Source organism: Tachypleus tridentatus, chromosome 3 (assembly GCF_004210375.1).
Source record: "Tachypleus tridentatus isolate NWPU-2018 chromosome 3, ASM421037v1, whole genome shotgun sequence".
In the NCBI taxonomy this organism is placed as follows: Eukaryota; Metazoa; Arthropoda; class Merostomata; order Xiphosura; family Limulidae; genus Tachypleus; species Tachypleus tridentatus.
Genome location: NC_134827.1, coordinates 52,100,566 through 52,172,654, shown reverse-complemented (window position 1 = coordinate 52,172,654; position 72,089 = coordinate 52,100,566). Strand labels below are relative to the sequence as shown.

Here is a 72,089-nt window from a genome sequence, read left to right as displayed (position 1 = left end):
CTTATTAAATGTTAGTATGTATTACTACAGTAAGATTACACAGTGTACTTACCTAATAATAAAACAGTTACTTATTAAATGGTAACATGTATTATTACAGTAAGATTACACAATGTAATGACCTAATAATAAAACAGTTACTTATTAAATGTTAGTATGTGTTCTTATAGTAAGATTACACGATGTAATGACCTAATAATAAAACAGTTACTTATTAAATTTATATGCAAAAACGGCTCGTTTGGGCTGAGAAAACACTTTACATAGAAGAGCGAACAACGTTTCGACCTTCTTCGGTCATCGTCAGGTTCACAAAGAAAGAGGTAACTGACCGGAAGCTGACCACATGTTTGAAAGGGGTTGTGTAATTGTGTGTCGAAATGTAGAGGGCGGTATTAGATGTTTGAATATATAATTTTATTTATTATATTAATATAGGTATAAAGGCGTTCCTTTATATTGGTTTATTTTGGGTTTAAGTTGTTGTATAAGTAAGGCTTCTTTAATTTTACGTTTGTTTATGTTTGTTTCTTTATTTAGTATTTGAGTGTTTTTATGGTTATGTTGTGTTTATTTGACTTGCAGTGTTCAAAACGTGTGAAGGTGACTTTTATGTTCTTTGAATCTGGTTTCCATTTTTCTACTTGTTTCTCAATATAGAAGTCGTGGCAGTTTTCACATTGTATTTTATAAATAATGTTGGTGTGGTGTTTGTCAGTGTAGTTTTACATAGTATAGACCTCAGTTTTGTGCGGGTTTTGAATAAATTTGGTATTAATTGGAATGTCATATTTTGTTACTAATTTTGCCAAATGTTGGTTATTTGTTTGCTGATGTCGGAATATATGGTATACAGCAGTATATGGTTTCGTGGATTTTGATTCGTGAGCTGTATTTACTTTAGTTGGTTGATTTTGCTTTCTGTCTAGGTGTGTGCGTATAATGTTTTCTACGGTTTGTGGAGGAAACTTATTGATGTTGGTGAAGTATTGTTTTATTTTGTCTAATTCATCGTTAATTTTATCTGGTGAGCATAGTTTTATGGCTGTGTTTATTTGGTTTCTTAGTATATTGAGTTTTTGTTTTGTTTCATGTGCTGAGTCCCAAGGAATGTATAGTCCAGTATGGGTGATTTTTCGGTGGATTTCTGTTTGAAATTGTGTATCAGTTCTTGTAATTTTGAGGTTAAGAAATGATATTTGATTGTTTTCTTCCTGTTCACATGTGAAGTTGATGTTGGGATGTATAGAGTTAATGTGATTGAAAAAATTAAGTATGTGTTCTGTAGATTTGAATCCATAACCGTGTCATCTACATATCTGTACCAGTATAGTGGTGGATGTAATGCTGTGTTAATTGCTTGTGTTTCAACTTGTGTCATAAAACTATTGGCTAGAACTGGTGATACTGGGTTGCCCATGCTTTGGCCATTTGTTTGTATATAGTTTTGGTTGTTGAACATGAAGTTTGTCTTTATCGTGGTGAATTCTATTCGGGTTGCTAACTGGTTACTGGGAATTTCTATGGATGGGTTAGGGTCTCGGATATAGAGTTCTAAGGCTATCTTGCAGGCTTCAGTGGTTGGAACTTCTCTAAAGAGGGATGTAACATCGAAACTGGCCATTAAGGCTTTATGATTAAGTTGATTTAGATTAGACTTGAAATTAAAAGAGTCTTTGATGAATGAGCTCGCTGAGGTTACATATTTGGAGAATGCCCATGCTATGTATTTACCAAGATTGTGATTAAACGATTCATATGTGGACATTATTGGTCGTAATGGACAATCTGGTTTATGAGGTTTGGGGATGCCGTATATTTGTGGTGTGCGTGAGTCGGTTTTACGTTGGTAGGAATAAAGTGTTTGTGAAATTGTGTTGGCTTTTTTTCATTTGTAGTAGTAATTTGTTCAGTTCGCCCTCGTGTGTGTCTTTGTTGGATTTGTGTGTATTGGGTTAAATTTGTTCGTGTCTGATAGGATGTTATTCATTTTTTGGATTATTCATTCATGTTCATTATGACTATAGCGTTACCTTTTTCTGCTTTTAGAATTTTTATGTTTTTGTCTTGTTTTAGGTTTTTAATGGAATTAATGTCTCTTTTTGTAAGGTTGTTTTTTAGTTTTCTGTTTTGTGAAATTATGTTGATGGTTTTGTGAGAAAATTCTTATAAAAAATCGTTTAAGATGTTGTTTTTAGGTGTTACTGGAAAATATAAATTTGTAATTTTACCTGGGAAGTTTGGCTGTTGGATGTCAATAAAATTATCTAAGTTGTCTTCTTTCTGTTGGTTGTTTTTGGTTGTTTCCTTGTTTTTCTTTTCTGTAGAAAGTATCACAAGTCTCCTGGCTAGGTCTTCTAAACATGTTTTGATTTCTATGGTTGGAATGTGCCTAGGTGCTATTGCGAAGTTGAGTCCTTTGTTAAGTAGTTGTTTCTCGTCTGTGTTTAATTGACGGTCGGATCTGTTAATTCTGAGGTTAGTCAACGGTTTGTCGTTTTGGTGTCTTTTCTCTTGTTTGCATCTTAGTTTCTCTAGTTTTTTGTTGTGGCAGATCTTTTTGTCTCTGTCGTTCTTAGTATTGATTTGGTTTATGTTTCGTTGTATAAGTCCCAGAAATCTCTGGTTTAATGCAGCATGCCAGTTGATGGTCTAGATTCATTTTTGTTTTGTAAGTCATGTAGTTCTTTGTATTTTGTGTTCAACATGGCTTTCAGTAGTTTTTTCTGTAAATTTTGGATAATGTTTGTGTATGTATTAAAATTTTTTGAAAGTTTTACCTTTACAAAATTAGGGGTTAGTTGTTCTTTTCTACATTGTTGAATAAAATAAATGTCATTTCTTCTATTAATAATTCGTTGGTTTAAATTCCTTAGTTTCTTAACGATCGTGTGAGCGTGTACTGTTAATAGTGGTATGCTAGTTCAGACATAATGGTAACAGGTAAGTACAAATATTGTACAAATGTTAGTATGTGTTCTTACAGTAAGATTACACAATGTAATGACCTAATAATAAAACAGTTACTTATTAAATGTTAGTATGTGTTCTTACAGTAAGATTACACAGTGTAATGACCTAATAATAAAACAGTTCTTATTAAATGTTAGTATGTGTTCTTACAGTAAGATTACACAGTGTAATGATTTAATAATAAAACAGTTACTTATTAAATGTTAGTATGTGTTCTTACAGTAAGATTACACAGTGTAATGATTTAATAATAAAACAGTTACTTATTAAATGTTAGTATGTGTTCTTACAGTAAGATTACACAGTGTAATGACCTAATAATAAAACAGTTACTTATTAAATGTTAGTATGTATTCTTACAGTAAGATTACACAATGTAATGACCTAATAATAAAACAGTGACTTATTAAATGGTAACATGTATTATTACAGTAAGATTACACAATGTAATGACCTAATAATAAAACAGTTTCTTATTAAATGTTAGTATGTGTTCTTACAGTAAGATTACACAGTGTAATGACCTAATAATAAAACAGTTACTTATTAAATGTTAGTATGTATTCTTACAGTAAGATTACACAGTGTACTGACCTAATAATAAAACAGTGACTTATTAAATGGTAACATGTATTATTACAGTAAGATAACACAGTGTACTGACCTAATAATAAAACAGTTACTTATTAAATGGTAACATGTATTATTACAGTAAGATTACATAATGTAATGACCTAATAATAAAACAGTTACTTATTAAATAAGTTATTACAGTAAGATTACACAATGTATCAACTTAACAGTTATTCTGTAATTATACTGTCTAGTCTGCAGGTTTGGTACTTGTTCATCTTCACAGCCATTGGCCTATGATGACTAAACAATGCCCTGTTGTTGAACCACATGAAAACATTGTTGATACAAGTTTCCCGTCTATCTCCAGTTTGGTGGACAAAAACTCCACCTTTGAAGATTTCTACAGGTAATCCTTACCTTTGAAATGAGCAGATGTAATAACATTGTTATTTTACTGTTGTTTTTGTGGTATTGTTATTGGGTAGAGAGACTTTATATATTTTTGTTTTGTTAGTTAAACAAAAGATGCAGGATTTTGTTTTACACCCTATAACGTTGTCAGCTCAATAAATTTCAGATATGGTTACACAATTGAACATGTGCTAAACATGTGTCTGAAACATGTAACCTATTTCAAGACTATGCTTGTTTTTGTGTTTCGAAGAGTTAGAAACTGTTTTTAAAAACATTTACATTTTTAAACATTTATTAGTTAACACCTGTCTTCAATAATGCTTTAGGTGTTTGACTGAACAGACACAAGTAAATCTTGTTTTGAATGGTCATATCTTGTTGGGGCTTATGGGCTTACAATACTAAAATAGTGGGTTTTATTCAAGATGAATGCAGTTGAATATAACTTTTATCATGTTTAGTTTGTTTAGTTTTATTACATTACCCTAAGTGAAATTAACAACAAATCATCTTTTGTTTACAGATGGTTTTCTGTTAATCAGGAACAACTAGTTATGGCTATTCTTGCTTCTGCTTTAGCCATAAAATATATATTTTTTGAACACAAAGAAGACATTCAAGAAAAAATTGCTGAGGCTACCTGCGTACGTCACAGTGGAGAACTGGAGAGAAATAATAGTATCACTAATTCTACACCTTCCACTCCTGGGTTGTCTTTCTACAGACAGAGTAAGGGTTGAGAAGTTTTAAAAATAGTACACACAGGTCTTAAAACATGTTGCAAAATAACATTAAGTTAAGTCCTTTTGTTTTATTATTAGTAGCAAATGTGATGTTTATATTAGTTGTTTTCAATCTTCCTAGCAAGCTACTTGACAAACATTGGTAGTCCAACATCACCAGGTTGTTTTCAACCCTATGTTTCAATGTCACCAGGGGTTTCATCCTTTCCTACCTCACCTTTCTACTACAGATCGTTTTCATTTGCTGTTAGTGAGCAGGAAAAACATTTAATAAACAAAGAGGTTCAGACAGATATAGTTGAAGATGGTAAGGCAACAAGCAACAGTGTGGTTTGTCTACCTGTCGAAACTCGTTCTGTGCCTGATTGTATCCGGATACTCAACTCCTCGGTATGTCCACACAAGCTTTTAAACTTTCATAATTGATAGTTAGTTTCACTTGATAAAAAATATTTACATTGTGATATGTAGATAACAAGTTTCTGGTCTTTTCAAATTATCTGTGAACTTAAGGAAATATCACAAGCATATCCATTTAGTGAGATTGTTTAAAGTTACGGGGGCAAAATAGTCAGTTTTTGTAAAAATTAGGCACTTGGTGTTATGCTTAGAAGCCAGAAAACTCAAATATTGGAGTATTTGGGTTGACAATGACTCTAATAATGCACATCATATCTTCCAAACCTATCAAGAACAATGAACTCATCCCCAACAGAGATGACCCAATAGGAGATTGTGATAAGAAGATTGTGATTGTGTAAAGATTGGATTATTTTCTGATGCCAGTAATAACAAACATTTGAAGTTGGTACACCTGTACCAAGAGATGTTTTTATGAGAAAGATAGCTAAATAAACTAGATTTCCAATAATCACAGTCAAGTCACTTGATGTAGTTTGTGTGTTTGTTCTGGTTGAAACTGGTTTTGTAAAACAATATCTATGTATGGTAGAAAAATCTAGAACGTTTATCAGGTGCATGATTTAAGACTAACCTAGCCATCTTTGTTAGAATCAAAATTTCAATATCTGATAAGGATGCACAATCAGAGCCACTGGACAAGTCATGATAAACTCTCAGTACAGACGTTTTCCATCTCTGAAACTAAATTTTCAAACTTTACTATCAACATATGAATATGCTTTAAAACTTTCTTTTTGACACTAGAGTTAGAAACAAATAAACTGTACTGTTTATTTAAAGTTCCTTACTTATAAGATTCTTGGTACGTTACAGGAAGGCCCACAGAAACTAACAGATCAAGAGATACTCACACTTGTTGAATACAAGTACATTGCTCCCTACAAACTGGAATCTGTCTTGAATAATCCTGAAAGAGGTGTAGCTATTCGACGTCAACTTATTACCAAGTCTTCAAACTGTAGCAACGGATTGAATGACCTTCCATATGAACATTACGATTACTCTCTGGTAGGTCTATTTATTGATTCATAACTTATTGAACTTTCAGTCAGATATAAAGTTTATTTTACGAACTTAACATAAAACAGTAGTATGACTAGAGTCTGGTTATATGGTGGTCATAACTAATTTAATAATGTCTTCAGTAATTTAATAACATGACTCATCAACAGTTTCACCGAGTCTCATGTTATTATTGTTTTCTGAAAATTAAGAGATTATATTTTCATGAATGTTTACTTCAGTGAAGCACTTAACCATAGGATAAAAATAATATATAATTATTTTTGTTTTGTTTAAGGTTCTTTGATATGTTTGGTATCTGGTTCTATGTTATATTATTATTTTTGTTTTGTTTAAGGTTCTTTAAGATGTTTGGATTCTGGCTCCATGTTATATTATTATTTTTGTTTTGTTTAAGGTTCTTTAAGATGTTTGGTATCTGGCTCCATGTTATATTATTATTTTTGTTTTGTTTAAGGTTCTTTAAGATGTTTGGTATCTGGTTCTATGTTTCACTAGTCATGTTTTATTACATTACTTGGTAGATTAGACCTTTCTGTTTTGTTTACTCTTTCTGTTAGGTAATGGGAGCATGTTGTGAAAACGTAATTGGTTATGTACCAATACCAGTTGGAGTTGCTGGCCCACTGGTACTTGATGGACAGAAATACCAAGTTCCCATGGCAACTACAGAAGGCTGTTTAGTTGCAAGTGCTAACAGAGGCTGTAGAGCTCTGATTGTAAGTAGAATGTTTTCTAACAGTTGTACATGGTTTTGTGTATAGGAAGGCTGTATAGTACTGGTGATTTGTTTGTAGTAGAGAGGTTGTTTAGCTACACCTTAAACTTCTTGTAAATATCTGTCAAGTACAAATGTCTTTAATACTTGCTGAGGTTCAGTGAAAGATGTTTACGTTGAGGAAATCTGTACAACTACTGTTCATGTGTATAAAATTTTCTTATTCACCAAATATCAGTTTTGTTTGATATCAACTAAGTTTATGAGACTACATGGCACTTATTAATGCTGAGGATTTGAGGTAACTTGTGTAATGAGTGGTCAGGGAACTTCACATCCAGTATTATGGGTTATGGGACCAAAAGTTGCATTCGGCATCTTGCCCTTTCACCTATGGTACTAACTGATATTGTGTTATTCACAGTTGTATTGTGACACACAGGTCTTTACACTAACTGATATTGTTGTATTCACAGCTGTATTGTGACACACATCTTTACACTAACTGATATTGTTGTATTCACAGTTGTATTGTGACACACAGGTCTTTACACTAACTGATATTGTTTTATTCACAGCTGTATTGTGACACACATCTTTACACTAACTGACATTATTTTATTCACAGCTGTATTGTAACACACAGATCTTTACACTAACTAACATTGTTTCATTCACAGTTGTATTGTGACACACAGGTCTTTACACTAACTGATAGTTTTATTCACAGCTGTATTGTGACGCACAGATCTTTACACTAACTGACATTGTTTTATTCACAGCTGTATTGTGACAAACAGATCTTTACACTAACTGACATTGTTTTATTCACAGCTGTATTGTGACACACAGGTCTTTACACTAACTGACATTGTTTTATTCACAGCTGTATTGTGACACACAGGTCTTTACACTAACTAATATTGTTTTATTCACTGTTGTATTGTGGCACACAGATCTTTACACTAACTAACATTATTTTATTCACTGTTGTATTGTGACAAACAGATCTGTACACTAACTGACATTGTTTTATTCACAGCTGTATTGTGACACACAGGTCTTTACACTAACTAATATTGTTTTATTTACAGCTGTATTGTGACACACAGGTCTTTACACTAACTAACATTGTTTTATTCACAGCTGTATTGTGACACACAGGTCTTTACACTAACTAACATTGTTTTATTCACTGTTGTATTGTGGCACACAGATCTTTACACTAACTGACATTATTTTATTCACTGTTGTATTGTGACACACAGGTCTTTACACTAACTGATATTGTTGTATTCACAGCTGTATTGTGACACACAGATCTTTACACTAACTGACATTATTTTATTCACTGTTGTATTGTGACAAACAGATCTTTACACTAACTGACATTGTTTTATTCACAGCTGTATTGTGACAAACAGATCTTTACACTAACTGACATTGTTTTATTCACAGCTGTATTGTGACAAACAGATCTTTACACTAACTGACATTGTTTTATTCACAGCTGTATTGTGATGCACAGGTCTTTACACTAACTGACATTGTTGTATTCACAGCTGTATTGTGACGCACAGATCTTTACACTAACTGACATTATTTTATTCACTGTTGTATTGTGACAAACAGATCTTTACACTAACTGACATTGTTTTATTCACAGCTGTATTGTGACAAACAGATCTTTACACTAACTAACATTATTTTATTCACTGTTGTATTGTGACAAACAGATCTGTACACTAACTGACATTGTTTTATTCACAGCTGTATTGTGACACACAGGTCTTTACACTAACTAATATTGTTTTATTTACAGCTGTATTGTGACACACAGGTCTTTACACTAACTAACATTGTTTTATTCACAGCTGTATTGTGACACACAGGTCTTTACACTAACTAACATTGTTTTATTCACTGTTGTATTGTGGCACACAGATCTTTACACTAATTGACATTATTTTATTCACTGTTGTATTGTGACACACAGGTCTTTACACTAACTGATATTGTTGTATTCACAGCTGTATTGTGACACACAGATCTTTACACTAACTGACATTATTTTATTCACTGTTGTATTGTGACAAACAGATCTTTACACTAACTGACATTGTTTTATTCACAGCTGTATTGTGACAAACAGATCTTTACACTAACTGACATTGTTTTATTCACAGCTGTATTGTGACAAACAGATCTTTACACTAACTGACATTGTTTTATTCACAGCTGTATTGTGATGCACAGGTCTTTACACTAACTGATATTGTTGTATTCACAGCTGTATTGTGACGCACAGATCTTTACACTAACTGACATTATTTTATTCACTGTTGTATTGTGACAAACAGATCTTTACACTAACTGACATTGTTTTATTCACAGCTGTATTGTGACAAACAGATCTTTACACTAACTGACATTGTTTTATTCACAGCTGTATTGTGACACACAGGTCTTTACACTAACTGATATTGTTGTATTCACAGCTGTATTGTGACACACAGGTCTTTACACTAACTGATATTGTTGTATTCACAGCTGTATTGCAACACACATATCTTTACACTAACTGATATTGTTGTATTCACAGCTGTATTGCAACACACATATCTTTACACTAACTGATATTGTTTTATTCACATCTGTATTGTGACACACATCTTTACACTAACTGATATTGTTGTATTCACAGTTGTATTGTGACACACGGGTCTTTATACTTACTGTTATTGTTGTATTCACAGCTGTCTGGAGGTGTTCGTAGCTATATTGTGTCAGATGGTATGACCAGAGGCCCTGTTGTTCGACTACCAACTGCACAACAAGCCGTGTAAGCTGTGGAATTCAAGATAAATTATAAATATTCTTGTGACAAGAAACAGAAAATTAAGTGATACACGTAACACTTGATTTTAGTGTTACTTAAAACTGTATTTCTCATCCTTTTTTGTGTTACTATATATTTTTGTTTTATGTAACTGACATTTCTGTATATTTAATTGTGTTAACAACTCTGTTTTATCAAAATATTTTCTTCAAAGTTTCCACTTTCAGTTAAAACCCAATTTTAATTTGACTTTGTGTAAATGGGTCACAATATTTTGGTCAAGCTTTCAGAACAGAAAATTATGCTGTATCATAAGTATAGTGTTCTTTTTAAAATGTCAACTCCAGTTGAATTATCAGTTGGCATTTTTTGTTGTTTTGTATGTAGGACTGTAATGAAATGGTTACAGAGGAAAGACAACCAAGAAGCTTTGAAACATTCATTTGATTCCAGTAGTCGGTAAGTTTTCTAACTCAGAACTGACCTTTCAGTGTCAGGGATTTCTGTTTTAAATCCACCCAGATACAACTTTCATTCTCTCTAACAGTGAGGAAGGAAAGTTTTAGTAAATTACAATAATTTTACAGAGGGACCTGAATATATAACAAGTCCATATTTATGGCTACTTAAATTTAGTACACTTAAAATAAAAAAAGATCTGAAAATATAACAAGTCCACATTTGTCACCACTTAACTTTGGTCCAGTCAAGATAAATGTGATGGGAACTTTTAAAACTTGTTATTGTTTTTGTACATTTACATAACTTTGAATAATTTTGGTCAAGTATGGGACATTTCAAGAACAGGAAGTTTTTCTTTCATGCTAAAAATGAAATAATGTAGTGTTGAGATATTTATATGTTATTTATAAAAAAACATCAAGTGTTAGTTCTTCTAATAAAAAAACATAGAGTGTTAGTTCTTCTAATAAAAACAACGAGTGTTAGTTCTTCTAATAAAAACAACGAGTGTTAGTTCTTCTAATAAAAAAACATCGAGTGTTAGTTCTGATAATAAAAAAAACATCAAGTGTTAGTTCTTCTAGAGTCAATATTTGATTTCTTCATCTGCTGTCAGGTTTGCCCGACTTCAGAAATTACAAGTAAGGGTAGCTGGACGTTATCTTTTCATCCGTTTTGTAGCCGGTACCGGTGATGCCATGGGTATGAATATGATTTCCAAGGGTACAGAGTTGGCACTGAAGAAACTTCATAAAATTTTTCCTGATTTGGAGATTTTGAGTCTCAGTGGAAACTACTGTACAGACAAGAAACCGTCAGCAGTAAACTGGTGAGTTAGTAAGTGTGAAGTCTGAGATCTTGCTCTGAGTCGTGTTACATTGTGTTGTTTTTTCCTGCCTCAGGTGATAAGATAAAGTTCTCTTTTGTTTTATCTATATCATCTCTACTAAAGTACTGTCCACTTTTATCTTTATCATCTCTACTAAAGTACTGTCCACTTTTATCTTTATCACATCTACTAAAGTACTGTCCACTTTTATCTTTATCACATCTACTAAAGTACTGTCCACTTTTATCTTTATCACATCTACTAAAGTACTGTCCACTTTTATCTTTATCACATCTACTAAAGTACTGTCCACTTTTGTCTTTATCATCTCTACTAAAGTACTGTCCACTTTTGTCTTTATCATCTCTACTAAAGTACTGTCCACTTTTGTCTTTATCATCTCTACTAAAGTACTGTCCACTTTTGTCTTTATCATCTCTACTAAAGTACTGTCCACTTTTGTCTTTATCATCTCTACTAAAGTACTGTCCACTTTTGTCTTTATCATCTCTACTAAAGTACTGTCCACTTTTGTCTTTATCATCTCTACTAAAGTACTGTCCACTTTGTCTTTATCATCTCTACTAAAGTACTGTCCACTTTTGTCTTTATCATCTCTACTAAAGTACTGTCCACTTTTGTCTTTATCATCTCTACTAAAGTACTGTCCACTTTTGTCTTTATCATCTCTACTAAAGTACTGTCCACTTTTGTCTTTATCATCTCTACTAAAGTACTGTCCACTTTTGTCTTTATCATCTCTACTAAAGTACTGTCCACTTTTGTCTTTATCATCTCTACTAAAGTACTGTCCACTTTTGTCTTTATCATCTCTACTAAAGTACTGTCCACTTTTGTCTTTATTATCTCTACTAAAGTACTGTCCATTTTTGTCTTTATCACATCTACTAAAGTACTGTCCATTTTTATCTTTATCATCTCTACTAAAGTACTGTCCACTTTTATCTTTACCATCTCTACTAAAGTACTGTCTACTTTTTTCTTTACCATCTCTACTAAAGTACTGTCCACTTTTATCTTTATCATCTCTACTAAAGTACTGTCTACTTTTGTCTTTACCATCTCTACTAAAGTACTGTCTACTTTTTTCTTTACCATCTCTACTAAAGTACTGTCTACTTTTTTCTTTACCATCTCTACTAAAGTACTGTCTACTTTTTTCTTTACCATCTCTACTAAAGTGCTGTCTACTTTTTTTTTTTACCATCTCTACTAAAGTACTGTCTACTTTTTTCTTTACCATCTCTACTAAAGTACTGTCTACTTTTTTCTTTACCATCTCTACTAAAGTACTGTCTACTTTTTTCTTTACCATCTCTACTAAAGTACTGTCTACTTTTTTCTTTATCATCTCTACTAAAGTACTGTCTACTTTTTTCTTTATCATCTCTACTAAAGTACTGTCTACTTTTTTCTTTACCATCTCTACTAAAGTACTGTCCACTTTTATCTTTATCACCTCTTCTGTCGTGCTGACCACTGGTCCACTTGTAAAATTAATCCATTTTGACTGAATTTCTTTTGTGATAACTGTCTTTTCTATCCAGTTTACTGACTTGTTCCTCACATCTATATTACTTATCTTCAGGTTTTTTATTTTCCTTTTTATATAAGTTATGACATCTAGAAAATTCAAAGTGTGATATTTTTATAACAAAAGTTTTTGTTAACAGGATATTGGGTCGAGGGAAGTGCATTGTGTGTGAAGCTGAAATATCACAAAAAGTTGTAACAGAGGTAAGGGAAAACTTAATCATAAATCTATTATATTAGTAGTAAAGATGAGTACAAAATAATATTTTTTATAAGATACATATAAACTGAATCATTATATATGTCTTATACTAAAATACAAGTTGAACCAATTCTTGTTAAAAACTCTAAAATATTTTGTTTAACTTGACCTGCAAGTAAAAATTGAAATGTTAACCTTTCTAAACAGGTTTTGAAGACAACCGTTCAATCTCTTGTTGACGTGAATATTAGTAAGAACCTGATTGGCTCTGCTGTTGCTGGTAGTATAGGTGGTTTTAATGCACAGGCTGCTAATATTGTTAGTGCAATATTTATAGCCACTGGTCAGGTTAGTGTTATTTTTAATAGGTTTTTTTTTTTTTACTCTCTGGTTCTTATAGGAATATGTTATAGATACTGATATATGTTTTGTGTACACACAAATTAAATGTTTGTCTGACTGAGAATTAAAGAATTCTTGAGAAATAAGGAACATAATACTTCACAAACATAAAAATTATTTGTTCACTACATAAGTACCATTGGTTTTCTGGAGTTCCATCAAACTTAAACACAGTTTAACTGTTGTCATAAATCATAATTGGTGAGAATCTCAGGTTTGATTCCTTGTTTAATTTTTCCCTCTCCAGGATCCAGCCCAAAATGTTGATAGTTCAAGCTGTATCACACTGATGGAACCTTCTGGACCAAGTGGAGATAACCTGCTGATCACCTGCACCATGCCTTCCATAGAGACTGGAACTGTAGGTGGAGGAACAGTGCTGCCACCTCAGGCTGCTTGTTTAGATGTAAGCCACAAATTTTTATCCAGTGATAATATAATACCTGACTTCTCTCCAATACCGTTTTATATGACAATATGTTTGAAGTACCTTAATGTACGGAGTTTCCTCATATTTTCTGAAACGTTTTTATTTCTTTAAACAATAATAATTCTAGCACTTTTTTATCTTGTAGAATTAAAAACTGATTTAGCTTATACTAGTGTTTTTTTCTTAAATTTTAAAATGATTTGTTTTTGAGCATTAGTTACATGGACATTGTTAGGTTTTAATATCTAAAGTAATGTACTGTATACAGGTAGGTATAGCATGTCTCCTGACCAATCACAATTTTCTAACTGCTAATTAACATCGCATATGACAGTGAGGTATCTTTTAACTGTCCAGCATTGTTATTTTGTAGGAAAAGAAAGAAATATTTGAATTTCTAGTTTTTCCAGTACATTACAAAGGAAGCTTGAATTAATGGTACAAGTTTAATGTAAATCATGAATGATTCATTATTCCTGTCCTATTAGAGTGTGTCTGTTAGCACCTTCAGTGTGTTTGTGTTATTTAACATATTTTACGTTAATGAAAAATGTTATTAGTTTAGTTCATGTTTCTTGTGTCCTACAGTTGCTAGGTGTGCGAGGACCGTCTTCAACCGAACCAGGACAACATGCTGCTACATTAGCAAGAATTATTTGTGGAATGGTCTTAGCAGGAGAACTCTCTCTAATGTCAGCTTTAGCTGCTGGACATTTGGTTAGTGCACATCTTAAACATAACAGGTGAGTTAGTAACTGTTGTTAAGTAATATGTAACATTTCTGTGTAATGATGAAACTGAGGTCTTCGTGTAATCTATAACTTAGCCACAGCATATTTCATCTTATAAATTGTTAGAGAAAACTCATATAATTTAGCTTCTACACACATGGCGTGCCAAGTGTAGTCAGTAAGTCCATCCGTAAGTCTGTGTACACTGGGGATACCAAGTATGGTTAGTAAGTCCATCCTTAAGTCTATGTACAAATGTGGCACCAAGTGAGGATCAGAAGACCACACTTAATTACGTGTACACCTGTGGTACCAATAACTCAGTAAATCCATCCTTAAGTCAGTACACACATGGGCTATCTGCTGTTATGTCAGACCTGTGATATTGTTAGTCAGATCAGCAGTATTGTTTATACTGTCGTGTTAGACCTGAGATATTATTGGTTAGAACTACAGTATTATTTTAGACCTGAGATATTGTTATGTTAGATCTACAGTATTGTTTATACTGTCATGTTATATTTGAGATATTGTTGATCAGATCTATAGTAATGTTTATATTGTTATGTTAGAGAATGCGATATTGTTGGGTAGATCTACAATATTGTTATGTTAGACCTGCGATATTGTTGGATAGATCTACAATATTGTTTATATTGTTATGTGAGACCTGAGATATTGTTGGTTAGATCTACAGTGTTGTTTATATTGTTATGTTAGACCTGAGATATTGTTGGTTAGATCTGCAGTGTTGTTTATATTCTTATGTTAGACTTGAGATATTGTTGGTTACATCTACGGTCCTGTTTATATTGGTATGTTAGACCTGAGATGTAGTTGGTTATATCTACAGTATTGTTTATGTTGTTATGTTAGACCTGAGATATTGTTGGTCAGATGAGACACTGTTCTGATATCTATTTGTCTGAACTACAGTTTAATTAAAACAGTTTTTCTCTGTGTTGTATATCAAACAGTTCTCCCATATAACAAGTTGTGTGACATTTAAGAAAGAACAATATATTTGGAATTCGTAGAATAGTATGGTGGATGTTTTGAACAAGTTTAAATTGGTTGTAATTGTGATTTTTTTTCCATTGTAGACACCATGTAAATGAAATGACAAAACAGTGCAGTGAAACTATGTAAGGGTTACCAGTGATGTCATCAGCCTTCTTAGTGAAACTATGTGAGGGTTACCAGTGATGTCATCACCCTTATTAGTGAAACTATGTGAGGGTTACCAGTGATGTCATCAGCCTTCTTACTGAAACTATGTAAGGGTTACCAATGATGTCATCAGCCTTTTTAGTGAAACTATGTGAGGGTTACCAGTGATGTCATCAGCCTTATTAGTGAAACTATGTAAGGGTTACCAATGATGTCGTCAGCCTTCTTAGTGAAACTATATAAGGGTTACCAGTGATGTCATCAGCCTTCTTAGTGAAACTATGTGAGGGTTACCAGTGATGTCATCAGCCTTCTTAGTGAAACTATGTGAGGGTTACCAGTGATGTCATCAGCCTTCTTAGTGAAGCTATGTGAGGGTTACCAGTGATGTCATCAGCCTTCTTAGTGAAACTATGTAAGGGTTACCAGTGACGTCATCAGCCTTCTTAGTGAAACTATGTAAGGGTTACCAGTGATGTCATCAGCCTTCTTAGTGAAACTATGTGAGGGTTACCAGTGATGTCATCAGCCTTCTTAGTGAAACTATGTAAGGGTTACCAGTGATGTCATCAGCCTTCTTAGTGAAACTTTGTAAGAGGTTACCTGTGATATTATTGAGTTTTTTATTGGTATTGTATTACAAACTATTGACAATAAGTTAAGATAAAGATTTGAAACATGTGTTGTTACTCTAGTCATAAGTATTCATGGAATAAATGAACTTAAGTTTGGTCATTAAAGTGGGGAGATTTATGTGAGAAAACTGTTATATGGAACTTAATATATTGTGAACTTTTTTATCTGGTTTATATAGTTGAATTATAAACTGATCCATAGTTTTATTGTGAAGACAAATCCACCTTAAAGTTTGTTTCTATATATACAAATAATGCCTTATGGACTTACTGAGATGACAAATGAAGTATTATAAATTCTCTTTATATTAGTAATTACTATTTTATACACATATCAACACTCTAACGTAACCCGTGTAACAATGGTTCCAAGGTTTAAAGTGAATACACACAAAAGATGGTTGTACTATATCTATATACTACAACTTTTGACTTTTAGGTAATTTGACAAAATTCCATAAAATAAATGTCTTTATTACAGGGTATAATTTATTTGAAGTTACATATATTTATAAACATATATTTATTGTACTGATACTTGACATGATAAGTTAATATATTACACATTTGAAACTGTGGGCTATGTTCATTCTAGGTTACAGGAATGTACTTTGGACCATGAACTGACATTGTAGTGTTTATGTTTGTCTTTATAACACTGTCACTGTGTTGTGTTTTTGTGTCTCCATGTGTTTACTTCTTAAATGTTTGTCATGTTAACGTTGTACGATGGAAAATCTTCACACGTTTCAAAGACAGTCTTAACAAAGAATAGTTCTGAAGTTTCTTATCTTTGTCACAGAAAAAGATGCTGTGACAAAAGTTAGCTGAACAAGTCGGAAGGAGTTCTACTGTACTGTTATTAGAAATAATGTTTAATAGTCTGATTTTAAAATGTTCATGTTAATAATGACAGGATGGCTGCTAAAACTCTATAAGTTACATTGAATTAAGTAGTGTAAGACATACAAATGTATAACATTTTGTTAGACTAAATGATTGTCTCTGACAGTGACATCTCATGTTTGTTATTAAACACAGAGCCACACAGTGGGCAATCTGTGCTGTGCCCACTATGAATATTGAAACCCAGTTTCTTATGGCGAGAGGTTTTAGACTTACCGTTGAACTGAGGGTTTAAATTACTTGAGCAACAGTTTTATTTAAGACGTTTATTATGCTTTACTAACTTTATCCAACATATGTTTATTAATATTAGAAACACATCTCACCATTTTCAGCCATTATTATCACTTTCTGTTCTGTTGTTTATATGTCATTCAACCAACGATCAGTAACCGGCTAAAATAACTAGTTGATTTTAATGTATATTATTTTGTATTCAGGATATACAAAATAAAATAATGATAGTAAAACTTGTATTGTGAGTTAATAAACGTTTGAAATATCTTATGTTTAGTTTAACTTCATTGTTAAACAACTTACAACACAATAACATGTTACAATTTCCCAAAGAATCAGATGCTTCTATTCAGTATTATATACTCTTCATAAAAAGAAACGCAAAAGGCAAAAGTTGAGACATATTGTTAACAAGTTTAACTTTGCACATTCACTGCTGAACATCCAAAGTCTGCAAAGGCGAGGTCCACGCTCACTAGTTGAAGTTTAACTATCAATAACGAGTATGCCCCCCGTGAGCATCAATAACTGCTTGGCATCTCCTGCCCATGGAAGTGATGAGATGACGAATCACATCCTGTGGAATGGCTGTCCACTCAGCCTGCAAAGCTGCTGCAAGCTGAGGTAGAGTCTGTTCGATGGGGTTTAAATCTGGTGATCTGGAGAGCCAGGGAAGAACGTTGATGTTGTGGTGTCTCAAGAAGACAGTGGTGAGTTGGGCTGTGTAAGGACGGGCGTTGTCATGTTGAAAAACGTCGTTGACGTTAACCATGATGGGTTGCACATGGGGCCTAAGAATCTCGTAGACGGTTGTGTACGGTCTAATCGGAAATTCTACGCAGCCCTGGTATGGTTGAGGCGTCGCAGTGGTGGTCCAATCTCGAAGGTGACGTAACCGGATGTAGCGATCTTGTGCGGGTGTGGTCACACGAGGTCTGCCAGATCGTGGACGGTCACGAGTTGATCCATGTTGTTGGTGACGATTTCATAGCCTTGAGATGGTGCTTGGGTGGACATTCACAGCTCTGGCAACATTTGATCGAGATTCGCCTGCTTCCATGCGTTGTGCTTCAGTCAGTCTTGGCGTAACTGTATTGCGTCTCTGTGACTTAACACTGAGCTATGGAAACCGAGAACCCGTCACTTTTATAGGGATGTTGCACTTGCAGAACATGCAGATCTTTCAAACAAATTTATTGGACACGAATGCGATTTGGCGAAAAGTCCGATGTTTTCCTCCGTTTTCAAAGTGCACAACTTTTATTGTCATTTTGGTCTGACAATCAGTGCCTTAACACGTGTGACATCACATACCCTGAGCTTGTAAGGTTATTACATATATTTCTCTTTAAAATAAAAATATCCCTTTTGCATTTCTTTCTTTGAAGAGTATATTTATTAACTAATTTATTTGCTATGCATTTCTGCCTATTACATAGAGCATGTTGAATGAGGAAAACTAAAACATTCACAAAATAATATATAAAACAACAGTTATAACAAACAACAACCATGTCTTAGAAGAAACATAATAATAATACCGTATAAATTAATATTTAATAAATATTAGATCCAATATTACGTATTCTCTTGAGAATAAGTAAAAGATAGACTAAACATAGCATGTTGATTTCACGTTGAAAGTTCTTCCAAGTAAAAGGATTTACCCTGGTATTTTCACCACTCTGTGTACCTAACATCTATCGTCACCGCTCAGTATCAGAGTTCATTAATTCTGATTGAGTAAAATAAACGTAATGTTGCGATTTTATCTACACAAGCCTTTTGTATATATAACATTCTGGTATGAACTAATTTCGCTTACAAAGCTTAAATGTAATCAATTAGAGATACCATTACATTTATATTAGGCCAGCTGGTTAAGGCACTCGACTCGTAATCTTAGGATCGCAAGTTCGATTTCCCGTCACACCAAACATACTCGTCCTTTCAGCGGTGGGGGCGTTATAATGTTACGATCAATCCCACTATTCGTTGGTAAAAGAGTAGCCCAAGAGTTGGAGTAGGTGGTAATGACTAGCTGTTTTCCCTCTAGTCTTACACTGCTAAATTAGAGACGGCTAATGCAAATAGACCTCGAGTAGCTTTGCGTTAAATTCAAACAAACCGTCCTTACAAAAATTTCCTAAGTCAAATTAAAACGGATTATGCAAAAATTCAAATATCAATTTCAAATATTTAAATTCGAAAAAACATGATTCGAATTTTTCAGATAGATTTTTGATCCAGTTTATAGAGGGATCATCTTTAGTATCAGAGAAATCACAGTCTTCATTATTTTTTAGGAAACTATTCAATTTTGCAAAATGGGTCAAAATCATTCTTTTGCAATTGTTCCGCAAGGAGGTTAAACTTTAATTGAAATTCATTAATAGACTGTGATTGCTCGCTTATTATTTTATCTGTTTCCAGAAGCTTCGTATTCAAATTATTCAAGTGAGCCATCATATCGCTTTGTCTTTTTCAAGATGATACTCTTTTATTTGAGGAAATAAGGAAGTAAATCGTTCCAATACTTTTCCTCTACGTAACAGTCTTACATTTGTAAAATCAGTAAGATCATCAAAAGTGCAGTCATTGCTTTTCTGCAAAGACTCAACAAACTGTTGATGGATGAGAAAGCTTCCACGTCTAATGTAATTCACAATTTTAACAATAATGTCCATAAATTTTTTCACTTCATCACTTTTAGACATCTGAGCACATAAATTTTCCTGATGCAAAATGCAATGGAAAGATGGTAGCGTGGACTTCACATTATTTTCAATTAAATGCTGCTTCAAAAGAGAAATAAATCCTAATTTTTACTTCAGTCATGGCGGGAGCGCCGTCTATTGTGACAAGAACCAGTTTTTTAAAATCCAGGTTGAATTTTTTGACATATCAAGACATTTTTCAAAGATGTTTTTTACACATGCTCGATCTCGTAAACCACAAAGGCCAAGCATTTCTTTCCTCACTTAAAGATCTGAAGTTACATATCGACCCCAAAATATCAACTGTGCTGTGTCACTAACATCTGTTGACTCATCTAGTGCTAAATAGAAATACAAACAGTCTTTTAGTTGTTCAAGCAACTGATTTTCTATGTCTTTCGCTAATTCTAAGGGGCCTAGCGCGTTAAGGCGTGCGCTTCGTAATCTGAGGGTCGCGGGTTCGCGCTCGAGTCTTGCCAAACATGCTCGCCCTCCCAGCCGTGGGGGCGTTATAATGTGTCGGTCAATCCCACTTTTCGTTGGTAAAAGAGTAGCCCAAGAGTTGGAGTAGGTGGTAATGACTAGCTGTTTTCCCTCTAGTCTTACACTGCTAAATTAGAGACGGCTAATGCAAATAGACCTCGAGTAGCTTTGCGTTAAATTCAAACAAACCGTCCTTACAAAAATTTCCTAAGTCAAATTAAAACGGATTATGCAAAAATTCAAATATCAATTTCAAATATTTAAATTCGAAAAAACATGATTCGAATTTTTCAGATAGATTTTTGATCCAGTTTATAGAGGGATCATCTTTAGTATCAGAGAAATCACAGTCTTCATTATTTTTTAGGAAACTATTCAATTTTGCAAAATGGGTCAAAATCATTCTTTTGCAATTGTTCCGCAAGGAGGTTAAACTTTAATTGAAATTCATTAATAGACTGTGATTGCTCGCTTATTATTTTATCTGTTTCCAGAAGCTTCGTATTCAAATTATTCAAGTGAGCCATCATATCGCTTTGTCTTTTTCAAGATGATACTCTTTTATTTGAGGAAATAAGGAAGTAAATCGTTCCAATACTTTTCCTCTACGTAACAGTCTTACATTTGTAAAATCAGTAAGATCATCAAAAGTGCAGTCATTGCTTTTCTGCAAAGACTCAACAAACTGTTGATGGATGAGAAAGCTTCCACGTCTAATGTAATTCACAATTTTAACAATAATGTCCATAAATTTTTTCACTTCATCACTTTTAGACATCTGAGCACATAAATTTTCCTGATGCAAAATGCAATGGAAAGATGGTAGCGTGGACTTCACATTATTTTCAATTAAATGCTGCTTCAAAAGAGAAATAAATCCTAATTTTTACTTCAGTCATGGCGGGAGCGCCGTCTATTGTGACAAGAACCAGTTTTTTAAAATCCAGGTTGAATTTTTTGACATATCAAGACATTTTTCAAAGATGTTTTTTACACATGCTCGATCTCGTAAACCACAAAGGCCAAGCATTTCTTTCCTCACTTAAAGATCTGAAGTTACATATCGACCCCAAAATATCAACTGTGCTGTGTCACTAACATCTGTTGACTCATCTAGTGCTAAATAGAAATACAAACAGTCTTTTAGTTGTTCAAGCAACTGATTTTCTATGTCTTTCGCTAATTCTAAGGGGCCTAGCGCGTTAAGGCGTGCGCTTCGTAATCTGAGGGTCGCGGGTTCGCGCTCGAGTCTTGCCAAACATGCTCGCCCTCCCAGCCGTGGGGGCGTTATAATGTGTCGGTCAATCCCACTATTCGTTGGTAAAAGAGTAGCCCAAGAGTTGGAGTAGGTGGTGATGACTAGCTGCCTTCCCTCTAGTCTTACACTGCTAAATTAGGGACGGCTAGCACAGATAGCCCTTAAGTAGCTTTGTGCGAAATTCCAAAACAAACAAACAAACAAAAGCTAATTCTAGGATTCTGCGGACAATCGTTCTTCGACTTAATTGCAAATTATTTACCTTTTGAAGATTATCATCTTTTATTTTTTAATAATAATTCTCCAACAGAGTTTCAATGACCATAATCAATATTTCTTTTACTCGTTCAGCATCAGAAAATTATTTCTTTTTTTGAGCTAGAATTCAAGCTACTTTATAGCTAGCTAACGTGACGAGTTCTATCGATGATAAAAATCTTTTTAAGCCTCCACTTTGCTCATGAAGTGTTTTCAGACAGCTAATTTTATTCACACGATTTTTGCTATCAACTGGAAATTTTACATCAAATTCGTTGTGAAAATTGTTAGAGTGTTGCTTAAGGTTGTAAACTTTATTATTCCTAAAAACTTTGTTACACAAGAAACACACTGGCTTATTATTTGCTTCAGTCACTGCAAATTGCAACTCCCACTTTTCGTTAAATTTTCGTTTCACGTTTTTCCAGTCACACGCCATTCTCTTTTCGGCAGAAGAGCCAGAATCAATTAAATAAGATTTCGTTGAATTCTTATAATTGTTTTTTTTAAGTTTATAAAAGATTTGTTTAAATGTACAACTGCTTTATTAAATTGAATATACATTAACGTTTCATTTTAGGTAATTTTAAGAAAATTGGAGAACATTCTACACGATTCTTCTTGACGGTTTTTGAAGAATAAAATATTTTCTTTGTCTGGACCATTTTCTATTCACTCATCAATATTTTTACACTACTGTTAACAAGCAATAAAAATCAATTCTTTGAAGGATTAAAATAAGAAGATAATGGAATCTTGAGAATAGTGTCATCACAAGTGAATATAAATTGGTTTCTATTGTGTTGTGACCTACAATAATCGTTGAAGGGGAAGATTTTAAAATAATTTTGAAGTATTGTGGTAACTTTTGTAACTATAAACTGTTATATAATTGCTATAAATATATTTCAACAGTAAAGAATGTTTAGTTACAAAGAGTGCCTAAAAGTGAAACAAATATTGTGTAATTTTTCACTTTAACCCATTGTGTAGCTTTGTACTTTATTAACAGCAAACAAACAAATTATTAAAAGCTAAGTTAAGAATTTAAAAGTTTTGTGTAATATTTTGGAATAAAGTTAAATTATAAGCACGATAATCAATAAACGAGAAGTCAAAATTAATCACTGATTGGTTAGTTCAAAACGAGACAGACAAAGAGATTTACGTTGCATATGGCTACATTATGTAACTAAGTTAGGCGTTTTCACATTTTTTGAAAATATACTCTTCAAAAAAAGAAACGCAAAAGACAAAATATGAGACACATTGTTAACAAGTTTATTCCGGGTAGTTCTGTATAACATGTGTGAAACTTTGCACATTCACTGCTGAACATCCAAAGTCTACAAAGGCGAAGTCCACGCTCACTAGGTGAAGTTTAACGTCCCTCAACGTCAGTAACGAGTATGCCCCCCGTGAGCGTCAATAACTGTTTTGCATCTCCTGCCCATGGAAGCGATGAGATGACAAATCACATCCTGTAGAATGGCTGTCCACTCAGCCTGCAAAGCTGCTGCAAGCTGAGGTAGAGTCTGCAGTTGAGGTTGTTTCCGTCGCAGACGTCGGTCCAACTCGTCCCAAAGATGTTCGATGGGGTTTAAATCTGGTGATCTGGAGGGCCAGGAAGAACGTTGATGTTGTAGTGTCTCATAAAGACAGTGGTGAGTCGGGCTGTGTGAGGACGGGCGTTGTCATGTTAAAAAACGTCGTTGACGTTCACCATGATGGGTTGCACATGGGGCCTAAGAATCTCGTAGACGGTTGCGTACGGTCTGATCGGAAATCTTACGCAGCCTTGGTATGGTTGAGGCAGTAGACGTCGCAGTGGTGGTCCTATCCCGAAGATGACGTAATCGGATGTAGCGATCTTGTGCGGGCGTGGTCACACGAGGTCTGCCAGATCGTGGACGGTCACGAGTTGATCCATGTTGTTGGTGACGATTTCATAGCCTTGTGATGGTGCTTGGGTGGACATTCACAGCTCTGGCAACATCTGATCGAGTTTCGCCTGCTTCCAAGCGACCAATGGCGTTGTGCTTCAGTCAGTCTTGGCGTAACTGTATTGCGTGTCTGTGGCTTAACACTGAGCTATGGAAACCGAGAACCCGTCACTTTTATAGGGATGTTGCACTTACAGAACATGCAGATCTCTCAAACAAATTTATTGGACACGAATGCGTTTTTGCGAAAAATCCGATGTTTTCCTCTGTTTTCAAAGTGCACAACTTTTATTGTCATTTTGGTCTGACAATCAGTGCCTTAACACGTGTAACATCACATACTCTGAGCTTGTAAGGTTATTACGTATATTTCTCTTTAAAATAACAAAAATATCCCTTTTTCGTTTCTTCTTTTGAAGAGTATATTATTTGAAGTTTGATAGTTGTAGTTAAACCTACGAATAAATGCATTATGTAACAAAGGTTATTCAGGTATGAAGGAATTATTTCGTTATAGTTACGTTTACTAAAATTGTCATTAAAAATAATTCAATACGATCTGTCTACTGAATGGTGGATCATGTTCTAATAAAATCGAAATTTAGTACAGTTTATATCGAAATAACCAATCGTAATTGAAAGATATACACGTTGGTCAGATAAAACGAAAGTTTATTTTTACAAATAATTAACAGCCTTTTAAAAATAGATAAAGAGAAAGCTGATATAACCTTATTTGCCTACTGAATTGGCTGGCAAGTTATACAGATAAAAAAAAAATAATTTGATAAGGGCTCGGCATGGGCAGGTGGGTTAAGGCGTGCGACTCGTAATCTGAGGGTCGCGGGTTCGCATCCCTGTCGCTCGTCCTTTTAGCCGTGAAGGCTTTATAATGTGACGGTCAATCCCACTATTTGTTGGTAAAAGAATAGCCCAAGAGTTGGCGGAGGGTGGTGCTGACTAGCTGCCTTCCCTCTAGTCTTACACCACTAAATTAGGAACGGCTAGCCCTCGAATAGCTTTGCACGAAATTCAAAAAACAAACAAAAATATAAGGTTCATAATAATCGGATTCATAGAAAAGTTATGACAAAATATAATTATTTAACTTGGTAGCTCAAATAGTTCTTTAAAACTTGAAAAAAGTGTTCTTACATTGGATTCATAAGATAAATTTAGACTTTTATATGGAATTTATGCCTGTAATGTAAAAACTCATGGTTTTAACTTCATATAATTATCAAACGTTCCTGTTTTGTTTTTCAAGTAGGTGCCATCTAGTGATTGTAATACTGATATGAGAGCATGTGATTGACAAGATGGAGGGAAGTGAGGTTTGTATGGTTTTGAAAGAACATTTTGGGGAAGTCTCTCATAGAAATGGAATACTTCAGATAAAAATATGTTCAGTACCATTATGGCTACTGATGCGAACTCGAAATTTCTGCTTTAAAAGGTAAAGTCAGAACATCTTTCATACTTTAAGTTATATTCTGTGGTTTATTAATAGTGAATAAAGCGTTTAATGGTAATGTAGTGCAGTTCATAGTTCTTATAATATAGTTCATTTTGAAAAAGTTACCGAAAGGCTACATTATATATACTGTAGTTATAAATATACAATGTCGTTTACATCAAATCATATCCAATGTCTCTTACAAATCACACTTGTTTGTTTGTTACATATTTACCATGATCACTAAAAACTAGCAAGTTATAACATTTCTAGTATTAACATGCAACTACCAGATCATAACAGTGTTCATTATAAGTGTATTCTTGATGGTAAAGTTCAGTCACTGACAGTTTACTGTCAGAATGTCCAGTTCAGTGGACCAACAGATAACATTTAGTTGTTATCCTAGGTTCAGTTTAATGGTCAGCCAGTGTAAGCCTGGCTATTTACAATAATGTTCAATTTAATGGTCAGCCAGTGTAAGCCTAACTATTTACAATATGTGTTTTTAAAATATTTATTTTTTTACCATCACATTTAAGACATTAGATATAGAAATTTGTTGCTACATAACTGTGTTAAACTTTATTGTGTTTAAAAACAACAAAGGTTTAATGTAGAGAGGTTTGTGTTGTATATATTAAACATTTAATAAAACACTGATAAAAGTTTCTGTTTCTTAAACAGACATTACAATGGGATGTTTTAAATAAGTTTGTGTCTCTAATGGAAGATAATTAAGTTTTTATATTTACAGATATTTAATAATAACATCCATGTTTTGAAAACAAAATGTCAGATTCATGTATTAGAAATGCAGCTTGACAAAATATATATTATTTAACATGTCTACTCTTGTTCAGCTAAATGTTTCTTGTGATGGAATTTGTTTTAGTGCATCACAGTTTTATAAGACTCTTCATGGTCATAATAAATTTATTATTTTTTAATTATAACCAGGGTCATCTGTATGTATGAACTTTAAAAAATGACAGTTACATTCAAATACCAACATGGAATATTTTTTTAGTTTTACCCAACAATTCATTTTATAAGGTCTCATATGTACTAGATATTTTGTATTTATAATATTATTTAAGAATATTTGGAACAAAACTTGTAGAGTTACTATACTGGTCTGTAAAGGCTTTCATATGACATATTCTAATTGACCACTGTTGTTTTTAATTAAAGTGTCAAAACACACAGTTTTATATCCTGGTTATGTTCCACAGTAAACTTGATGATACAATTTATTTATTAAAATAGTGGATAAATTAAAAAAACATGGTCACAGTTCTTGAACATTTCATCAGCACATGATATTAGAATTGTTTAAACTGTTGTTGGGAAAGTTCTAGTTGTTGACTTTAATTCAGATACAGAAATAAATTGGTTAAAGAATATATCAAAGTCATTTCCATCTGAAATAAAATGTGATTCTTTATCAATAAAGTTCATTGGTTGAAATCAACAGAACTTGGAATAGTCACATTGTTATAACTGTCATTATAAAACATTGTAACTTAACTGTATGAATAAGTTAAGTTCTCTGTCCCCTCAGTGTGGATTCCTGTATGTGGTGAGGGGACCTCCCAGAGAAGGTTCTGTTCTTTCAGTTTAACTCCTCTGAAATCTAAACATCCACCCACGTGTTTGCCATGCGTGGCGACCCATGAAGGGGAGGAGAGGATCCTGGTAGTTGAGGGGTCCAACCCTAACACACCACTTTAGCCTTGAATTCCTGAAGACAGGCAGCCTTGGGGTGGTTCTCCTTGGGTCAATCGGCTGGTCCACTTGGGCTAGGGTCAACCAAGTACTAGTTTTGGATGTTCTCAACAGGTGTTGTGGACATTGTATCTGATGATGGTGTTTGGGTATAGTGCTCATGAAACCATGGCATTGCTGCAGTATCCTTGGTTGACATTGCAGTGTGTTCACTCGTTGGGCTCCAGGGTGGGTGGGGGTCAGTGGGAATCGAAATATTTCTTTGTTTTTTATTATGGATCCTCCAAATAAAAACTTCAATAAAATGGTAAAAAAAATAGTCCATAGGTAAACGATCACGTCTTGAAGATTCTCAGAAGCAATCTTCAACATCTGTACCACCTGTTGTATCTCATTTTCTTATCCTACATTCTCTTTCAGACAAACCTTTAGGGCAAATGTCTCTCTTTTTCATTCAGAAGAGACTAGAGAGACTTGCTGGCTCTCCAAAGTCAGGAAAGAAGCTTTGATCTGGTGGCATATTGGTAGAAACATCCACATCTCAACACAGTGAACTCCTCTTACATTAAAAAAGAATTGGGGATATACCTATTGAGGTTACACCTCGTGCTACTTTGAATTCATCATGAGAAGTTACTGTTGAGAAGAATTTGAAGAACATCCCAGAGTCAGAGATTCTTGCTGGTTTTCCCACTCAAGGAGTTTCTGCAGTGAGGCATATATCCACTCCGCAAAGATGGAATTATGGTACTGACCAATGCCCTCATTCTCACATTTACATCACCACATCCACCTGCCACCATCAAAGCAGGTTATCTTAATTGCAGAGTACAGCCATACATTCCAAACCATCTCCAATGTTTCCAGTGTCAGCAGTTCGGTCACTCAAAGATGTCATGTCATGGTTCCTTCACGTGTGCTCTTTGCAGTGACAAGGACCATGATGTCTACAAGTGTGAAATGGACCCTCATTGCATCAATTACAATAATTCTCACCCATTCTACTTACGTTCTTGCCCTAAATGGCTAGAAGAAAAAGAGGTACAGCATTTGAAAACGACTCATAACATAAGTTATCCTGAGGCTCAAAAGTTGCTGTCCACCACTTCATCTCGGACGTATGCTGCTGCACTTCATTCCACAACTACAGTGGGAGTGCAGACAGATCTCTCTGTGCCTCCAAAAGAATTGTTCTCCAAACAAATGAAAAGTTTTTTTACCTCCATGGTTAAAAAACTTGATGAATCAACTTCAACACCAATCTCTGTCCCTTACATACATTCCAGCAAATCCCAAGATCCACTTTCTTTGGTTCCAGGTACAGGTATTTCCTCGGGTACATCTTCTTCTCCCACCCCAAGATGCAAAACAATCATTTGTTTATATTCTCATTCACTGGAATCCACTTCCAACAGCAAAGACCTGCCCAATCGACCGATGGCAGGATCCATGGAGGTTGATAGACCTCCCTCGAATAAAGACAGTAAAGAAACAAGATGTGGTTGTAAACAGAAGAGTTCTCCACTATTTGCCTACACATAAATAAAAAATGGCCACCCTGATACAATGGAACTGTCAAGGTTTACGTTCCAGTCTGGATGACATCAAAACACTGATTGCTTTCTACCATCCCGTATGTCTTCCCTTACAAGAAACATTTCTGAAACCTGCCAATACAGTCACCTTTCGGCAGTTTGCTTTGTACAGAAATGACAGGCCGTGTGATGGACAAGTGCATGGAGGGGTGTCACTATTGGTTGATCAGCATGTGCCCACCCTGTTTTTGCCACTTGACAAATCCTTGGAGGCCGTAGCCATCCGTGTTTCCTTCGGTTTTGCCATCACTGTTTGTTCTCTCTACATGTTACCTAGAGAGACCTATGATCAAACGAACCTTGGTGCTGTCAGTTAACAGTTGCCGTCTTCTTTTTTTAATCCTGGGAGACTTTAATGGACATCATTCCCTCTGGGTAAATGCTGATATTGATAGGAGGGGTTGTTCCATAGAGTGTATGCTCTCTGATCACAACCTTTCACTTTTCAATACTGGTTCTTCTACTTATTTTCATGCATCTAGTCAGTCCTTTACTGCTATTGGTCTCTCAGTTTGCTCCCCTTCATTATTCTCCCAGTTTTCATGGAGGGTTGACAATAACCCACTAGGCAGTGATCATTTTCCTGTAATTTTGAGAGAGACTGGCAAGAGAATGTTTTTTCATGATGCCTGGTGCCAGGCTATTATCCTACCTTTCTCTTAGCCTGGGAAGGTTCCCAAGATTCCTTCAAACTACTGTCCAATTACTTGGTGAGCTGTCTCTGTAAGACCTTAGAGAGGATGGTTAATGCTCATTTTGTTTGCTTCCTAGAGTCAAACAACCTTCTCTTGCTCACCAAGTGTTGGTTCCAACAATAACTGTCCACCATGGACCACCTAATTTGATTTGAAATGTCAATGAGAGAAACCTTTCTCAAATGACAACATCTTGTATTAATATTCTTTGATATTGAGAAGGCTTGTCATATAACATGGAGGTATGGCATTTCGTGAGACCTCCATATATATGGGTTACATGGCTATTTGCTCATTTTTTATTAATTTTTTAATGGACAGGAGATTCCAAGTTCATGTGGGTTCGACACTTTCCCATTCTTTTCTACAGGAACTTGGAGTCCCTCAGGGATGTGTTTTGAGTGTCACTCTTTTCAGTATAAAGATGAATGCCATCACTGAATAACTCCCTCCTAATGTTTCAAATGGGCTCTATGTCGATGACTTTCACAGCTCTTGTTGGTCGTGGAACATGAGGTATATTGAGCAGCAACTACAGAATGCTTTCAGTTGTGTACTAAAGTGGACCACAGCAAACAGCTTTAAATTCTCTCTCTCTAAAACCGTTTCCATGCACTTTTGCAGCCAACAGGATATTCACCCTGATCCTAAACACATATCAGTGAAGTTGTGCTGCCTGTAGTCCCTGAGACAAAGTTCTTGGGGCTTATCATTGATCATTAGTTGACCTTTATACCATACATCAAGCAGCTACAGGTCAAATGTACAAAAGCACTGAACATCCTCTGTGTCCTCTATTCCACTACTTGGGGAGTGAATCAATGTTCTATGCTAAAGATATATTGTGCTCTTATTTGATTGAAACTCGACTATGGATCACTGGTCTATGGCTCTGCCAGAACCTCAGCCTTAAAGATGCTGGACCCGTTCATCATTAAGAACTTTGGCTCTGTATTGGGGCTTTCCACACTTCCCCATTTCAGAGTTTATACATAAAGTCTCATGGACCTTCTTTGCACCTCCACCGTTTGCAACTGTCCTTTTTCTGCTTTGAAACTATTTCAGAACAGATGATCTGCCATTGCTCCTTTTGGCCTTTGTATCAAGGCACTGTTGGATAAATTGGAAATACTGTCTGCTATTTGCTGAACATCTTTTGAACCATCCTTCCATTCCTATTCATACAGATGGTTCAAAATCAGGTGACTGTGTGGTCTCTGCCATGGTTTGTTGTGGTTTGGTGGTTGTGCTCAGAATCCCCTCTACAGCTTCTGTGTTCACTGCTGAACTGTATGCCATTTCTCTTGCCCTGGATCACATTGAAGCTAGGCAGCAGTCAAACTGCACAATTTATACTGACTTGCTTAGTTCTCTACTGGCCCTGGAATCACTTCATGTTATTTCACACCCTGTTCTCACCGATATTCAAAACTGACTGGCCCATTTCTCTTTAACATCTATTTCTATCCAGTTTTTCTGGATACCGGGCCATGTTGGTATTCATGGGAACGAGCTTGCAGACACCACAGCTAAATCTATCTGTTCTGGCACTATCACCACTGTGCCAGTTCCATTCATGGACTATGGTCTAGTATTCAAGGCTCGGCTTCATACCAGCTGGCAGTTGACTTGGAGTGAGTAACGCAAAAACAAGCTTTTCGAAATAAAACCCTCTATTGGACTTTGGCCATCTTGCTTCCGTAAAGATTGGAAAGATGCACCAATGTGTAGTCTGTGTAACACTCAGGGCACAATAAGCCACATTTTAAACATATTCTGTTCCAAGGTTTGTCCATAATGTTAGTGTTATTAGTGATGGTGACACTGTCCACCTTGGTAAAGTTTTTAGTTTTTTAAAGGTCATTTATCTTTTTAATGCCATTTAAGTTTTTTTATTTATATATTACACTTTTTTTTAAAGTGGCTTCCTTTTAAAAATCACAGTTCATCTAGTTCGATTTGAAATTAGAAAATGGCCATAACGTCAAATAACTCAAAACAAGGACTGGAAAGGCCAACTTCAGGTGACTAACGCTACTGTTTGAACTACCTGTTAGTCATCCTGGTGAGTTATTATTACAATTTTGCTGCATGTCTTTTAGAACTTTTATTACTTTACTTTTTCAAAATGGCCATAATGACACACAACCTGGAACCAGGACCGGAAAGGCCAACTTCACGCGACTTACAGCGGTTTTTGTACTTACCTGTTAGTTTTCCTGGCGAGTTATGATAATTATGCTACAGAAAGTCTTTACAACTTGTATTACTGTAGTTTTCTCCTAATGTTGTAGACGAGATGTAAACATTGGTTTTAATGTTATTTGTATTTTATTTTACCTTAATTTCCTTTTATGAATTTATTTCAATTTTACCTTGTTACCGGATGTTTGGCACAGATAGGCCTAACTTCTTTGTGCCATAAAACACCAAATCAACCAACCAACCAACCAACTCTTCTCTGTCATAGTAAAACTTAAGTGTATGAATAAGTTCTCTGTCATAGTAAAACATTATAACTTAAGTGTATAAATAGGTTCTCTATCATAGTAAAACATTATAACTTAAGTGTATAAATAAGTTCTCTGTCATAGTAAAACATTATAACTTAAGTGTATGAATAGGTCAGGTTCTTTTCTGTTTGAAGAACATCATCAGAGTCTCTTCTTAAGATCTTAAACCATCAGGAATGAATAACATCACAGTTTGTTAGGACATGTTCAAGTGCACTTCACTTTATGGAAGATTATGGGTTAGATGTTCAGTTGTTAACAGTTTTCATTGTAGTAGAACCAGTGTGGTTTGTCATGTATGTCTGCGTACTGATAACAGTTTTATAGGGTGGCCCATAAGTTCCTACCCATCCATATGTTGTTATAAACAACATTATAATACTAATGATGAGTTGAAGGCAGCTGTTACCACGGCATTTGGAAAAATAACCCCTGCTATGTTGAGGAAAATGTCTCGCAGAACATGGCATTGCATAATATTATGCAGCAAGAATGAGGGACAGCACACAGATACACTGGATACATAAGATATATGGATGGGTAGGGACTTACGAGCCACCTTGTAGAAAGCTACACAGTTTGTTTGTTGTTTAGTAGAATCACTGGTTTGTCATGTATGTCTGTGTGGTGATAGTAGTTTTAAGAAGCTTCACAGTTTGTTTGATGTTTAGTAGAACCAGTGTAGTTTATGTCATGTATGTCTACATATTGATAACAGTTTTAGGAAGCTGCACAGTTTGTTTGATGTTTAGTAGAACCAGTATAATTTTTCATGTATGTCTACATATTGATAACAGTTTTAGGAAGCTGCACAGTTTGTTTGTTGTTTAGTAGAACCAGTGTAGTTTATGTCATGTATGTCTACATGGTGGTAACAGTTGTAGAAAGCTACACAATTTATTTGTTTTTAGCAGAACCAGTGTAGTTTATGTCGTATATGTATAGATATTGCTAACAGTTGTGTGGAAGCTACACATAAACTATGCTGGTTCTATTAGTTCATAATTGTAAAAATATTATTATGGTAAAACTTTATATGTCTTGTATATAACAGAACAGGAATTAGTTGTGTAAGGTATTATTATGGTAAAACTTTATATGTCTTGTATATAACAGAACAGGAATTAGTTGTGTAAGGTATTATTATGGTAAAACTTTACATGTCTTGTATATAACAGAACAGGAATTAGTTGTGTAAGGTCACAGTTAATTAAAGGTGTAATGTATCGTTGTAGATATGAAAGTCACGTTGATGGTTATGAAAAGTAGAACACCAAAGAAAATCATAATTATTTTATAGAATATTAGTCATCTATTGTCTACAAATGTAATTATGTTGTTACATTTTATTTAGTTTAAAATGTAATTGTTTTCTAAATTTTGTGAGTGATTTATTTAAAAATGGAATGTGTGGCTGTAGACATTTATAGATGTGACATTCGTTAACTGATAAGAGAAATAAGTACGAAATTAAACAAAACTAATTAATTGCTAGAGTGAGCCTTATATTTTTATAAATGTTACTATTCTATTAACTTTATTATAGTTTAAAATGAAAGTATTTTCATTTTGATATAATAGATGGCACATAATTCAAAATTAAATACAAATTACATAAAAATTACTTATTGATCAAAGTCATTCTTTAATGCTAAGAAATCTCGGTTTGGTTCTGCAACGGTCAGAACATAGTCTACATTTAATGCTTCTCAAGAAAGAAACACATTTTGAAATGAAATTTAACAGTGTAACAATATTTTAATACTAGTACAAGAAAGTTACAAAATAATGTACATAATACCATTTATTTATGGTAACAAAAACTACAAACTGTAAAACCAGGACAATTAGTGTCATTATAAAGTTTACTGATTCCTTGGAATATAATACGTTTTTAAATTTACCTACTGCTTAAACAGATAACTGGGAAACTTAGTTTGTATATATTTCAATATGAATAAAAAACAATTCTGTAGAAAATTCGATTTTTCATTATGTTAATAATGAAATAAATATTTATAATTGTGGTGATATATTTTGTGAACAATTGTTACGATTTAGGATTAGGCTTTAATGTCAGTATTTTAACACTACATAAGTATTAATTCTGTTGAATAAGTGCAAAATGTTGTATAGAATCTGCAAAATGATGATTATTTTGTTTTCAAACAATTGAATACAATATTTTTAATGTTTTTATTGTCATTTATTATCCAAAAATGTAACAGATTTTTGAAATCGAGCGTACTCTTACTTTTTTTAAATTTAACTATGATGAAAGTAATTTGCATTTGTTGTCATCTGTTATCCAAAATACTAACTGTTTTCTGTAATTAGTTGTTTATTATTGTTTCCAATTATGATGATAGATGGCGAATCAGTAGTTGTACTTTGAACATGATGCAGTAAAAGAGAAATGTAAACTTTTATTTTAAGAAATAAAATTACACTGAAATTTATTAAATAAATACAAAAAAGTGTAATATACAAAAATGTTGTTTGTAGATATATAGAATATTTGTGTTGTCTTCAAACGCAACTACTTTATTGAATTTTACATTGTTGGCATAAAACTATTTCGAAATTGAGATAATAGATGGCACAACAGGTCATAATGTACAGTTCTAAAAAAACCGTGATATCAACTAATTTTTAATCGAAGTTACTGGTTAATACTTTAAACAATATTTTTGTAGAAGTATTAGAATCCAACTGTAAAATTACGACAGGATACAAAATAATTTTATGTTGAAAATATTATTTTGTAGTAAATGATCTGAAAATGAACAATGTAATTCCATATTAAATATTGAAAACTAAAGTAATATTTGCGTGATTTAAAAACCTAATATTTTGTTAAGGGAGATTAGTAATTATTTTTACTTGCAAGTGACAAATCTTAATATTTTTATAGTTCTGTAGTATAGTTACTGTGAAACAAGATGAAATAAAAGTTTTAAATTTAGGAAACAAGAAGTGTTTGAGAAAAGTGTTATTACTAGTGATATTGAAAATGATTGTGGAGCAAACTGAGGTATTTTAATTACATTATGAATAATCAAACCTTCAGTGATTTCTGAGAATGGTTTTTGTTAATAATAGTTTCTAATTTTCTGTTACCAAAATATTTTGTAGTAAGGTAAACAGTTATTTTTTTAATTAAACACAACTAATTAAATCTTTACCATAATAAAAAACATTTCATGAATGTACTTTAATGTAAATTATTTATTTCTCTGCACTTAATATTTTAGTTTCAAAACTCTCCATGAATGAATAACATAACAATAGATATAAAGGAAAACCTGCAACTAAACCTTTATTCTTTTATAAAGTTTACTGTTAGTTTCAAAAACAGTTTTAACACATGGCTTAACTGTATCAGTTATATCTAAAGATGCATTAATAGGTGAATACACTTGTTGTACCAGGAATTATATCTACATATCCACTGTTGTGTTATTACAGTCCTTGTAGCTGACCACTTGTGTGTAGTAAGAGGAAGTAGAAATAGTTCATCCTCAGCTATTAAAGGACACACTTCTCTAATCAGTGATTGACACCCATGTTGATGTAGTAGCAGGAAGTAGAAATAGTTCATCCTCAGCTATTAAAGGACACACTTCTCTAATCAGTGATTGACACCCATGTTGATGTAGTAGTAGGAAGTAGAAATAGTTCATCCTCAGCTATTAAAGGACACACTTCTCTAATCAGTGATTGACACCCATGTTGATGTAGTAGTAGGAAGTAGAAATAGTTCATCCTCAGCTATTAAAGGACACACTTCTCTAATCAGTGATTGACACCCATGTTGATGTAGTAACAGGAAGTAGAAATAGTTCATCCTCAGCTATTAAAGGACACACTTCTCTAATCAGTGATTGACACCCATGTTGATGTTGTAACAGGAAGTAGAAATAGTTCATCCTCAGCTATTAAAGGACACACTTCTCTAATCAGTGATTGACACCCATGTTGATGTTGTAACAGGAAGTAGACATAGTTCATTCTCAGCTATTAAAGGACACAATTCTCTAATCAGTGATTGACACCCATGTTGATGTAGTAACAGGAAGTAGAAATAGTTCATCCTCAGCTATTAAAGGACAGACTTCTCTAATCAGTGACTGACACCCATGTTGACAAGGTAATGTTGATTTACTTTGATCTTTCTATGTTACATTATAATCCAATAAAGACCAGCCAATTTTACTTCAGTTGTTTTGTCCATATGTAGATCTTGTGAATACAAGTTTTTTGATAAGTAACTGCAGTAGTTTCATATAAATTTAGTTTGACAATGTTAGTCCACTGTCTTTGTGATCTTGAGAAGTAAGTTATAAACTTGATTTAAGAAAGGTGACATGTCTATCGTACAGTTTCATATTTGTACTAATTTTAACATGTTGTTTCCAAGTTAATGGTTCCATGATGTATAATGTCTATGGAAGTGAAGACATTATCAGTTTAATGACATGACACGTGAACTTCTAGATAAAAACTACAAGTTAAAGTTGAAAGGATAGCATATTGATTTACTGAGTGACTCTCGACAGCCATGTTTTATTGATGGTACCCTGACAAGTGCATTGTCAGATAATTACAAACAAATTAGTTTTAAAGAGACTCAACAATATATCTAACACTATTTCAAGTATTTTTATTATTTCTTTGATCAACTTATTCCTGGTGTCAATATAGATTTACTAACCTACATCTCTGGATATCAGTTGAGAAGAAATATTTATTACACAGATCTTGGAAATTACATTCTCCACATCTGTGAAGCTGGACTGTAGATGTCTGAGAACAGACTGTTGATGAAGGCTTATCATTTGAGGTCAACATTTGTATAGTTTGTTTTTAAAGGTGTTGGAACCAGTCAGTGTATGTGATGTTTGTACATGGTTTGCTGGTATCAACATTCTACATGTAGTTTTTTTCACATATCTACTGATGTTCTTCCTAACAAACTCAGGATACACACAACTTTAAACTGTTGTGGTTATTCACAACAGTTCCTTTAATAATGTATTATCAATGATTGTTGTGTCAGATAATGTGTTGGTGTTATACATAATATTGGATAGTTCATAAAATCTTCAGACTTCTATATTTTACTCACTTTATGGTTATGACATGGTTTAATGTAACTTATTTATTTATCATAAGTGTTGTCAGATACTGGTTAAAAACCATTCTAATTTATCAGATGCACTTGTATGAACTATTCTTTTATATGAATCACTTATTACTTCAAGTTTTTACTTCTAACAATCATTCAATGTAGGTTAGACAGAGCTGTCATTGTTGTCAATATGAGTGAAATTCTGTAAACCTAGTGACTTTATGTTTTAGATGAAATAATAGCTACCAGACTGTTCTGTAATTACTCTGTAGAAGCTGTGGTAGCTAATAAACAGTTCACTGTTAGAGGAAGGTATTTCAAAGTAAGTGTTTTGATAGTTTTAGAACCAGTACTTGTGAGGTAAATATTGAGTTCCCTATTATGAACTGTAACATTGAAATCAAGGTATAGCTCAAGAATACTGGTGTTCTTATCTACATATTGATGTAGCATGTTAAATTACAAGTTATAACAGGTCCCTTATATCTTATCTTTTAGCATTGTATAATTATAGTGAAAGTTTAATAAGAATGTTCATACAGCTATTACTTAAGAATACATTTTGTAATTGGTTTGAACATAGAAGTCCACTCTCTCCATGGGTGTTGTTCTGGTAAGTCATCTGATTGTAAAATATGCAACACAAACCAACCAAGTTGTCTTAGTTTGATTGTCAATATATTACTGATTTCACTATACATATGTAATGATAGTGTCAGACATGTCTTCCTCATATAAATATTTAGTTAGGATTTGTTTATTTCTTACAGAACAGGTTAACAGATGATATAGCCAGTCAGAATAACTTTGTAAGCAACTGTTTTAGTTCTTCAGGGGATAAATTGTGGACCAGCTAAGAATCCTTTTGTAGATGTTACTATACGTGGAATTGTAAGTATTATATCAAAATATAAACTTGAGATAAAGTTCTGTTTGAAAATATTCCGTACAATAGTTTAATATTTGTAATAAAGCAAGACAAGCTTGTGTAGACTTTATTGATGGTTGTACATACACAACAAATTGTAATAACAGTTAATATTTATTCACAAGGTTTGTTAAATACCAAATTTCCCTAATGTAAAAAAAACAAACAAACAAATCACCAAGATCTTGGCCCACTATAGATCCAGCTGATCTGGCACCATAAGGTGGAAAATTTGTATGTCTTTGGAAAGGTAAAACAAAGTTAAGTCCTATTATAACAAATGTATAAGGAGATAGCAGGCCTTTTACAAGAACTTATCTCCAGACACAACTGTTATGATACAAATGAACTCACCATCCACTGTTTGTTGTAAAAACACCACACTGTCTGGATAGCACCTTCGCCCTGAAACACAGAATATACAAGTGTTACAGTCCATTCTTAAATGACAATGTTTTTATTTAAGGTGTACAGAATTATACTAGTATGGGAAGTTAAATCCCAACATCAATGTATTTATTAGAACTAGTAACAATCCTATATAACTACATCTTGGTCCAGCCCAGTTACCTTCATCTGTAAAGTCAGTAATAATAATATTACATTATATTTAATAACATAACTCAAGTCTTCTTACCTTCTTGTTCAGCTTTACTGGAAGGTGACTGTCCTTTAACATCCACATCTGGTAATTTACCATCACTGTAGCTTAACTACTTGACAGATAACATATCTGATACCTGGATGATGTGTGACAAGAACTACATTCAGATGTGACAAGAATCTGAAATGTATAATATATCAAACTTGACTTTCACACAGTTCATAAATCTTAGCAAACTGCAGTAGAGAAAACTAAAGTTATATTTCTAATGATAAATGTTATTTAATAAATAAAACTAGAAACAGTTGAAGGTTAGATTAAAATAACACTACACTTTAATGGTTAATACAAATTGTTGTCACCAGTAATCACAATGTTATATTGTAAATGTGTGAAAAACAGCTGATATGTCACACAAGTTTTCACTATACTATCCTACATACAAAACACAAAATGAACTGCATTTGTTGAAGTTTGTCGTGTCACTTTAACCCTAAAAACATCATATTTAGAAAGACAGTCACCAACTGTTAACTACAATCAGTGTTCTCAGAACGTTACTAAATATAAACTAAACTTTCACTGTTTTTATCAGTTACCTCAGAATTATAACACTTCAGATAATCTGTGAATCAAGGTTAATATTACCAGCTGTTAATGAATTAATATTTGTGTTTGAAAGTTTTACCTCAAACTCTTGGGAAATAGAGAAATCTGTATCCAGCTTCAGTTTGAAAATATGAAATAGAAGTCATGTTTTCCAACACCATCTATAAGTTTTTTTGCTAAAATATAACAAACAAAGATTTATTACATGAATACTTTCTTACAGATGTAACATATATTTTGAAATTGTCTCACTTTAACACCAGAAAGCTAAGATTGAAAAACGTGGACATCAACTCTCTCACATATTGGAAATACTGAGAACCTGGTTCAATTCATTGAAACCAACTATATGTTATTAAGAACTTGTTTATGGATACCAGTTTCAACATAGTGCTGTCGTCTTGTTAAGAACACATTAGTCAATACAACTAAACTCAAAATTCTCCTGTTGTTAATACACTATTGTGTATAAACTACAAGAAAACCAAGTGTATAAAGTTACTTTTCACTAGCATGTGTTTAAAATTATTTGTACTCATGTTACTGTATTTATCTTCCAATAAATTCAAGGTTAAAACTATATGCAAGAAACACTTCTAAATGACAGATTACAACTGTCATGTGGGTTCCATTCAAAGGTTTTTCTAGAAAAACCTGCCAAACTTCACCTCTAAAGGTCACTTTAAACATTTCCTCTACAAAAATCCTCACATCTAGAGATGACTGATTTAATTTACTGGTATTCTACCAACTAATTAAAATTACAGTTTCTAAATGTTACCACTGTTTGTTTGTCATTAAGTATAAAACTACAGAACAAATATAACATACATACATCAATTAAACACTGACATGGTATATTTTTTTCAAACACTAAAGTGTCAGAAGTTTAGATATTGGTTTGTTTCATAAACCTGCAACTCTTATTACACAAGGTTATTGTTGGTGTAACAATGTAAGTGTTGTTACTGTCTGTATATCCTGTTTACAAATGAAAAAAATGTAAGTTTTTAAACATGAATGATGTAGAGATGTCATTGAATACAAACATGAAAATAGAACAACTATAATAGATTATGAGTTTAAACATTATTATACTGTCAAATGTATGGGTACACAATGGCTTCAAGGTTGGTTAGACTGGCTGACCTTGTAGCAAGTCTCTAATTATCAAGACTTGTTTTTAACTCAACTTGGTTTTCCTTGTATGTTACACTATTTACCCTGACACGACTATATTATAACACATACCAACGGTCAATAATATTAAATTACACATTATACAGTGTAACATGATATCTAAAGACACATACATATCTAAAGATCTATGTATAGCTGTATCATACACACGTTTCTATTCTATTTGACACTCCCATCCTTATATTTAAATATGTTTATTACTTGTTTTGTGATGTTTTTCCCTTCACTAAAAGATAGTCTACCAGACTGCAATATTATGTGTATTATTTTTTACCACTTCTTACATATACCGTGGTTGACTCCATAAAGACACTGACTGTACAGTGTACAAAGCATTGAGTATGTAAATCTGATTGTAGAACATGAACTAGGATGGATTAAAAACACACTTTCAAAGTAACTATTACGTTCTCTACTTAAAAATATTAACGTTCTACAAATTGTAATTAAAAATAGGGGCAACAGTATTTAATGTTACATACCATTAGACCAAAAACCACATGGATACAATTCTGTCTCAGTTTGGAGGAAATCAATTTGTCACACCTGCTGGATAGAAAAGCTTCATTAACATCAGAAAACTGGGCCTAACATTTGGAAATATGTGATGTTATCAATGATTCAAATGAGAGACCATCAAAGCTCTAAGGAAAAAGATTACAGTCATTTATGTTGACTGGTAGTTCCTGTTTGACCATGTACTAATATATTCTAAACTTTTCACGATGAGTCATGGGTCAAAGGCCATGTCACTGCCTTTGTTGACTTGCATTTAAAAGTTTATAAATTTATGTCAATAAGTTTGGTATCAAATTGTAGAACATAATTCAAACTTTAACACTGTGTATGAGTTAATTTCTTAATTTAAAACTAAATATTAAAAGAACACATCTAAATATAGATTTTAGTGAGTTGTGGTATGCTGAATGCAGCACTGTTTAAAATTAGATGTTTGTGATGTCAAAATACAAAGTCTACAATTTCATATAAATTAGGAACTTGAAATTACTAACATTGACAAGCTAGAAAATAAGAACCTCACATCTTAGGGGTTTTCTCAGCCATTTTAAGCTGTACAAAGGCCATCACGTTCTTTCAAACAAGTAGTTTATGTCTTTAGTCTGCTCAAACTTTTATGTTTTTAAGCCTAAATACATCTTGGTTATTAAGCTTAATATATTATAGTGGAATTCTACAGTATCAGTGTAGTTATTTATGACTTTTTTGGTTACTCAACTGTATATATAAAACCTTAAAAATATTTTGTTCGACATCTTTGATGTGCGAAATTTTAAAAGGCTTAACTTATGTTCATCAGGAACCAGATTCAAAGTTCATAGTGAGAAGGAGATAATTGTTTGCTTCACTTAATTTATTGTTCTATATTTTGAGAAAAATAAGTTTAATAATTTATTTCTAAATAGTAATAATCCATATACATGTATATATAATGTATAATAACTGAAATGTGTCTGTATATAACAAAATACTGGTCCACTAAAACAGCCAAGACTAAAGGTCAGCTTTATATTACTGGATACTGACCTCAGGGCACATACACCACATCAATGAAAAAAGCATAATTCATATTTATTTCTTAATTTTTATGATGTTTACAAGGTCAGTCAAGTGACAGACTCTACATTGTTAGAGTATAGAAAATATAAAGTCTTACTAAAAACAAATGTTTGAAATGTACTTAGGAGGTTTTAGAGATTATGCAAATGACATTTTAAATTTTTTGGGACAAAGTATAGGTTTCTTAATAACATGAAATCACCTTGCACTGTGACATAGCAGACTCAATATTTACACAAATCTTTAGTAAAAACATTTCATTATGATCTGATTTTTATGTACAAAATACTTGTAATCTCTATTAAAATTCTACATGATTTTATGAAGATATGCCTGCTGTATCAAAAGTTAGAGTGCAAATACTTAACCTGTACAGATGTATAAAGAAACTTGTGAAAGGGTTAAAACTTTGCCAATGCTAAGTTTTTAACGCAAATGTTTGTATTATACCTACTGAGTACCTTGGACATCTACACAGATATTGATTCTACAATAATTTGTTTTATAAACATAACTAATTATTACACTTTAAGTGCTTACTATTAAGTTTATATTCATATCAAACTCACTACTACTCGTGAAGATATGATTTAAAATTGTTACATTATAAACCAACCAAACAACTCACAGTTAACAGTAATGTTTCTTATTAATTTTATTACTACAGTTACTGGTGGTGTCTACTTACAACAAACAATGAAATGTTTAACATTGGTTTATTTTATTAACATCAGTGGTGTTTGTCAAATATTGTGTACTAGGTATTTCTAAGTCCAACAGTAAATAGTGAACTAACTTACACATCATGCAGGTCTATATCAAAACTTTGTTTTTAATATTCTGATGTTTTTAGAGTGATAAAAGTTTATTAAATTAATTTTAATACATTTAATGAACAAAGTATTTCAACACAGCAGTTTTATGGACATTTGTAGTGAAAACTATCAGATTCATTTAATTCCATGTTTCTTACTACTATGTGTACATAATATACTTACACATTCAACAGTTCAAGATAAATAACCTCCCGAAGTCAGGACTTGCTTTAGTTTCCCATGTACAAAACTATCTTAAAATTAACAGTTTTAAATACTTAAATAAAAATATAAAATCAAGGTTTTCAATTATTTTCTAATTTATTACAGTGGTTACGAGGCTGGTCAAATTCACCAATCCTGCATAGAGATATAGTAGAGAAAATAACAGTTTAAATACAGATTTTCCAAAAATATTTGATAATAAACTGGTGGTTTTTAAGGTTTCACACATGAGACTTATGTTTTGATGCATAAAAATCATGAGAAAAATATTATTTAAAACAAATATAAGTATCTGATATTTTACATACAATAGCTTCTAAAATTTACTGGTGTTCAGATAATTAATGAACATAGTTTATCTTCTTCAGGTAATGTAAATAAATAAATATTGACTGTTTACTTAACTGTTAGTAATAGTAACATGGTTTGAACAAAGTTATAATTACAATGAAAGTAAGGCATTTATCAATTAACTTATTTACATAAGATCAGTGGTGGATTACTGTATATTTGTAAAAACTATGTTAACTTTGTGGAGATATTTAGTTTAATTGTGATTTATTAACCAAGTAGAAAATGTCCATAAAACTAGCAGTACAAATGGTGACCTTCAGAAGAGGTCAATCATATGAGGTTAGGGTAATTCTTAAATCACAAGTATGTTGGTTGGTTGATTTAGTGTTTTATGGCACAAAGCAGCTAGGCTACCTGCGCCAAATGTCTGGTAAAAAGATAAAAATAAATTAAATGTAGTAAAATACATAAAAGGAAATGAAGGTAAAACAAAACATCATTGAAAAACAGAAAAAGCATAAAACCAACATTGACACCTGGTCTACAATGTTAAGAGAGAAAGCACAGTAAGAGAAGTTATAGAGGACTTACTCTAGCATAATGGTAACGATCATAACAAAGCAATTGGACAGTAGTTTGAAGGAATCTTGGAATCTTTCCCTGGCTTAGATAAAGGTAAGATAATAGCCTGGTGCCAGGCATTAGGAAAAACATTCTCCTGCCAGGTCCAGTTAAAAACAATTAGAAGAATATCAAGAGAAGCAGGAGAGAGATAGTGCAGCATGTCATAGTGTACATCATCAGGTCCAACAGATGTACTGCCAGACCGATGAAGGGCCAGTTTCAGTTCCACCAGTGTAAAGGGACAATTATAGTCAAAGAGACAGTCAGTTCGAAAGGAAAGAGGTGAACACTCTGCCTGAAGGCCAAGAAGGTGGAGGAACAAGCAGAAGTGCTAGATACTTGGCAAAAGCTTTCACCTAGAGTATAGGCGATGCTCCGGACATCAGCTACCTCTTGGCCATCAGAGAGTAAGATGGAGAGGGGAACAGAATTGTAGTGCCCACTGACCTTTCGAATCCTGTCCCATATGACCTTAGAACTGGTGGTAGAAGATATGCTAGTCATGAACTTAATCCAAGATTCCTTCTGGCTTTGACATCTTACCCACCTAGCATGCGCACGGGCCCATTGGAAAGCGATTGGGTTGGAAAGTGTGGGATATCTACGGAAAATATCTCAAGCCTGTTTTTTAGCCTTCAGTGCCAAGTGGCAAGCAGGATTCCACCACGGACGAGGATATCGTGGAAAACGTGTCAAGGTTTTAGGAATATACTGAGCAGGTGCTTGTATAATACAGTCAGTTACTGCTGCCACACAGTCGTCTATTGATTGCTGACTCACGATGGCAGGATCAAGTTCTGCAAGAGCAGTGAAAGTGGATCAGTCTGCCTGATCCAGCTTCCACCAGGGCATGCAGGTAGGGTGGCATTGACCATGGCCAGTCTCTTTCAAAAGTATAGGAAAATGATCACTGCCTAGTGGATTATTGTCAACCCTCCATGAAAAATGGGAGAATAATGAAGGGGACCAAACCGAGAGATCAATGACGGTAAAGGACTGACTAGGTGCGTGAAAATAAGTGGAAGAACCAGTATTGAAAAGAGAAAGATTGTGATCAGAGAGCATACGTTCTACAGTGCGACCCCTCCTATCAATAACAGCACTTCCCCAGAGGGGATGATGTTCATTAAAGTCCCCCAGGATTAGAAAGGGAGATGGCAACTGTTCAATGAGAGCATCAAGGTTTGATTGATCATATGTCTCTCCAGGAGACAGATAGAGAGAACAAACAGTGATGGTATGACCCACGGAAACACGGAAGGCTACAGCCACCAAGGGTGTGTTGAGTGACAAAGACTGGGTGGGCACATGTTGATCAACCAATAGTGCCACCCCTCCATGTACTCGTCCATCACACAGCCTGTCATTTCTGTACAAAGCAAACTGCCGAAAGGTGACTTTATTGGCAGGTTTTAGAAATGTTTCTTGTAAGGAAAGACATACAGGATGATAGGAAGCAATCAGTGTTTTGATATCATCCAGATTAGAACGTAAACCTCGACAGTTCCATTGTATTAAGGTGGCCATTTTTAATGATGGGTAGGCAAAGTGGCTGGAGAACCCTTCTGTTTATGACCACGTCTTTTTTACTTACTGTCCTTTTTTGGAGGAGATCTATCGACCTCAATGAATCCTGCCCTGGGTTGATTGGGCAGGTCTTTGCTGTTGGAAGGGGATTCCAGTGACTGAGGACGCGAACGAATGATTGTTTTGCATCTTGGGGTGGGAGAAAAAGATGTATCTAAAGAAATGCCTGTATCTGAAACCAAAAGATGTGGATCTTGGGGTTTGTTGGAATGTATGGGAGGAACAGAGATGGGTGTAGAAGTTGATTCATCAACCTTTTTAACCATGGAGGTCAAAAAGCTTTTCATTTGTTTTGAAAATGATTCTCTTGGAGGCACAGAGAGATCTGTCTGCACTCCCACTGTAGTAGTGGAATGAAGTGCAGCAGCATACATCCGAGATGAAGTGGCGGACAGCAATTTCCGAGCCTCAGGATAATTAATGTTATGAGTCGTTTTTAAATGCTGCACCTCTTTCTTCCAACCATTTTGGGCAAGAACGAAAGTAGGAATGGTGAGAACCATTGCAGTTGACACAAAATGGGTCCGTGTCACACTCATAGGCATAGTGGTCCTTGCCACCACAATGAGCAGGGAACCACAACATGACGTCTTTGAGTGGCCAAACCACTGATACTGGAAACATTGGAGAGGGTTTGGAACGTACGGCTGTACCCTGCAATTTAGATAACCTGCCTTAATAGTGGCAGGTGCATGTGGTGAAGTAAATGTCAAAACGAGGATATTTGTCGACATAGTAATTCCATCTTTGCGAGTGGAGATGCGCCTCACTGCAGAAACTCCTTGAGTGGAGAGACCAGCGAGAATTTCTGGCTTGGGGATGTTCTTCAAATCCCTCTCAACAATAACCCCTCGTGATGAATTCAAGGTAGCATGAGGTGCAACCTCAATAGGTACATCCCTAATTGCCTTTGAATTCAAGAGGAGTTCAATGTGTTGGAATGTGGATGTTTCAACCAATATGTCTCCAGATCGAAGCTTCTTTACTGACTTTAAGGGACTTACTCTAGTCCCTTCTGAATTTGCCCTAAAGGTTTTTCTGAAAGAGAATGTAATATAAGAAAATGAGGTACGTGTTACAGACTTTGAAGATTGCTGCTCAGTCTTCAAGACGTGGTCGTTTACCTATTGACTGTTTTTTCATTATTTTATTTAAATTTTTTTTAGGAGGATCCATAGGAAAAAAGGAAAATTTTGGTACCCACTGACCCCACCCACCATGGAGCCCTACGAGGGGACGCACCACAATGTCATGCAAGGATATTGCAGCAATGCCAGGGTTTTGTGAGCACTATACCCAAACATCAGCATCAGACACAATGTCCACAACACCCATTGAGAACTTCCAACACTGGTACTTGGTTGACTTTGGACCAGCCGACTGACCCATGGGGGGCCACTCAAAGACCACCCATCTACAGGAATTCAAGGCCAAAATGGTGTGTTAGGGTTGGACCCCTCAACCACCAGGATCCTCTCCTCCCCTTCACGGGTTGCCACGCACGGCAAACATGTGGGTGGATGTTTAGATCCCAGAGGAGGTAACCAGAAAGAACAGAACCTTCCCTGGGAGGTCCCCTCACCACGTACAGGAATCAACACCGAGGGAAATTCATAAATACAACAACATTTATACTACATCATAATAATGTAGTGGTTTAAAAACAACAGTGGAACATACCATATTTATTTTACTTGTACAAGTTGTAAGGGACATGGTGTACTAATAGATACACATTTCATGCAATTGAACGAGTCCATCCATTAATTAACAAAAACCACCCATATGTGTATTTATCTGGTATCATTTAAACTATTAATGTCACTACATAATACTAACTAGATTTCCACCATAACTTGTTTCATCTGTTATAATTATTTTCACATCCAAACTAAAGAGCATCAGATAAAGATTTTTGTTTCCAATAATCAACAATATAAGGGCCACCTGTCAAGTTCTTCAGACCAACCTGGATATGAAACCAATTATTATTCAACTTTGAATATATGTAGGGAGTATTTAACAGTCAGAAAAACCTTCAATACAAACTGTGGATGTGGAGTTACAGATATGTAGAAAACCCTGAATGATGTCATTAAATGTTACTGTTTCAATAAAAATTTAGTCATTTTACACACTTGTATAAGCCCTGATGAAGCCATAATTAACATGTACACTGAAATAAAACTACTTTTACATTCTATACAGATTAAAGGGTATTTTACCTAATGTTATTGTAAAAAAATGTCTGAGTCTCTACAGTATGAACTATCAACTATTTAACCAACACAAACTGAAATTAATATATATACTAGAAAACTGTTACCTATCTGTTAACATTATTACCAAGTTAATACTTTCCAGATAGTAATGGATCAAAGGCCATGTCATCACATCACGCTACCAAATTACATTATCCAAACTCCTCACGTGTCCCTTGTGAAACATTTTTATCTATTATTTATTTTACCTGCAGATCCATGTTTTAATTACTTTTACAATAATAAATAAAGAATACATATGAAATAAAATATACTTTACTTTTCTTTCTGTTGATTGTTGGTAACACTTTACCCTACTTTATCATACCAATACTTGTACTACACTAAATGATTTTTAGTTAACTGAATAATCCACCAAACAACACTCATTAATGACATGCAGAAAAGTAGACAATTTTTTAACAGTACTAACAGTGAAACTGACAATTTCCATTCAAAGAACATCATACATGTCATTTGATGGATGAAAACCTTTGTTTTCTATTGGTTAGATAATATAGAATTAAATATCTATTTGTTAACATTATTATTAAGTTGACAGATGGTAATGGGTCAAATGTCATCACATTTACTGGCACATTATACTGCCATATTACATTACCCACAAGCTGCTCTATAATAAAACACTATCATATGTCCTGGTACTGATACAGTGACATTATTATCTAAACTAGTGTCAAGGAAGAATGTTTACAAATAAGTAGTGTTAAGAACCATCCAGGGGTAAAGGTTGTGTTGTAGTTAAAACACTTGACTTATAAGTAGACAGTTTAAAAACTGATGAAAATTTGTATGTCACAATTCTGTCATATTTACAAATAAAATTGGAATATACAAACAGTATTTTACAGAATATTTAATGTCTGTATGATATTCAGTTGTGGTCTAATAGTTTATTGTAAAATGAATGATAATACTGACTTCACATGAACTGGCTGACAATATACAGTACCAAAAAACCCTTTCAAGAGTACAGTGTAATAACTTGTTCATTACATCATAAGTAAACATGTACAATAAGGGATAATTTTGTTTATCAAAATATATCTTCAACAAAGATTACCATAAATGATAGTTCATGTGGAAATATCTATACAACAACTAAATGTATACAATTTCAATGATAAGCCAACCCTTATGTCTGAAACAGAACCATCATCCACTGATTCAAACCATTTGTTCAAGAAGTTTTTGACCTAGGACAATTTCAATTTGAGCAAGATTAGTCAGACAGTTTAGACACTGTGATGACCATCAAGGGTCACTTACAACAATCATATATTAAAAATATTTTTACAAAGTCAACACATAACCTGTGATGCAGAAAATAAGACTTAGTTGGTAGAAATCATCACTTGTTTCATGTGTTTTCAATACCTATAAAACAAGTACAAATTTTAAAAATGTTTCTTTCTTCCATTTATTTAATATTTTTTATAGAGTATGCAAAAACTGTTTACACACATGAAACAAAAATGGTTTTATATGCTTATTACAAACAAATTGGAGGCCTTAAAACTCAGACATTTAGTATGGTTAATACAGAATACAACTTTCGTATTGTTGGGTTAGTTGGAATGGACGCCATCTTTACTTCACTCTTCTATACTTGTTTGTATACGGTAGTAATGTTACTACTAGGTCAACAAATATTTGACAAAAGCAGAAAAAATTTTGTAGAGGCTGGTAGCAACCATTAAAGAAAAACTAAATATAAACCAATTACCACGTGAGTTAGCTTCTAAGAAGATATGAAGAAATCAATGAGGAACAAACGTTAAACAAAACATTTGGAGTTGAAACTACCACTGAAGTTAAATACGATTGACATCCAACTTCGACATGATGAGTCTTTCTTACACTTCGTTAATTCAGTCAATCAGTAACCGGGAATTAAACTTATGTTGTTAATAGTTGAAAATTTAAAGACAACTTTAAAATAAATGGCTTAATTTCTTAAAGACAATCAACCATAGTTCTCAGCAAACACTAAAAAGTTTATTTCATGATAACGTTAAGGTAGGCCTACTTTTCTGGTGAATTTCAGCTGTACTGTTTTCAACACGAAATTAAAAACAAATTACTGAAATTGTGAACATTCTAAATCAATCTTTAAAAATAATTAAAATACTAAATTAGTCCATACACACTAACTGCACGAATTATTTTTCTGTATGTCTCACATATTTTAATTCACAGCTTGTACACGGTCACACAGTATTTTTTAACACAAGAAATGTTATACCCATTTCACTTTATTTTTACCAATAATACCTATAAATAAACATATTATAACTTAAATCACTTAACCTCAGAAAAGAAGAAAAAAAAAACTTTTGTAACTTACCCAAAAATAAATTTCTTGTTCAAACGCTTCCACATTCGTTGTCGACAAGACCTTTGTTCCATGTGTTACTGAATGCGCTTACAGTGCCACCCATACTAACAAGCACTTTTTCTGAAATCCGAAAAATGCTATATTTTAAAATTACATTTGGCCATTAATATATCAGGACATCCCTTATGTAATGTCCGATTTTAGGTTCAGAAAAAGAGAAATGATTTCAAACGTTTTTAACGTTATTTAACCAATAATGTATGTTCCCAAACGTTTTTAACGTTATTTAACCAATAATGTATGTTCCATTATTATTGGCCCGGCATGGTTAGGTGAGTTAACGCGTTCAACTCGTAATCTGAGGGTTGCGGGTTCGAATCCCCGTCGCACCAAACATGCATGCCCTTTCAGTCGTGGGGGCGTTATAAAGTTGGCAGTGGGTGGTGATGACTAGCTGCCTTCTCTTTAAATAAAGGACGGCTACCGCAGATAGCCCTTGTGTCGCTTTGCGCGAAATTAAAAAACAAACAAACCATTATTATTAATTACTTCCTATCGACGATTCACAAGCTTCTGAATGCCACTTCTATAACATTCTTGGGGTTTGTAGGAAAAAAATGTAGAGAGGGTAGTTTTGACAACTTAATGTGTTCCAAGTTCTTTTCGATCAAGATAGTTCCGCAAAATTTGGAATAGATGATAATCAGATGGGGCAAGGTCTGGAGAATAAGGAGGATGTGGAAGATTTTCCCAGTGTAGCTCTTCAATCTTTCCAGATGTGATCCTTGCTGTATGAGGCCTTGCATTATCCTGGTGTAACACGAAACCTTTACGACTGATCAAAGCAGACCTCTTTTCTTTCAGTGCAACATTGTGCTCTAACTGTTGACATTAGAAGTCTGATGTTATCTTTACATTGAGTGGCAGCAACTCAACAAGACTTTCCTAGCGTGGAGATCCATTTTGAGCTGTACTTTAGCCAGTTTACCTGCACTGAGCCATTGTCCGCGGCGCTTAACATTTTTATAAAATATCCATTTTTCATCTCCAGTGACTAACCTGTCCAAAAAAAGTGAGTTACGTTCACGAGAGTGCAAAGAAGTGCAAATGTCCACTCTTGCTCTGAGGTTGTCTTCTGTCAAATTATTGGGGACCCATTTTGTAAGTTTTACAACCTTTTCAAGCTGTTGCAGATGACGGTGAACTGTTGAATGAGTTGAATTAAGCTTGTGTGCTAGTTCTTCAACTGTTACAGCACAATCTTCATCAAGTGCAACCAGCAGCAAGTCATCATTAAACTGAACAAGACGACCTGAACGTGGTGCATCACTAAAGCTGTTGTAACCTGATCTGAACTTCGGAAACCACTTTCGGCATTTTGTTTCATTGAGAGACACCGCACCATAAACACCTTGAATTTTCGTGTAGTTTCTGCTGCACTATTACCTTTTTTAAACTCATAAAACCTAATGTTCTCCTCACACACATCCATCATCACAAGGGTTTATTTGATTAATGATCTAATAAAGTGGAGTTGGGCTAGTTTCTTTTATTTTTCTGAACATTTTTGTACACGTCCTACTACATATTTTAGTCATTAAAACCTTCTACAAAAACAGAAGTGATGATGCACTTTCTGTATTATATTTTTGGACATTACTTTTAGGATAACCTGATAGTACTACTTACGACTGTGATACAAAACATGTTTTAAAACCAGAGCAACTACTGAATATCTTAGAAGCTTCATATATTTTTGCACGTGCAAACTAAGCTTCCTTAACGTGAATATAGGTTTTTGTCACTCCACAGTTTAACCAATATTATTCGAATGATATACAGAACAATAAATCTACTACTAACACCATTATAATTAAAAAACATGTTAAAAACATAAGTAATTCACAGTATTTAGCTGTTAGGTCAAATCATGTGTTTTTGACACATTTTAAAACTCGTCTGAACATAACACAGAAAAATAAATTCCAGTAAAAAATGTCGAAATTCCTGGTACTCTTTCAGTATGTGAAATAAGCAATTTTTAAAGAACGAGTCTGTGATATCTACATATAATAGCTCAAGCCAAATCAAGATAAACGTTGTGACGTTTGTCTATTAAAAATAACATGTGCATATACAAAATAATTTTAAATACAAAAGGTTAGGAAAAAACAGTGGAACTTCACTTACTGCAACACACAAAAAGAAAATGACCCATTTTTAACGTTAATCATGCATCATATACAGTTAAAAAGAAATTAACTGGAGAAAAAAGCACAATCTTTGTAACAGAACTATTGTTGTAACACTCACATGAGATAGTTATTAGTGATTAATAAATTAACAATACGAAAATTAACTTAGTATAACACTTTCTTTTACATTTTAAATAGGAAGTATAAATTATTAATCTGAAACAGAGCGTCTTTGTTTATTAAATTCCTGAGCTAGCCATATCTAATTGTAAAATAATATACTAAAGAAAATATCGCAAATAAACATCACACGTTTGGGCTAATCTTTTCACAACAAAAAGTGAAATTAACCGTCACATTACAGCGCTTCCATGGCTGAAAAGGTCATTACGTTTGTTGACAGAATTTGAACCAGCGACACGCAGATTGTGATTTGGGTACCCTAACCACCAGGCTATAAAAATACATTTTTGGTGAGTTTATTGTTACGCATTGCCGAAATGCATCGAAACTGTTGAATAAACAAATTTGTACCATATCTTATTCAGCTCTTGAGAATAATGGCTTATGAAATCTTTTATTTTCTGAAAAACATTTCAAACTGACATTTGCAAAGTTCATGTTGGAGCAATCCTGTGAACATCACGAAACTCAAAGATAAGTAACCTTTGTAGCCTCTATTTTAGGATATACTTACTAATTGAGCTAGGATGTAAAATTATTTTCAAGCGTATGTGTGTGTGTTTTTTTTTATAGCAAAGCCACATTGGGCTATCTGCTGATTTTTAAGCCTAACATTTTTTTTTTTTTACTTTTGAAACGTTGGTAAAACTCTGTGTTTCAGAACATTTCTAAACAAGATATTTTATTTTGTAAACTCACGATGTAACAGCGTCTTATTATATATTTTTGATTTGTTTCTGAGAAACGTCATTATTAAATATTTTATAAAAGATTATTTTAATGCAATTGCTTTGGAAAAAAAAAATAGTAGAATAAAACCAAGTGGTATTTTAGTGTACTTAGAAAAAGATAATAGCTCGAAAATAACTTATAATAAAAACAGAATCAAGAATTTCACATGTTCTCATGTGTGTACACACACATAAGCTTACATACTAGTGAAATAAATCTACTGTAAAACATCTAAAAGTTTCTTATTAAGCTTACGGTTTGTTTACTTCTTGGAATCAATACCAATAATAACATTTCGTTTTATTCGAACGAATTAGGTAATTGTCATAAACAAACATTTATTTTCTTTGCTTAAAACAAGTTCTCAATTTGGTGCAATACGGTGTTTGAATCGGAAAATCTTTCATTTAATATTTCTAGACATTACGATCTTTCTGCCTAATGTAATCTGTGATATACGTATCATTTTCTATGTTTCCTTTATGACATAATTAACGTTTTACTTTATTACGTAAAGGTTTTTGTTTCATGCAAAACTACACGAAGGCTATCTGCGCTAGCCGTTCCTAATTTAGCAATGTAAGACTAGATTGAAGGTAGCTAGTCATTACCACCCACCGCCAACTCTTGAGCTACTCTTTTACGAATGAATAGTGGGATTGACTGTGACGTTATAACGCTCCCACGGCTAAAAGGGCAAGCATATTTCATGCGACGGGGATTCGAACCCGCGACCCTCAGATTACGAGTCGAGCGCCCTAACCTTCTGTCCTGTGTAAGTGGTCAAAGTGAAAACTTCACTTTCAATAAACAACCATTTATCCACATAATTATAAAAATGTTTCTCGTCTCAAAACCAAAATAAAATATCAAATAACTTACTCTCTGTGATGTAAGTAGAAACCCGGATGACACTATAGTCTCATGCACTTGATGTATTTCGACGTCGTGAATGGTTCGTCTTCAGGAGTAAAATATTTATTATTAATTAGGCTTAAAAAGCCACTAGATTCAATTTACACACTAAATAGGTATTAATCTTGGTTACGTCAAAAGCAAAGTACACAAGGCTAAAAATATGCAGTTCAAATAATTTGTTGAAACAAATAGATAAGGTTTCGTACCGTCATTCATAACTTAAAAACACTAATATTATTATAACATTAGCGGAATATATTAATGAAATGAAACACACAATTCAATTAAAGAAATAAATAAGCTGTTTATAGTAAGTAACTTTTGACTTTACTACGGTTTTGGTTTCATTTAACATTTCTTCCTTAGTAATCACTTATATTTTAGTAGTGTTCTGGTTTTCGATTATTATCTTCTCCGGTTGTTTTTAATATATTTAACATCAACATTTTACTTTATTTTTAAGATTGGGAATATTTCTAGTTTATTTTGGTTATCAGAATGAACTTGTTCAATCACTCTCCTTACTTACCTACATAATATTGTAATATGAAATGTAAATTGTCCAACTTGACAAACTTAATGAATTAATATATATTCTTAACGTATCTTTCAGTTGACGGTTTAAACTATACCTTATTGCAACATGTACAGAACTTATTATATTTCTAGTACACACCAGCACCAACAGATGTCCCTACATACATCAATGTTATTTGTTACAATTCTAGTGTTCAGTACCAGTGATAAGAATAATTCCTGACAGCGGAGTCAGAAATGAACAGCGACTCTGACCCAAGACCAAGTCTGAATCCATCAAATAATGACCACTAAACAGTAATTTTAATTTTATGACAGCAGTCCTGTAACTGGTGAAGAGTTTTTATTGACTGTAAATCATTACATAAAGTATATTTTATCTGAATGTATAATTTTTTGTAAATAATTAAACTTTTATAATTCTAAAAATATATAATCTTTGTTGGAGTTAATAGTTAAAAAAACTTTACTGATTTTAAACAATGTACTTTTAACACTTGAAATTACTTGCAGTATGGAACATTTGTTTTGGAGTGAATATCTAATCATAATAAGTAAACAATTTGTACTGGTATTACCTAGCTACACTACTTTATGATGTAGACTTATTTGTTTATAATCAACAGTTTCTCAGTTTTCTTATATTTGCATGTAAATGTTGCACATTTTAAACTAACAATACAGCACACATACTTCTGAAAACTTTTCACATACATAATATTAAATGTAAACCTTATGTTTAACACCTGTAACAAGGAAGGCTGTCTTGTAAAATGTGTAATACACATTCGTATTTCTGTGACGAACGACACTGACCACTTAGTCTATTTTCAATATTGTCCTAAAAATGTTAAGTGTGACAATACTTAACCTTTAACCGCTATAAATATTAGTTACTTTAGAATGGTCCCAGTACCTCCGTAAGTTTAATCTTAAGTCTAAAATTAGTTTTAAATACCACTAACAATAAAACCATAAGTGCTTTTGATGTACAATAAATTAATCCTACAAACAAATACTTTAGGTACTGCAATTATGTACAAAATAACTGAAATGTTTGTATCTTAAATTGAAAGAAGGGATGTTTAAATTATCTCCCTTTGAATATTTTATATTTATATAAAAACTGTAAATTATACAATGATCCCCCAGTTTATCTTGTTTATTAACAATTGTTTATATTTTGAAATAAACTATCACTTGATGCTTTTCAATACTTCTGCTTGTTCTGTTTGTCCATGTAAATTTAACATTACAATCATCACTTAGATTGTTAAAAACTGCTCTTTATATAACCATCTATTGTGTTTTATAATTATTCTGTGAAGCCAGTTAATAATAAAGTTCATGTAAAAATGAAAACGTTCAACCTTTGTTAGAAAATGTTTGTAAATAGTTGGAACTGCATACCACTAGAAAGGAAATATCCATTTATTAGAGGTGGTAGACATAAGATAAAGAAGAAATATTTTCTGTTACAAAACCAAACCCTCAACCTTTATAAGAGATCACAAACTGTGTATATTGTGAAGCTGTTGTGGGGTTTTCTTTAAATGTTTTCTAAAGGTTCTGTACTATTGATGCTGGTTCATTCAAATTAGGATGTAATTCTTGTTGCAAGTTAATCATTCTTGTATAACTTATAGAAATATTCAGTATCTGCTAACCATTTCAGTTTTCACATCTTTGTAACTAAAGGTTAAGCTGTTATTGTAATGACTTTTAAATAATGTAATATCTCTACATAAACCATGCGATAAATAAGGAAAGTACTTCACAGACACAGAATGTCTTAAACACATTCCTAATACACAATCTATGGAGAATAAATTGTGTTAAAACTAGTATTTGTTTGGTATTATTATTATTATTATGATATTTTCATTTAATTATTTGTAGTAAATTCTAACTAGTTAAAACACTTGTTGTTCAGGGTGGCCCGACCCATCCATATGTTATTATGTTATATCCAATTATGCATGTATTATAAATTTGTTTCTTTTTTTCAGAGAAATTTGGCTGATGTAAGCCCATTTACACTTGAAGAGCACATTGTGACAAGTATGTTGGTACATGAGCACAAGAATACTGGTGACAACACACAGATACACTGGATACATAAGACATGGATGGGTATGGACTTTAGGGCCACCCTGTACAGTACAGATTTTATTCACAATATAGATGTTAAAACTTGTATTCTAGGACATCAGACATACTTAAACTTACATTAACATCAGACAATATATTTTAGACCTTGTTATTTCACACCAATTAATGAGACATAAGGACTGGAAGTGTTATATTATAGTTACAATTATGTTTGGTTTATATGTAAAAGTAACTGACATTCCAAATTGTAACACAAATCTTACATTCCTTAAAATAAAAATTAGGTTCGTGAACCTGATGATGACCAAAGAAGGTCGTAATGTTGTTAGATCCTCTACATAAAAATTTTTCTCAGCCCAAACGAGCCATTTTTACATATATAAAAATTAGGTTATATTTATCATTTAACTTTTGTTTTTAAAAACACATAAATCTTTCATCTAAGATGTGTTTATCTGGATTAATACTTTTATGTGAACTACAACAGTAAGTATTTAGACATAATACTACCACTATGTTCCACATTATTATCTGTATACATTACAGAAGTAACACTAAATAATTGTTTTAAATTCAACTATTTGATACTTATTACCAGCTGGATATATTCCTTGTTGTCATTACTTGGTAAGAGTTTATACAATATCAGAACATAAATCTTTCATCTAAGATGTGTTTATCTGGATTAATACTTTTATGTGAACTACAACAGTAAGTATTTAGACATAATACTACCACTATGTTCCACATTATTATCTGTATACATTACAGAAGTAACACTAAATAATTGTTTTAAATTCAACTATTTGATACTTATTACCAGCTGGATATATTCCTTGTTGTCATTACTTGGTAAGAGTTTATACAATATCAGAACATAAAAGATCTCTCACTTTGGTTCACTATTCATGCTTAATAGAACAAAATACCTACAATTTTTGAGTGCTGAAATATTGTATACTTGTAATCAAAGTGAAGTCTGATAAAACTACTTATTGTTAGTAGATACAAGAGACAAATATTTGTTACAGTTTTTATTGTTTTAATAAAAACAAGTATATAGAAATGTTTTTAATCTACTGTGTTATAAATAAAGTGCAACTGTATTTGTTAAAATACTAGTCCACTAAAACGTAAAGACAGCTCACTTTTATATTGTTTAATACAACATAAACGGTGTGTATACACACAAATGCTTAACTTCAGCTAAGGCTGAAAGATTTATTTATTGTTAACTGCATGGTGGCTGCACAACTAATGAGACAATCTATACAATTGTGAAAATAATATGTTTTTTAAAATAAATAGTTATGGGGTGGTTATAACTTTCACAAATCAGAACAGATGTTCTGATACATGAATGTAGTTTACACATTAAAAACCACAGATAGAAGGATATGATGTTTTATATGAAACCCCATGTTTACTGGTGATATGTAGATTTGTACTAATTTACAAAATGGTGTACATAAAGGAAAACCATAAAAACACAATATAGTTATAAGGTTGGTCCCTATGATGGAGCCTGTCCTTACAGAACAAAGGAACATCTTTTTATCTTCTTCAGATACTGTAAATAAATATCACATCTGTTTACTTACTTATTATTATTAACACGGTTTTTTTATTACATAATTATTAATTTACTTAATATATGTGTTGGATTATTTGTATATTAAACTATGGTGACTGTGTGGTATAAAACTAATGGTAAAATAAGTTGTGCACATTGTGACCTGAAGATGTCAATCATGTGTGGTTAGGGTAATTCTTAAATCATAAAAACAAACATTTTAAAAGAAAAACGTTAATAGTACATTGTGGTTTAAAAACAATAGTGGAAAATACCATATTTATTTTACTTCTACAAGTTGTAGATGACACAGTGTACAAAGAAATAAACATTTCACGTAATTGAATAATGGGTCCATCCATTAATTAATACATATCACTTACCACCCAGATGTGTATTTATTTGGTATCATTTAAACTATTAATGTCACTGCATAATACAAACTGTACATATTTTACATTGTTACTGCACATTTTCATCTGAAATTGTTTCAACAGTTAGATTTTGTTTCCAATAATCAACAGTAGATGGGGCACCTGTCCACTGTAAAGTACTTCAGACTAGGCTACATTAACAGACTGACTGAGATCTGAAACCAATACAATTATCAATAAATAATAGTAATAATAATTATTGAACTTTGAATATATGTAGGGAGAATTTAATAGATAGAAATATGTACAAGAGAATGAATCTTGCTAAATGTGTTAATGTTTCAATAAACAGTTGTGAGACTGTAACCTTTACTACCAAGTTAAAACTGTTAGAATAACATAATTCACATCACTTAGTTCAGTATTACAGTTCCAAATAAAGTTAAAATTTACATTCTGGTAAACAGTTGAACTTTAAAGTTAATAAAAGCTTATTAAAACAACTAAGATTCTTTCACTTTAAATAAATGTAGTGCTGAGTAACAAGTGTAACAGTTGATAAAATTTATTTACTGTGAACAACCTTCTCACAGAGGTGATGTAAAAAGCTGGTGTTATAGGAGGGTTATGATGGTGGGCTATTGAGTTCTTGTAACCTTGATGCTGCTGGTAAACCTGTTAGTTAAAACCTTGATGTAGCTGGTAAACCTGTTAGTTGTAACCTTGATGCAGCTGGTAAACCTGTTAATTGTAACCTTGGTTTACCAGCTGCAACAAAGTTACAAGAACTCAATAAACCACCATCATAACACTGACATGACATCAGCTTTTTACATCACCTCTGACCACACATTAAAGCAAGCTGGGATAAGTCCTTCATCTTTACTTAAATTCCCAGGGTATCACAACTGTATACTCTGGTATTTGAAGAACACTGTAATATGTGCAACCTCTCTCTCCTGACATGGCTGATATACAACTTAATATAGTCAGTATATGTTCACACTATTTTGATCAGTAAACATCACAAAATATTAGAACTTTTAAGATTTATCATTTTCCATCCATTTCTTATTTTCACATGTTGACTTTCATTTTGATTAAAAATACGTTTACACATCAGAAATTTTTCAAATTCCACTAGCAAAATCTTAAACACAGAACAGTAGATAGAGAAGTATAGCAAGCAATTATATTTTCTAATTAATGTTTCACTTGTTTGATACTTATTATAGGTTGCTAAGCCTAATCAAATTTTATACATGGAGGATACGAGACAAAAGTTTCAAGGTTTTATATACACATCTGAAATAGCCAGAATGTCGTAAGTTACTGTATTGATACCATGGAATTCTATTATAATATATCCAGAAAGTAAGCTGTATTTGAGCTCACTAATGTTTGACCAGCACAACGGTTTGTCTAGATGGATTATTGTTCGCTCTCTCTCTTTCGGTGTTTGGGTAAGACATGTTCATACCTTGGAGGGTCAGGTTCTCTATGACCTCTTCCACCTCCCTGTACTCATGTGGTCTTGCAGTATTGAAATTTGTAATTATTCTATTTTTAGGTCAGAGTAAACTGAATATTATTCTTTTCAGGACAATCTTTTTTATCACAACAGTATCGATGTATAATTCACTTACACTGTCTTGTGAGTTACTACAGTTGTATCTTGAACTTCCCGATACTTGTTTACTTTTTAGTACATACGTCTACTTTCAATAAATGTCTGCTTTTTCTTTTACATTTTGCCCTATTTCCAATAAATGTTTTCTTATTTGCACATAGGCCTACTTCCAAATAGTTGTCTAATGTTTTGTTAAAATCCACAAAGATAGATGTCTAGATGGATCTATCTATAGGTGTTTGGGTATATATATTTGTATACCCATGAGGGTCAGGTACACTTGACCTCTCCCTTCTTCCATTACTTTGTTGGAATGGACTGATTAATACTGAAGTAATAACATAACCTTAAACTGGTCCTTTTCAGGGCAATGTCCATTTATATTTTTCTTTCATTTTCTTTTATTTATTTTTTTAAGTCTAGAACATAGGTGTCTGTTTTATTTTAGCACTATTTTATTATTATTATTTTAAATTTGATTTTATCTTAAAGATCAGATGTACAAGTTTAAAGGGGAGAGGTGTTGGAAGCAATAGCACCCTGGATATTGATGTGTAGTACTGTTAATTTATTCATGTTTAACAGAGTTCACGATGTATGTTAACATTTGTGGTAGGTATTTTTCGATTTTTTTTTTTCTCCACAGCCTACACAGTGCACAGTTGCTTGGCATGCTGCTGCTACATGCCCAAACCTTTGGCATTGGTTGTTACCAATTATTACAACCGCTGATGGTGTTTTGGTTTGTTCTACCGTGTATTTGTGGTACCACATTGTGATACCATTATTTATTAGCTGGGTTATGTCTTGGGTATCGTCTGTAACTACTTTAATTATGTTTGTTGGTTTTTTGTTATATTTAAAATTATGTGTTCCACTGAAATGTGTTTTATGGTTTGTTCACTCAGTGCTTCCTTAATGTCGATAAGAATGGTGCAACCCTCGGATTACAAAAGATTTTGGTGTTGGCCTAGCTCCGGGCAAGTGTATAGTTATGTTTCCCGTTTTAAAAGGGTCTGAAGGCCATTTTTCAATAATCTATTTAAGTCAGCGGGTTCCTGACCTTGAACAAGGACCCTGCCGCTAGGCACACACTTAATGTTTGTAATGTTAGTCTTAGGTTTACACCTGAATATTTCTCTTGCTAGTTGTGGCTGGTTGTAATTTCCGGGTATGCCTTGTATGATAATGGCATTTTTTGTGTGTGTTTCTGTATTTGTTGGTGTTTGTTTTTCTTGTTTTTTCTGAATTCTAGTCTTAACTATTGTGAAGCCTTCATCATCAGAACTAGCTTCATCTCGTTACAAATTTGTGTTTGTTTCAATATCCAGAGTGGAGTTTTCAATACTTATGCTACTAGTTGTTGGATTTTCATTGTCTATCAACGTTGCATCAGCTTGAATTTATATTTTCTTCAGTTATTTTGTATATTTTTCTTTTTTCTTGGCTCTAATATTACTAACTATCACTGGGGTAGTTATACATTTTAGGTCTTCTATTGCAAGTTCTATTAATGTTTTTAATTTTAAATTATCATTTACTATCTGGCCACCTACACTAGACTTACTTTTTGTTGCTGTTGAACACGGACCTTATCCTTCCATATTCGACGCCATTGCTTCGTTCAGCTTGCCTGTCTGCTTCGGCATTCTGGCCGGTATGGCTCGTAGCTTTGACCGAGTATCTTTTCGATCACCCAGGTAAGGAAATATAAATCTTTTATGGTGTAGTAGTCAGGGGAGCCTACTTATTTCATTTTAGCTTGAGAAAACCAGTCCGTCTCCTTTCTTACTCTCACCAAACCATCCATCCATCTAGATGGAGAAAGAATATACTAATACATTTGAAAATGGATGAGAACATCAACATCAGTAGTTTGAGTTCCTAGTTATAAGACTCTAGAAACTTTGTATTTAGACATCACAAACACATGACTTGAACCAGAGCTACATTCAACATACCAAGTGACACACAGGTATCAATGTTTAGAATTTTTAAAATGTTTTCAATTAAGAAATTAACTAATGTTATAATACTATAATTTGTATTACAGTCTACACAGTTTGATATCAGACTTATTAATGAACATTCATAAAATAGTACTTTAATAAAATTAACTAATGTATAATACTATAATTTGTGTTACAGTCTACACAGTTTAATATCAGACTTATTATTTTATCACTTAAAGTTTACCAGTATACGTTAAATGCACATTTTACCACTTAAGGTTTACCAGCATACATTAAACTCATGTTTCATCGCTTAAAATTTACCAGTATATGTTAAATACACATTTTATCACTCAAAGATTACCAGTACATGTTAAACATATGTTTTATCATTTATTGTCTATAATGGTACCATTACAGGTTTGCATATTATTTCCAGGCTACCACATCTGTACATTGTACACACACAAATATTAGTTGTATGTTGTTGATACTGTTGTGATGGTCAGGATTTTTAAGAGATTGTGTTCTAATTTTCTGACTGCCCTATTGACATTTCTGTGTTCATGGCTAGTAAACTAAGAAATGATATAACATTTTAGTTTGAGAGTCCTTGTTCAATACACAAGTGGAAACAATATGACATATATGATTTAACAGTAACTGACCATGAATCTAACAACCAGCTGATATTAGAAACTACCTACCTACAAGTACAGTCTACAAATTTAACTAAGAAACAATCAGTAGTATAAACTAGCTGTATCATAACAGTCTAACAACACTATCTAAAAATATGTTATACAGTTACAGTCATGTGAAAAAATTAGGACACCCTATGAAAGCCTGTGTATTTTTGTAACATTTTTGGATATATAGATATTTAATCTCAATTTTAACAATACTGAGAGATTATAGGAATATAACTAAACAATTAAAACTGAAAAGACTTTTCAAGATCTTCTGTAAATGTAATTCTACAAAATTACATATTCTAACTGAGGAAAAAGTTAGGACACCCTACCCCCTAATAGCTAGTGTTACCCCCTTTGGCTGAAATAACTGCAGTGAGATGCTTCTTATAGCCATCTACCAGTCTCTAACATCGGTCTGAAGAAAGTTTGCCCCACTCCTCAATGCAGAATTCTTTCAGCTGTGAGATGTTTGAGGGGTTTCTTGCATGTACAGCCCGTTTCAAGTCACCCCACAGCATCTCAATGCGATTAAGATCTGGGCTTTGACTCGGCCATTCCAGGACTCTCCATTTCTTAGTTTTCAGTCAGTCCTTGATGGATTTACTGGTATGTTTTGGGTCATTGTCGTGTTGCAGGGTCCAGTTCCACTTTAGCTTTAATTTTCTTATAGATGGTCTCACATGTTCCTCAAGCACCCTCTGATACACAGTAGAATTCATGGTGGATTCTATAATTAGGAGCTGTCCAGGTCCTGCTGCAGCAAAGCAGCCCCAAACCATGACACTTCCACCTCCATGCTTCACAGTTGGTATAAGGTTCTTTTCTTTGAATGCTGTATTTGGTTTATGCCAAACATGTCCTCTGTTCTGTTGTCCAAATAATTCAATTTTGGACTAATCTATCCAAAGAACATTATTCCAGAAGTCCTGGTCTTTGTGTACATTCTCTCTGGCAAACTTCAGTCTGGCCTTGATGTTTCTCTTAAGGAGCAAAGGTTTCATCCTCGCACACCTCCCATGCATGCACTTTCACATCAACAGTAGCCAAAGCCTGCTGCAGGTCCCGTGATGACATTTTAGGGTGTTTGGAGATCTCTTTTAGCATCTTGCGATCTGCTCTCAAGGTGAACTTGCTTGAACGACCAGATCTAGACATGTTGGCAGTTGTTTTGAAAGCCCTCCACTTGTTGACTATTTTCTAAACAGCGGAATGACTGATTTCAAAATCTTTTGGGAACTTTTTAAATCCCTTACCAGACTCATAAGCTGCTACAATTTTCTTTCTGAAGGCCTCAGACAGCTCTTTTGCTTTCACCGTGGTGCTCACTCTCACTTCAACAGTCAGGAGCACACCAAATTAAATACTGAGGTTTAAATAGGGCAAGCCTCATTCACAATGCTGAGTAACGATCTTCTAATCATGTGGACTTAGTGTGATACACCTGTGTGTGAGTTGAGTCATTTTAAGTGGGAATAAATGTGGGGGTGTCCTAACTTTTTCCTCAGTTAGAATATGCATTTTTGTAGAATATCATTTACAGAAGATCTTGAAAAGTCTTTTCTTCAGTTTTAATTGTTTAGTTATATTCCTATAATCTCTCAGTATTGTTGAAATTGAGATTAAATATCTATATATCCAAAAATGTTACAAAAATACACAGGCTTTCATAGGGTGTCCTAATGTTTCGCATGACTGTACAAACCTATTAATAACTGTTATGATATCGTGTCATGAGTGTATTAACATAATATAATCGTTATTAGAGCACATGCCTTCACCAACATGCTACATACACAAAAGTCAACCAAACAGGTTTTACTGGGCAGGAAATGCTTTCATAAATATTGTTTTTTTATTACAAATTAGTGGTAAGTCACAGTACTATCTTTGTTTCATATTATTTCTACACAGTTATAACTTGTAGGCCTAATTTTAACAAACTGAAAAACCTTGTCAACAGTGCTATAACTAATATGAAATATAAATTTATTTTAGTTTCACATCGAGAAACTGAACATTTTTTAAAAACTAAAGCTCATCTCATTTTACCAATGGGACCTAAACACTGGCTGACACACTACTAATTTTATATACCTTTTCTTTCACTGCTGGATACTTCTGAAAGTAAACAAACTTAGAACTTTCTAGAACAACCATTATCAAATCTTAATATCTGTACTGGAACACTCAACTTGTAGTTTCCAGCAATAATGTTACCGAGGGAGAGAAAAACATTCTTGTTATGATGGATAAGTCTCAAGCCTAAAGCTGAACAGTAACGGACCCCTCAAGTCTGTTTAACTAATAATTTGGAAAACTTAGTAAATATCTATATGTGTACCACTGTACCAACTTTCTTATTTACCGTTATACAGTGAATCAAGTATCTGATGATTATATATTACATATTTTTTCTCATCATGTCATACTTGGATTATGGTGTTCAGTCTGGCTCCATTTGTTATTGTAACATACAATTCTGGTGTATTTAATATATTCAGTCTGGTTCCATTTGTTATTGTAATATACAATTCTGGTATATTTAATGTGTTCAGTCTGGTTCCACTTGTTACTGTAATACACAATTTTGGTATATTTAATGTGTTCAGTCTGGTTCCACTTGTTACTGTTATACACAATTTTGGTATATTTAACGTGTTCAGTCTGGTTCCACTTGTTACTGTAATACACAATTTTGGTATATTTAATGTGTTCAGTCTGGTTCTACTTGTTATTGTAAGATACAGTTCTGGTATATTTAATGTGTTCAGTATTGTTCCACTTGTTATTGTAAGATACAGTTCTAGTATATTTAATGTGTTCAGTCTGGTTCCATTTGTTATTGTAAGATACAGTTCTAGTATATTTAATGTGTTCAGTCTGGTTCCACTTGTTATTGTAAGATACAGTTCTAGTATATTTAATGTGTTCAGTCTGGTTCCATTTGTTATTGTAACATGCATTTCTGGTATATTTAATGTGTTCAGTATCATTCTGTTTGTTATTGCAATATACAGTTCTGGTATATTTAATGTGTTCAGTCTGGTTTCAATTGTTATTGTAATACACAATTTTGGTATATTTAATGTTATAACAGTTAATAGTTATAACAGCCTAGATCTAGACTGGCTACCAGGCAGATTTTCTTAAGGAAAGACGAGTGCTGGTAGTTTAAAATCCATTGTTTTTGTAAATACTTATTATGGATTGAAATTTATTTTTAGATTGAAATGGTTTATTTGATGGGCTAAACAGCCTTTTTAAACTTAATTTTATGTTCTTATGGAGCATCATTTAAGCTTGTTATGAACATACCACCTAATATGTTTTTTAACTGATAATAAAATTTGTTTCATACCTAATTTTATTTATACCATCTAATGTGTCATTCATCAAAATTTAATTGTAGCTGAAGTTACAATACCAAATACACAAAATACTACTATTATAGACATATAATTTGCTGACAAAAGGGTACATTACACATTCTATAAAATGTGATATATCGTTTAACAGTTAATTTTACGTGTTCAATTGTAGTTTACATTAAATTTCAATGTCTATTTGTTCCTTCGAACCGTAACTTTAACAAAGTATCAATATTTTAAAGGTCTATGCAAGCCCTTAATAAACTGGAAAGTCCAAAGGCAAGGGTCCAATGCTTTTGCAAACACTGACTGAAAGTAAAAAAAAATGTACTAAACTTAAAAAATACAACCATAATAAGCGAAATAACATGTAGCCCATACTACTACAGACATTCTACTTTTTAAGTTTTGTAAAGCCGAAAATAATGAAAACTATTACTACCAGTAAAACTAACAGTAACACGAATTAGGCCTCTTATTACAGCCAACAGCAACACCGGTATTTTTCAACTAAAGTTTATAAATAAAACAACAAATAATGTAAAATAACCTACTCAAATAATTTAGTAATCTTAGCACGTTTGTGCAAACACAAAATAATTCAATCATTGCGTCCCCACAGCGCTTTCTTCCCGACTATCAACTTCAGTCCTTTTTTTATTAGGTCATCCAAACAGCTATATCATTCAAGACTCAACAATTTTAAAAATATAAGTAATACTACATTTAACTATTCCATACACTTAATATGCATGTTTTATTGTGTTATAACGAGATTGTTTGTTTTTACAACATGGAATTTTACTTTTTGTTATTTCCATTTTATTAGAAAAGTTCACAGTTACTGAAAACTACGAATTTATTAATATATTTAAAACTATAAAACTCAACGTTATCAGCTAAAGATTGTTTCTTTGTTATTTTAGCAAAGTTATTGTAGTCTATCTGCTTTATCCATTACGAGGAATCAAGCCCCAAATTTTAGCAGAGATATGTTTGTTTGAGAACAAAACCAAACTGGGCTATCTACTGTGTCCACCGTGGAGAATTGAGTCTCGGGGTTTGAGCATTTTAAGCCCATAAACTTACCGTTGTCCCATTATAGGACTAACATGGTAAGTCTGTTAACTTACAGTTAACCCAACGGAGGACATCACGCAACGTAAGTCATACTAATAATTTCAGGTGGGACCCATCTTTGGGTGTATATTATTATGTTCGAATAATATAGTTTTTGCCGAATGTGTCGTAAAACTAGTTTCATTTTTCCCCTTACGTATTTTCGGAATAACTTTGAAAATGTAATTCTAAGACAAAATTATTTATCCTAGAATTTTTTATTTATTTGTTGAATATTTGGCTTTATGGTGTAGGGTTTCTTGACATTGAGGAATAAGTATATTGATAATAACATTTACAGTTAATTAAAGTCGAATATGTCAGCTTACGTCTTATAGTATCACGGAAGTAAATACTTGTTTTTCGTATTTTAACGCAATAAATGCCCGAGAATCGTATTTATAAACACGCATACACTAGAAATCGTTTGTTTTTCTTTCGTTTTTACAATGACAATGCAAGTATACTTGTATTTTTATTTTATGAACAAACATATTTATGTACGAAAAGTGCTATGCTAAAACAAAAGTAAATTGAAAAACAACGATTTACAAATATAAACAAAACTGTTTCATGTATAGAACTTAATACATAAACTAAGTTTTGTTATACTTATAAAGTGTAGTTTGTCAATTTATTGTTTATAAAATACCTTTACGTTTACATTAAGTGTAAATATGACTATTTTATTATTTGTGTGTTCTTAAATATAAACATAAGACTTAAGAGTATTTAAATTATTTCTGTTAACATTATTTTACATTGGAACCATGGACGAAAATATGAATAATAAGTCGTAATTTCCTTGTTTAATAACTCACTGCCACGTTTCAGAAAAAAGAAATGTGTATATATATATTCGGACCACCAATCACAAACATCCACATGGTGAACCAATAAGGGTTCTTCTAGTGTCTTTCCGTACTTTAAAGCTGATGAACATGCTGCTTGGTTACACTTACAGGTTAACATTTTTTAAACTGAGCATTTGTATTCCATTTTGTCAAAAAATAGTTTAATAATACAATAATTGAACAAAATATTAAACTTTTAAAAGAAATGAAGCATTGCTCTTTGCATTTAGTGTTTTTTTTAGTATTCGTAACCACTCTATCTATTGGGTTAGCAACGACAGAAAAGAAACCAAAAGGACCAAAAGTTACAGACATAGTAAGTATTTTTCGTTAATTATTATTAAAAAAAACAAACGAGTAATAATAATAAAAGCTAAGCAAAAGGTATTTTAAAGACACGTACAGATTATGTCTAACAAAATCTGTATATAATCTATGTATCAACTGAGTTAGACATCTCACAAGCTACAATTGTAATAATGACACTTTTAAAGTGCTACTTACTACTATACAACTACATTCAGTTGAATCAATTCTTTTGACCTAAGCTAAGCTAGTTTAGGTTTAATTTTAAGTGCAAGAAGTACAGCTAGTCTCTTATACTGTTGATTGTAGCTGAATTAGGATTTTTTTTCGTATGTGTTTATTTGTCAACAGTATACTATTTTGGAAAAAAAACTGATTTAACTCAGCTTGGACTTGCAGTGACAGATTAAATTTGCATGACGTGGTCATGATTATTTAACGGTGCATTTTAATGGAAGAGTTTTAACGTAACGATTCATTTAGGATATCCATGTGTATTTTAAAAATATATATATCGCAATCCCTCAACAATTCTCGTAACAGTTATATTTGTTATAGTATCGGTTAGGCTTAACAATTTTAAGTCTCCCCAATGGAAGAAGACTATCGGAACTGAAAATAAAGTACCGACAATTTTTGTGAAGACAAAATTCCCCCAGCAGTTTTAAAATCTGTATACAGAATTAATGAGTATGTTAAACTGAATAGTGGATTTCTTCATGTGTTCAGGATTTCCCTGAAATAACCACAAAAACACATTCACACCAACAATATTTTTAACTGAAGTGTGTTTATGTTCTGAAGGGCATTAACTGATAAACTGAGTTAAAATATATGTTTTCTTAAAATGAAAGTTTTGTTTATAGTTCTGAACACAAAACATGGCTAAAGTAACCAAAACACTGTGTGGATTTTCATTGTACAATGGCCAACCAAAGTGATTGATTTATGTTTTAGTAAGTCCACCATTTTGTTGTTTTATATTGTATATTATAGTATTATAAAAGTATCATGTTATTTTAACAGGTAAAGTAAAATGATAAAGAAGGCTGATGTCTAACTTCAGACATAATCCATCTTTGTAAGAACTTGAAACCTTGAATAATAAATTTAATTACCAATCTGAAAATTCTATTTATTTTTTCAGGTATATTTTGATATCACAATTGGTGGAAAACCTGCAGGTCGAATAGAAATTGGTCTCTTTGGAAAAACTGTTCCCAAGACAGTTAAAAACTTTGTTGAAACTGCAACAAAACATTTAACTGAGGTGAGCTTCAAAAGATATAAACAAGAGGGCTTAACCCTTGCAAGTGTAAATAAAGATTTCTTTTATTAGAACAAGTGACTGTGTGACACCAATTTTAACGAAGACAGTGGTTTTAAAATTGATTACTTTTTAGCTACATAATTTTGTTGATGTCTAAAAATAATTGCACAACAAGTATGTAAACTATTAACGTATGCACGTCATTTTTTTCCAGATATTCACTCTGGTGTTATTTTAAATATCACATTAAATGTACATGAACTTCTTTTCTTCAAATTGATGTTTGTATATTACATTCAGAAAAGTGAAGATGACAAGTTGGTTGGATATAAAGGAAGCATCTTTCACAGGATCATTAATGACTTCATGATCCAAGGAGGAGATTTTACAAAAGGAGATGGTACAGGAGGTAGGTATACTCTTAACATGTTCAGTGGTTCTGATTTAATCTCATATTTATGAATGTACCTTTAGATCAAGTAATCAGAAATAATAACTTTTATTATGCAGTGGAGATTTTAGGTTTGAAACTGTACAATGTTTGTTTGAAATACACATTATCTGTACCTTAATTCAATACTTGAAACTTTTTTTTTATCTTTTAGGACGAAGTATTTATGGAGAGAGGTTTCCTGATGAAAACTTCAAACTCAAACATTATGGTGCTGGGTGGTTGTCCATGGCTAATGCTGGAAAAGACACTAATGGTTCTCAGTTTTTTATTACCTGTAAGAAAACTTCTTGGTTAGATGGGAAGCATGTTGTGTTTGGAAAAGTCGTTAAAGGAATGGTAAGAGCTGAAGTCGTTAATGAGATCTAATATCTACTGATTCCTTCATATAAATATCTTATCTTTTTTTTTTGTTTTTCAGAGTGTTGTGCGGAAAATTGAGTCAACCAAAACGGACAGCAGAGATAAGCCGGTGAAAGACGTGGTTATCGCAGATTCTGGTACCATTCCAGTAGAAACGCCGTATTCTGTTGAAAGAGCTGATGCCATTGAATAAACATGGGAAATCTCTGTTTAAATTCATATGGTATAGCTGAGAAGGTTTTTACAATTTTTTTTTTTTTTACCCTGAATTTAAACAGTGGCACAAAATCGTTTTTTGTTTTTGTATTTTCTGGTACTTCAGAATTAAAACAACAAATCTCCGGTGTTAGGACAAAGTTTTTATATGTGAAAAGATACAGTTTAACATCATAATTTAACCTTGTGTGTTGAGCCAGGGTTTTCCTGGGAATATACCCCACATAGTGTCTTTTTAAATGTAGAACACCATATTTGTACTGTAATTTTTTAATATTATTCTATTTAAATACAATTTTCTGTAATAAAGAAACATTCAGTTTACAGTTTTTAGAGTAAACTTAACGATTAACATTCACATCATACTCATAACTACGATGTTGGTTCTAATTTTTAAGACAAACATCGTGCTTACATGAGGTTTTACATGCTGTAAATTTAAAGTTTTTTGGATATGTGTGAAAACAGTGTTTTTTATATTAAACTTCAAGGATCCTCACTGTAAACCCTCTATAGGAAGACTGGACTATTTAAATGATTGTAGCTTGGCAGAAATATAAACATGATACAATCTCTACTGAAACAACAAAAGTATCTTATCTTTTAAAAACGGTTATCATTCAGTGCTAGCATTAACAAGTAGTTTAGTCAAAGTTATAAACATGTTTACCTTTATTGTTGTAAGCCTGTAGTTTTGAACACTAGAAATAATATTAGCTGTAGTTAAAATCTGACAATGTTTAAAATTTTCATAAGCAAATGGTGATCCTGCTCTATGATCTTCTGTAGGCCTCTCATTTGATGTATCAACTGATCTTGTTAAGATAACACAGAGTAAACTTCAGTATGCATTGTTTTCTCTAAACTGTGGTGAAACCTTAAAGTTATTTAATTTGTCACTTCTGTTAACATACACGCACCAGTTACCAACCTTTATTGTCAGCTTTCACTAACATGTAAATAATGCATATATTTATATGCTTCTTGAAGTTAATGTGACCATGTGCGTTTCCCAGTAAGGATCCATTAATATAATGAAATCACACACTTAAGTCTTGTTTATGTATAACTTTGTGTCTCAGTATCAGTACCTTGTTTATTTCATTAAAAACG

General features: G+C 33.1%; 2 protein-coding genes and 2 long non-coding RNA genes across 11 annotated transcripts in view; 3 read left to right on the top strand and 1 right to left on the bottom strand.

The window, feature by feature from the left end:
* Positions 1-17,534, top strand: part of LOC143246836 (3-hydroxy-3-methylglutaryl-coenzyme A reductase-like) — a 28,907-nt gene extending 11,373 nt beyond the window's left edge. For all 6 annotated transcript variants that reach the window (XM_076494022.1, XM_076494021.1, XM_076494020.1 and 3 more), the window contains 13 exons: positions 3,801-3,955; positions 4,487-4,692; positions 4,828-5,096; positions 5,943-6,137; positions 6,713-6,871; positions 9,627-9,712; positions 10,097-10,168; positions 10,788-11,000; positions 12,695-12,758; positions 12,964-13,104; positions 13,406-13,564; positions 14,177-14,331; positions 15,423-17,534. In XM_076494022.1, coding sequence (XP_076350137.1) covers positions 3,801-3,955; positions 4,487-4,692; positions 4,828-5,096; positions 5,943-6,137; positions 6,713-6,871; positions 9,627-9,712; positions 10,097-10,168; positions 10,788-11,000; positions 12,695-12,758; positions 12,964-13,104; positions 13,406-13,564; positions 14,177-14,331; positions 15,423-15,468 — 1,920 coding nt within the window. In that variant the 3' untranslated portion in view covers positions 15,469-17,534. The remainder of the gene's footprint in view (positions 1-3,800; positions 3,956-4,486; positions 4,693-4,827; positions 5,097-5,942; positions 6,138-6,712; positions 6,872-9,626; positions 9,713-10,096; positions 10,169-10,787; positions 11,001-12,694; positions 12,759-12,963; positions 13,105-13,405; positions 13,565-14,176; positions 14,332-15,422) is intronic.
* A 7,684-nt stretch (positions 17,535-25,218) lies between these two features.
* Positions 25,219-48,522, top strand: LOC143246834 (uncharacterized). 2 transcript variants are annotated; one of them, XR_013026189.1, is made up of 4 exons: positions 25,219-25,382; positions 35,382-36,063; positions 37,815-37,935; positions 46,675-48,522. It is a non-coding gene; the product is annotated as an uncharacterized LOC143246834 (long non-coding RNA). The 2 variants fall into 2 exon arrangements; XR_013026187.1 differs by lacking the exon at positions 46,675-48,522 and having other exon boundaries at positions 25,220-25,382; positions 37,815-40,252.
* On the bottom strand, positions 38,000-67,099 carry LOC143246833 (uncharacterized). Of its 2 annotated transcripts, none has more exons than XR_013026185.1 (8): positions 66,952-67,099; positions 61,950-62,196; positions 54,121-54,199; positions 50,138-50,248; positions 40,868-40,934; positions 39,265-39,361; positions 38,610-38,756; positions 38,000-38,377 (listed from the first exon to the last, which is right to left on the bottom strand). It is a non-coding gene; the product is annotated as an uncharacterized LOC143246833 (long non-coding RNA). The 2 variants fall into 2 exon arrangements; XR_013026186.1 differs by lacking the exon at positions 66,952-67,099 and adding an exon at positions 66,840-66,900.
* Positions 67,100-68,400: 1,301 nt separating this feature from the next.
* Positions 68,401-71,302, top strand: LOC143246832 (peptidyl-prolyl cis-trans isomerase B). Its single transcript, XM_076494019.1, has 5 exons — positions 68,401-68,686; positions 69,824-69,946; positions 70,247-70,355; positions 70,552-70,736; positions 70,819-71,302. The coding sequence occupies exons 1-5, from the start codon at positions 68,576-68,578 to the stop codon at positions 70,951-70,953; spliced, it is 663 nt and encodes a 220-aa protein (XP_076350134.1). The 5' UTR covers positions 68,401-68,575; the 3' UTR covers positions 70,954-71,302.
* The last annotated feature ends 787 nt before the right edge of the window (positions 71,303-72,089 follow it).

Bases quoted from the DNA above. Each gene is read 5' to 3' on its own strand.
- LOC143246832 (XM_076494019.1), top strand. From the start codon at position 68,576: ATGAAGCATTGCTCTTTGCATTTAGTGTTTTTTTTAGTATTCGTAACC. The intron at 68,687-69,823 runs GTAAGTATTTTT...TTATTTTTTCAG, and splicing joins GACCAAAAGTTACAGACATA to GTATATTTTGATATCACAAT. The intron at 69,947-70,246 runs GTGAGCTTCAAA...TATTACATTCAG, and splicing joins CAACAAAACATTTAACTGAG to AAAAGTGAAGATGACAAGTT.